Genomic DNA, 71,502 nt, shown 5'->3' with positions numbered 1-71,502 from the left:
CAGCTCTCACACACATTTACTCTCTTTCCCAGATGCACGAGCACAGCAGTGTACGAGCACACACACCACACATGCAAGTGTGCGCACGCACATACGTACAGAGAGACACACAGACGTAAAGACACACATGCGCGCACACAGGCTGCAAGATGGGCGAGACAAGTCGTCACGCCTGAAAACAACACAAGGGTGAGAGTATGAGCGAGAAAGAGAGAGAGAAAGTGAAAGGAGGGAGGAGGAAAAGGGAATAGATGGAGATGAGGGGAAAGGGGGTGAGAGACAGAGCAGGGGAGGCGGGGACAGAGCGGTGAGAATGTCAGCAGGCAAGAGAGAAAGATGGACTGTAAGCTTGCATATGTGTTTTGTGTGTGTTTGTGTGTGTGCGATGACACAGATTTATGAGGGGAGGAGGTCAGAGATGGCGGCGCTGGCTGGTGTTTGTGGTAGGGGGTTGTGGAAGTATGGCTGTAAGTACAGCAGCAATGGCATCAATGCGACTGTCTGTGTGTACCTGTCTCACACAATGGCTGCTTGGACTCTAATCGCCCGGAGAATTAGAGATCCGACTTGGCAAATGGAGACAGCCATTAACAGAGCCAGGGACAGAGCCTGTGAGAGGGATAGGAGAAGGAGAGAGTAACAAAAGAAAGAGAGAGAAAGCTGGGGGAGTAGAACGGGCACCTTTTTCATGTTACTGTCTAGGCTACAGCCCTGAAAAAAAGGAAGACAGTGAAGATGGAGCAAGATATGGTTTATTGTGCTTTATTTCCTTTACCGATGGAATAATTGTCCCTTTTCTCAGTGGGGTAATAGATCAATAACTAATCGAGAGTGTGTGTGTCTGTGTGTGCTACTGTGCTACTGGGCATGTTTGCATGTGTGTGTGTGTGCACGCTCTTGTGTATGTATGTACAGTATGTGCATCCATTTGTGTGCATGTATGTGCACACAGTCGTGTGTGAGTGTGTGTTTACACAAGGAGCACAAATTCTACACCAGCTAATGCCGAAATGGTGAGTGGATACACTCGAGCGAACAGGCAAACGAAAAGAGAGAAGCTATCTATCTGACCTCTTTGGCTAGCCGCCGTTATTCTCTTAACATTTCTTCTTTCACATTCATCATGTTTCTTTTTGCGTGGTGTTTCTACTCCCTCTCTCTCTGGTTTTCTTCATCCACCTTCCTCTTGTGCTCTCATGCTTTGGAGAGAAAGGAGGAGCTCATAAATCTGGGACAGGGAAAACCAGAGGGACAAGAGGAAATTGAAGGGGTCTAATTTCAGACAGTACATGCTACATGCACCTTCGTTGTGTTGGATTTATTTGCATTACATGTATGTATTTCGTTGCATGAGCAGCAAACTTAGCGCTTTGGTAGTATCTCAGTAGTTTTAAGCCTTTTTTTACTTTTAAGAAAGCATATGTTTAGTTATGTTTCACTGTTGTCTAATATAGACTAGTGTAGAAATGTGTCTGTAAATCAATAATATTTCTACAAAATGTATATTTAAACTCAAATATGTGTGTGGGTGCGCAGACCCACGAACCACTGCGGCCCCCCATGAGTTACATTTTTTTGTGTCCCCCTCCTCATCAAAGTTGCCCATCCCTGGTTTAGACAATAGTATGTCAGTCTGTTTCAACAGTAACTTTTTCTCTGTCTGTCTACCACTAGGGGGTAACTATAGGAATGAAATGCATATACAATATCTTCATGTCTTGAAAGATTCAAATGAAAACACAAGAATAGTACAGGGCATCAATACCATCCAATGATTTCTTACCCCTGCCTTTTTTTTTCATCTTTCAGGTAACATCTCTGGCAAGTTTGGAGGTTTAGAGATGAGCCATTATGAGGTGGAGCCGTTCACCAACCCAACACACAACACAATTATATGGTATCCAAACTAGTGGCAGATTGACTCTTTCTTTCAGGGATCGTCATAAGTAAGTTTCCCACTAACTGCTGTTCGCCGTTTCGCTACAAAAGCCTTTATACACCTCCCACTATCATTGTTGTGTTGTACTTTTATCCTCAAATAGATTCACATAAGTATATTTAGAGACTTGACTTATATCTAAGCATGTTTTGTTGTCCCTGAGACCCTTAACCTGTGATTACTTTAAGGTCACAGGTGAGGTCCTTGGGAACAAGGCTGCATGCAAGTTCATCAGAATTTGGGTGAATAAAAAAAACTATTAGGTAGAATGATGTAATCGGGATCAAGAAGATGTCATTGGATGAACAGCCAAGGAAACACAGAAATATCACCACCTAAAGCACCAGTTACCCTACTGGAAATATCACCACCTAAAGCATCAGTTACCCTACTGGAAATATCACCACCTAAAGCACCAGTTACCCTACTGGAAATATCACCGCCTAAAGCACCAGTTAGTTACCCTACTGGAAAAATCACTGCCTAAAGCACCAGTTACCCTACTGGAAATATCACCGCCTAAAGCACCAATTACCCTACTGGAAATATCACCGCCTAAAGCACCAGTTACCCACTGGAATCTTACACAAAATAAACACATTCTGTTTGCAATTCTAACATGTTCCATCTCATGTGAAATTACTTGATTACCTGTTTCCTATGCATTTGTAATGTCTTTTGGAACTACAAAGGCACTCCAAACAACCTTTAAGGTGTTTATGAAATAATTTTTTATGTTACAATTCGATTTGTGTTACAATACATTTTGTTATTGTGAAATGAATGTATATTCATACGTTTTTAGCATGTACATTTCTCACAAAAGTGTCTGTAATAGAATAATAATATTATTTTTATTTACAGATGTTAAGGCTAACCTCCAATGTATTGATAAAGGAAATACACATTTTCTTGGAAAAAATGTCTAAGGGATGACAGTGACATTGTAAATAAGGACACTAAAAGTATGTCACACAAGCATATAACAAAGGTGTATGGAGTATAACGAACTCATCGCAGCTCGGCCACGAAAATGGAAGAGGCAATTTCTCAAAATATAAAGCAATGAATTGGTTTGTCTGCCACCAATGAAAAACCATGCATGGCTTAAAATGACTAGTATAAAGTATCAGTTTCACTTAAGGTCGAGAGGTTTGATAACTACACCGCATATAATTCTAGATATTTGGGTTATTATGTAAAATTCTCACCACAAAAAGAATGCTCAATATATGGGGCATTGAACAGTCAGTCCTGTGCAGACTCTGCCACGAAGAAACATAATTAATGGATCATCTCTTTTGGTACTACCCTTCGGTGGCTCGCTTTTGGAGTCAGGTCCACAAGTGGTTGTTAAGTCCACAAGTGGTTGTTAATAAGTCTGTGCTCAGATTGACCTACAAACAGTACTGTTATGAGATTTGAAAAACCACGATCAATTAATGGGAAATATGATAATACCCTAAGGTAAAGTATTTATTTTTAGGAGAATCTCGGTAGAAATGGAACAAATGGAGAGGTTCAAGACCCTCAGAAAACATCACAGTAAAATAGGAGGATGTATGCAAAAGAAAAGTCAAATGTTAGTGTATTGGGAAAGGTGGCTTAGTCTGTGGTTATCTGAGAGTAGGAATTCAGATTTTTTTTACATTTTTTACACTTGACCTTGGAGTCCAGTGTAATTAGGAAAGAAACGTCATACACTGACGGTACAAAACATTAGTAACACCTTCCTAATGTTAAGTTGCACCCCCTTTTTGTCCTTGTGAAACGCTTGACACCTTGTCGAGTCCAATCCCGACGAATTGAGGCTATTACGAGGACAAAATGGAGTGCAACTCAATATTAGGAAGGTGTTCCTAATGTTTTGTACATTCAGTGTCATATATATATATTTACAACGTTTAAGTCGGATGTTTACATTCACTTAGGTTGGAGTCATTAAAATTAGTTTTTCAACCACTCCAAAATTTCTTGTTAACAAACTATAGTTTTGGCAAGTCGGTTAGGACATCACCTTTGTGCAATACACAAGTCATTTTTCCAACAATTGTTTACAGAGATTATTTCACTTATAATTCACTGTATCACATTTCCAGTGGGTCAGAAGTTTACATACACTAAGTTGCCTGTGCCTTTAAACAGCTTGGAAAATTCCAGAAAAAAATGTCATGGCTTTAGAAGCTTCTGATAGACTAATTGACATTGTAAGAGTCAATTGGAGGTGTACCTGTGGATTTATTTCAAGGCATTCAAACTCAATGCCTCTTTGCTTGACATTTATTTTTTTATTTAACCTTTATTTAACCAGGTAGACTAGTTGAGAACAATTTCTCATTTGCAACTGCGACCTGGCCAAGATAAAGCAGAGCAGTTCGACACATACTACAACACAGAGTTACACATGGAATAAACAAACATACAGTCAATAATACAGTAGAAAAAGTCTATATACAGGCAATAAAAAGGCCATGGTGGCGAAGTAATTACAATATGGCAATTAAACACTGGAATGGTAGTTGTGCAGAAGATGAATGTGCAAGTAGAGATATTAGGGTGCAAAGGAGCAAGAAAAAAAAAAGAAATACAGTATGGAAATGAGGTAATTGGATGGGCTATTTACAGATGGGCTATGTACAGGTACAGTGATCTGTGAGCTGCTCTGACAGCTGGTGCTTAAAGCTAGTGAGGGAGATATGAGTCTCCAGCTTCAGTGATTTTTGTAGTTCGTTCCTGTCATTGGTAGCAGAGAACTGGAAGGAAAGGCGGCCAAAGGAAGAATTGGCTATGGGGGTGACCAGTGAGATATATCTGTAGCGCGTGCTACGGGTGGGTGCTGCTATGGTGAACAGTGAGCTGAGATAAGGTGGGGCTTTACCTAGCAGATACTTGTAGATGACCTGGAGCCAGTGGGTTTGGCGACGAGTATGAAGCGAGGGCCAGGCAACGAGAGCGTACAGGTCGCAGTGGTGGGTAGTATATGGGGCTTTGGTGACAGAACAGATGGCACTGTGGTAGACTGCATCCAATTTGTTGAGTAGAGTGTTGGAGGCTATTTTGTAAATGACATCGCCAAAGACGAGGATCGGTAGGATTGTCAGTTTTACTAGGGTATGTTTGGCAGCATGAGTGAAGGATGCTTTGTTGCGAAATAGGAAGCCAATTCTAGATTTAACTTTTTATGGCTGCAGGGGCAGTATTGAGTAGCTTGGATGAAAAGGTGCCCATTGTAAACGGCCAGCTCCTCAGTCTCAGTTGCTAATGTATGCATATTATTATTAGAATTGGATAGAAAACACTCTAAAGTTTCCAAACCTGTCAAAATATTGTCTGTGAGTATAACAGAACTGATATTGCAGGCGAAACCCTGAGGAAAATCAAAACAGGAAGTGGCTTCTATTTTGAAAACTCCATGTTCCATAGCCTCCCTTTGCTGGATTTAAACGGATATGAACAGGGATATGTCAACAGTCTTCAGACATAGTTTCAGGCTTTTATTTTGAAAAATGAGCCAGAACGATAACATTGCGTCAAGTGGTCACATGAGTTTTGCTTGCGCAACAGAATTTGGACAGCCATTGTTTTCCTCTCTCCTACTGTGAAAGACATTTGCGGTTAATATATTATCGATTATATATTTTAAAAACAACCTGAGGATTGATTATAAAAAACGTTTGACATGTTTCTGTGGACATTATGGAAACTATTTGGAATTTTCGTCTGCGTTGTCATGACCGCTCTTTCCTGTGGATTTCTGAACATAACGCGACAAACAAACGGAGGTATTTTGGATCTAAAAATAATCTTTATGGAACAAAATGAACATTTGTTGTGTAACTGGGAGTCTCGTGAGTGAAAATATCTGAAGATCATCAAAGGTAAACAATTAATTTGATTGCTTTTCTGATTTCCGTGACCGAGCTACCTGATGCTAAGTGTACTTAATGTTTTATCGGGCGATCGATAAACTTACACAAACGCTTGGATTGCTTTCGCTGTAAAGCATAATTTCAAAATCTGACACAACAGGTGGATTAACAAAAGGCTAAACAGTGTTTTCCTATATTGCACTTGTGATTTCATGAATATAAATATTTATAGTAATATTTATTGTATGTAGCGCTATGCTATTCAGCGGTTGTTGATGACACTTATCCCGATATCGGGATTGCAGCCATAACAAGTTAATTTAGGATTGGAGATGTTTGATATGAGTCTGGAAGGAGACTTTACAGTCTAACCAGACACCTAGGTATTTGTAGTTGTCCACATATTCTAAGTCAGAACCGTCCAGAGTAGTGATGCTGGACGGGCGGGTGTGTGAGGGCAGCGATCTGTTGAAGAGCATGCATTTAGTTTTACTTGCATTTAACAGCAGTTGGAGGAGAGTTGTACGGCATTGAAGCTCGTCTGGAGGTCCTCTCTGGGATATGTGGGCCCACCTGGCCAAAAGCCAGTGAAAGTGCAGAGCGCCAAATTCAAATAAATTACTATAAAAATCTAACTTTCATGAAATCACATATGTAAGATACCAAATTAAAGCTACACGTGTTGTGAATCCAGCCAACATGTCAAATTTCAAAAATGCTTTTCGACAAAAGCAAACAATGCTATTATCTGAGGGTAGCACCTCCATAAACAAAGGGTCCTTTTGTTCGATTAGTTCCGTCGATATATATCCAAAATGTCCATTTATTTAGCGCGTTTGATCCAGAAAAACACCTGTTCCAACTTGCGCAACGTCACTACAAAATATGTCAAAAGTTACCTGTAAACTTTGCCAAAACATTTCAAACTACTTTTGTAATACAACTTTAGGTATTTTTTTAAGTAAATAATCGATAAAATTGAAGACGGGATGATCTGTTTTCCATACAGGAAGAAAACAAACTGACGCTACCTTTCTGGTCACGAGCCTCTATCTAACAGTACACTTGAAGTGACCCTCGTTTTGAACAGGGCTACTTCTTCATTACACAAAGGAAAAACCTCAACCAATTTCTAAAGACTGGTGACATCCATTGGAAGCGGTAGGAACTGCATGAAGGTCCCTTAGAAATCTCGATTCCCAATGAAAACGTATTGAAAAGAGAGTGACCTCAAAAAAAAAAAATCGGAATGTTTTTTCCTAAGGGTTTCGCCTGCTACATAAGTTCTGTTTTACTCACAGACATGATTCAAACCGTTTTAGAAACTTCAGAGTGTTTTCTATTCAATACTAATAATATGCACATCTTATTTTCTGGGGATGAGTAGCAGGCAGTTGAATTTGGGCATGCATTTCATCTGGACTTGAAAATACTGCCCCCTTTCACCAAGAAGTTTTACATCTTGGACATCATTGATGTATACAGAGAAGAGAGTCGCCCCGAGAATTGAACCCTGTGGCACCCCCATAGCGACTGCCAGAGGTCCGGACAACAAGCCCTCCGATTTGACACACTGAACTCTATCAGAAAAGTAGTTGGTGAACCAGGCGAGGCAATCATTTGAGAAACCAAGGCTGTTGAGTCTGCCGATAAGAATGTGGTGATTGACAGAGTCGAAAGCCTTGTCTCTTATCGATGGAGGTTATGATATCATTTAGTACTTTTAGTACTTTTAGTACTTTGAGCATGGCTGAGGTGCACCAGCTCTGAAACCAGATTGCATAGAGGAGAAGGTACGGTGGGATTCGAAATGGTCGGTAATCTGTTTGTTAACTTCGCTTTCGAAGACCTTAGAAAGGCAGGGTAGGATAGATACAGGTCTGTAGCAGTTTGGGTCTAGAGTGTCTCCCCCTTTGAACAGGTGGATGACCGTGGCAGCTTTCCAATCTTTGGGAATCTCAGACAATATGAAAGAGGTTGAACAGGCTAGTAATAGGGGTTGCAACAATTTTGGCAGCTCATTTTAGAAAGAGAGGGCCCAGATTGTCTAGCCCGGCTGATTTGTAGGGGTCCAGATTTTGCAGCTCTTTCAGAAAATCAGCTATTTGGATTTGGGTGAAGGAGAAATGGGGGAGAGTGATGGAGTGCTGCATTAGATGACCTGGCATCCACAATCACCCGACCTCAACCCAATTTAGATGGTTTGGGATGAGTTGGACCGCAGAGTGAAGGAAAAGCAGCCAACAAGTGCACAACATATGTGGGAACGCCTTCAAGACTGTTGGAAATGCATTCCAGGGGAAGCTGGTTGAGAGAATGCTATGAGTGTGCAGAGCTGTCATCAAAGTATTGATTTGTTTAACACTTATTTTGTTTACTACATGATTCCATATGTGTAAGTTCATAAAGATAAGAAAAGAATACTATAAAATAAATAATACAAATGCTGAGCTATATGGTGACATACAGTGCATTTGGAAAGTACTCAGACACCTTCACTTTTTCCACATTTTGTTACGTTACAGCATTTTTCTAAAATGGATTTAATAGTTTTTTTTTTACCTCATCAATCTACACACAATACCCCATAATGACAAAGCAAAAACAGGTTGTTTGATTTTTTTGCAAATGTATAAAAAATACAAAAGTGAAATATCAAATTCACGTAAGTATTCAGACCCTTTATTCAGTACTTTGTTGAAGCACCTTTAGCAGCGATTACAGCCTTGAGTCTTCTTGGGTATGATGCTACAAGCTTGGCACACCTGTATTTGGGGAGTTTCTTCCATTCTTCTCTGCAGATCTTGTCAAGCTCTGTCAGGTACAATGGGGAGCATCGCTGCACAGCTATATTCAGGTCTCTCCAGAGATGTTCAATGGGGAGCAAGTCCGGGCTCAGGCTGGGCCACTCAAGGACATTCAGAGACATCTGGAGAACCCAGCGGTTGTGGGCGGCGCAGTTGCAGTACCAGGCGGTGATACAGCCCAACAGGATGCTCTCAATTGTACATCTGTAAAAGAGTATGTTTGTAGGTGACAAGACAAATCTCATCAGCCTCCTGAGGTAAAAGAGACACTGTTGCGCCTACTTCACCACACTGTCTGTGTGGGTAGACAATTTCAGTTTGTCAGTAATGTGTATGCCGAGGAACTTAACTTTCCACCTTCTCCACTACTGTCCTATAGATGTGGATAGGGGGTTGCTCCCTCTGCTGTTTCCTGAAGGCCACGATCTTCTCCTTTGTTTTGTTGACGTTGAGTGAGAGGTTTTTAGGTGATGGCGCCAGAGGAGATGGCCGCCGTTTTACGGTCTCCTAACCAATTGTGCTATTATGTGGCGAATTTGTAAATTCTTTTGTACATAGTGTTTCTGCAACCGTATATTACGGAAGAAAAGAGCTTCTGGATATCAGGACATTTGTAAACAACAGCTGGTGCACGAAATCTAAGGAAGTCTCTATATATTGTAATAAACTGCAGGCCACACTACTTGCCTAGAGAGTTCTCAGCTATACTTTACGTGGCTGTTTATTTACCACCACAGACAGATGCTGGCACTAAGACCCCACTCAGTCAGCTGTATAAGGAAATAAGCAAACAGGAAACCACTCACCCAGAGGCGGCGCTCCTAGTGGCTGGAGACTTTAATGCAGGGAAACTAAAATCAGTTCTACCAAATCTCTATCAACATGTTAAATGTGCAACCAGAGGGAAAAAAAATCTAGATCACCTGTACTCCACACACAGAGACGCGTACAAAGCTCTCCCTCGCCCTCCATTTGGTAAATCCGACCCCAACTCTATCCTCCTGATTTCTGCTTACAAGCTAAAATTAAAGCAGGATGCACCAGTATCTCGGTCTATAAAAAAAATTGTCAGATGAAGCAGATGCTAAACTACAGGACTGCTTTGTTATCACAGACTGGAACATCTTCCGGGATTTTTCCAATGACATTGAGGAATACACCACATCAGTCACTGGGTTTATCAATAAATGCATTGAGGACGTCGTCCCCACAGTGACGGTAGGTACATACCCCAACCAGAAGCCATCGATTACAGGCAACATTCGCACTGAGCTAAAGGGTAGAGCTGACGCTTTCAAGGTGCGGGACTCTAATCCGGAAGCTTACAAGAAATACCGCTATGCCCTGCGACGAACCATCAAACAGGCAAAGCGTCAATACAGGGCTAAGATTGAATCATACTACACCGGCTCCGATGCTCGTCGGATGTGGCAGGGCTTGCAAACTATTACAGACTACAAAGGGAAGCACAGCCGAGAGCTGCCCAGTGACATGAGCCTACCAGACGAGCTAAATCACTTCTATGCTCACTTCGAGGCAAGCAACACTGAGGCATGCATGAGAGCATCAGCTGTTCCCCGGATGACTGTGTGATCACGCTCTCCGTAGCCGACGTGAGTAAGACCTTTAAACAGGTCAACATACACAAGGCTGCGGGGCCAGACGGATTACCAGGATGTGTGCTCGGGGCATGTGCTGACCAACTGGCAGGTGTCTTCACTGACATTTCAACATGTCCCTGATTGAGTCTGTAATACCAACATGCTTCAAGCAGACCACCATAGTCCCTGTGCCCAAGAACACGAAGGGAACCTGCCTAAATGACTACAGACCCGTAGCACTCACGTCCGTAGCCATGAAGTGCTTTGAAAGGCTGGTAATGGCTCACATCAACACCATTATCCCAGAAACCCTAGACCCACTCCAATTTGCATACCGCCCAAACAGATCCACAGATGATGCAATCTCTATTGCACTCCACACTGCCAGTTCCCACCTGGACAAAATGAACACCTATGTGAGAATGCTGTTCATTGACTACAGCTCAGCGTTTAGCACCATAGTACCCCCAAAGCTCATCACCAAGCTAAGGATCCTGGGACTAAACACCTCCCTCTGCAACTGGATCCTGGACTTCCTGACAGACGGTGGTGAGGGTAGGTAGCAACACATCTGCCATGCAGATCCTCAACACTGGAGCTCCCCAGGGGTATATGCTCGGTCCCCTCCTGTACTCCCTGTTCACCCACGACCCAAGTCTAGGACAAAAAGGCTTCTCAACAGTTTTTACCCCCAAGCCATAAGACTCCTGAACATCTAACCAAATGGTTAACCGGGCTATCTGCATAGTGTCCCACCACACGCCAACCCCTCTTTTTACGCTTCTGCTACTCTCTGTTCATTATATATGCATAGTCACTTTAACAATACCTACATGTACATACTGCCTCAATAAGCCTGACTAACAGGTGTCTGTATATAGCCTTGCTACTCTTTTTTCAAGCACACACACACACACACACACACTTTTTTTCCCGCACCATTGGTTAGAGCCTGTAAGTAAGCATTTCACTGTAACCTGTTGTATTCGGCGCACGTGACAAATAAACTTTGATTTGATTTGATATTTTCCTGACACCACACTCCCAGAGCCCTCAACTCCTCCCTGTAGGCTGTCTCATCATTCTTGGTAATCAAGCCTACTACTGATGTGTCGCCTGCAAACTTGATGATTGAGTTGGAGGCGTGTATGGCCACGCTGTCATGGTCGAACATGAGGGGGATGAGCATGCACCCTTGTGGGGCCCCAGTGTTGAGCATCAGCAAAGGGGAGATGTTGTTTCCTACCTTCACCACCTGGGGGCGGCCCGTCAGGAAGTCCAGGATCCAATTGCACAGGGTGGGGTTGAGACCCAGGGCCTCAAACTTAATGATGAGCTTGGAGGGTACTATGGTGTTGAATGCTATAGTCAATGAACAGCATACTTACATACAGTGCCTTGCGAAAGTATTCGGCACCCTTGAACTTTGCGACCTTTTGCCACATTTCAGGCTTCAAACATAAAGATATAAAACTGTATTTTTTTGTGAAGAATCAACAACAAGTGGGACACAATCATGAAGTGGAACGACATTTATTGGATATTTCAAACTTTTTTAACAAATCAAAAACTGAAAAATTGGGCGTGCTAAATTATTCAGCCCCCTTAAGTTAATACTTTGTAGCGCCACCTTTTGCTGCGATTACAGCTGTAAGTCGCTTGGGGTATGTCTCTATCAGTTTTGCACATCGAGAGACTGAATTTTTTTCCCATTCCTCCTTGCAAAACAGCTCGAGCTCAGTGAGGTTGGATGGAGAGCATTTGTGAACAGCAGTTTTCAGTTCTTTCCACAGATTCTCGATTGGATTCAGGTCTGGACTTTGACTTGGCCATTCTTTCACCTGGATATGTTTATTTTTGAACCATTCCATTGTAGATTTTGCTTTATGTTTTGGATCATTGTCTTGTTGGAAGACAAATCTCCGTCCCAGTCTCAGGTCTTTTGCAGACTCCATCAGGTTTTCTTCCAGAATGGTCCTGTATTTGGCTCCATCCATCTTCCTATCAATTTTAACCATCTTCCCTGTCCCTGCTGAAGAAAAGCAGGCCCAAACCATGATGCTGCCACCACCATGTTTGACAGTGGGGATGGTGTGTTCAGCTGTGTTGCTTTTACGCCAAACATAACGTTTTGCATTGTTGCCAAAAAGTTCAATTTTGGTTTCATCTGACCAGAGCACCTTCTTCCACATGTTTGGTGTGTCTCCCAGGTGGCTTGTGGCAAACTTTAAACAACACTTTTTATGGATATCTTTAAGAAATGGCTTTCTTCTTGCCACTCTTCCATAAAGGCCAGATTTGAGCAATATTGTTGTCCTATGGACAGAGTCTCCCACCTCAGCTGTAGATCTCTGCAGTTCATCCAGAGTGATCATGGGCCTCTTGGCTGCATCTCTGATCAGTCATCTCCTTGTATGAGCTGAAAGTTTAGAGGGACGGCCAGGTCTTGGTAGATTTGCAGTGGTCTGATACTCCTTCCATTTCAATATTAATCGCTTGCACAGTGCTCCTTGGGATGTTTAAAGCTTGGGAAATCTTTTTGTATCCAAATCCGGCTTTAAACTTCTTCACAACAGTATCTCGGACCTGCCTGGTGTGTTCCTTGTTCTTCATGATGCTCTCTGCGCTTTTAACGGACCTCTGAGACTATCACAGTGCAGGTGCATTTATACGGAGACTTGATTACACACAGGTGGATTGTATTTATCATCATTAGTCATTTAGGTCAACATTGGATCATTCAGAGATCCTCACTGAACTTCTGGAAAGAGTTTGCTGCACTGAAAGTAAAGGGGCTGAATATTTTTGCACGCCCAATTTTTCAGTTTTTGATTTGTTAAAAAAGTTTGAAATATCCAATAAATGTCGTTCCACTTCATGATTGTGTCCCACTTGTTGTTGATTCTTCACAAAAAAATACAGTTTTATATCTTTATGTTTGAAGCCTGAAATGTGGAAAAAGGTCGCAAAGTTCAAGGGGGCCGAATACTTTCGCAAGGCACTGTAGGTGTTCCTCTTGTCTAGATGGGATAGGGCAGTGTGCAGTGTGATGGCGATTGCATTGTCTGTGGACCTATTGGAGCGGTAAGTTGGTCTAGGGTGACTGGTAAGGTGGAGGTGATATGATCCTTGACTAGTCTCTCAAAGCACTTCATGATGACAGAAGTGAGTGCTACGGGGAGATAGTCATTTAGTTCAGTTACCTTTGCTTTCTTGGGAACAGGAACAATGGTGGCCATCTTGAAGCATGTGGGGACAGCAGACTGGAATATGTCAGTAACCACACCAGCCAGCTGGTCTGTCCATGCTCTGAGGATGCGTCTAGGCATGCCGTCTGGGCCAGCAGCTTTGCCAGGGTTAACACGCTCAAATGTCTTACTCACGTCGACCATGGAGAATGAGTGCCCACAGTCCTTGGCAGCGGGCCGCGTCGGTGGCACTGTATTATCCTCAAAGCGGGCAAAGAAGGTATTAAGTTTGTCTGGAGGCAAGACGTCCGTGTCCGTGACGTGGCTGGTTTTTCTTTTGTAGTCCGTGATTATCTGCCACATACATCTCGTGTCTGAGCCGTTGAATTGCGACTCCACTTTGTCTCTATACCGAAATTTTTCTTGTTTGATTGCCTTGCGGAGGGAAAAACTACACTGTTTATATTCGGCCATATTCCCAGTCACCTTTCCATGGTTAAATGCGGTGGTTCACGCTTTCAGTTTAGAAGGAATGCTGCCATCTATCCACGGTTTCCGGTTAGGGTAAGTTTTAATAGTCACAGTAGGTAAAACATCTCCTATACACTTCCTTATAAACTCACTCACCAAATCAGCGTATATGGCGGTATTATTCTCAGAGCCTACCCGGAACAAATCCCGGTCCACGTGATCAAAATTGATTGTGAGGTATTCAAGGTCAGGTGAACAAAAGTACTTGAGTTCCTGTATGTTTTTACAATTACACCATGAGTCGTTAATCATGAAACATACACCCCCGCCCCTTCTTCTTCCCGGAGAGATATTTATTCCTATAGGAGTGACGCACTGAGAAGCCAGGTGGCTGTATCGACTCCGACAGCATATCCCAAGAGAGCCAAGTTTCCGTGACACGGAGTATGTTACAATATCTGATGTCTCTCTGGAAAGCAAACCTTGCCCTGATTCCGTCGACCTTGTTATCTAGGGACTGGACATTAGCGAGTAATATATTCGGGAGCAGTGGGTTGTGTGCACGCCTCTGAAGTCTGACCAGAAGACCGCTCCGTCTTCCTCTTGTCTGGCGGCATTGTTTTGGGTTGGCCTCTGGAATTAGTTAAAATGCCTTGGGTGGTGCGGACAAAGGATCCGCTTCGGGAAAGTTGTATTCCTGGTCGTTGTGCTGGTAAGTTGACGTCACTCTGATATCCTATAGTTCTTGAAGAAAAAGAAACGCACACCTATTAAGACGAGGTGCTGGCTAGCGGAGTAGAAAACTTGAAAATAAAAGAGAGCCGCACACTCTAGGAGCTCAGGTGCAAAAATGTAATTACCAACGTTTCGACAGCCAAGCTGTCTTCATCAGGGTATAATCACAAACACTGCGGGATGACTTGTTTATATAGTGTCAAAAGACACAGGTGTCTGTAATCATGGCCAAGAGTGGCCTAATATCATTGGTTAATAATCAAATATTAAAATGTCATACAAAGAACAGCATACAAACAACAAATGGATAGCATACGATCATAGATTAATTTGACTACACAAGCTTACAAACAATTACAATGGCAAAGTCACAATAATCACAAGAATGGCTTCAGATCAAAGTCTACGTTGAGATCGAAGGGAACAAGGGTCTTTAAGTTAAAGATCCAGGCAGCCTCTCGTTTTAACAATAAATTATCAAGGTCACACCCTCTCCTAGGGAGGATGACATGTTCGATGCCAATATAACGCAGAGACGAAATAGAGTGGCCTGCCTCCAAGAAGTGGGCCGCAACTGGGTAAGTAAAGTTTTTACACCTAATGGTGCTACGATGCTCTGAGCTACGTACTTTTAATTCGCACTTTGTTTTACCTACATCATAGTTCTTCCCAGCTGTATGTAATAACACTTAAGGTTTTCTGGGCTAACAATGTAAGAAAAAACTAAATACGGCAAAGTTTCCCAAGGACTAGAAGCAAGACAGCCCTCTCTGTCTTTTCTGCACGGAGGTGGAAGGTGTACGATCGCCCATCCCCATGAGCGTGTCACCCTGTAGAAACATCTCAAGGATGATCAACGGAAACAGTATGCACCTGGGCTCAATTTTGAGTTATGTTGAGTCAATTTCGAGTTATGTTGGCTGACAATTTGTTAGCTACGCTGTCATTACAAACCACATAGCATATCGTTACAGCAGAATCCCAGCTAGCAATGAGGAATCGGCCCAGAAGCGGCCCTCTTCTGGGAGGCCGGAACTGATTGAATTGGCCCAGAATCGGGTGTCGGACTCGGCCCGGAATCAAAATGAATGACTGCCCAGAATCAGCCCAAGTACATCGGGCCGTTTCCTCTACCCAAATTCAGCCGACATCTTACCCGAATCTCCCCAGAAGCGGGAGGGTATACAAAGTATACCCATCCACAAAAAAACTGAGGAAACACCATACACCTGGTGACCGTGTCAGCGGGCATGCGCCTGGCCCGCAGGACCTCCCCTAACTCGGACGATGCTGCGTCAATTGTGCATTGCCTCATGGGTCTCCCGGTTGTGGCAAGCACGGGACTCGAGACAGCATCTGTAGCAACGCAGTTAGTACTGCGATGCAGTGTCTTAGACTGCTGCGCTACTCGGGAGTGTAATGAACACAAAGGGAGACAGAGAGCTGGTTTCAAGCGCAGGGCGCAGCAGGTGTTTATTGGTAAAGGACCACATGAGGAGGCAGGTAGCTGGGTCCAGGGGCAGGCAGAAGGTCATACACAGGGGTCCAAAAAGGCAATAGTACAGGCAGGGAAAGGCTTGTAATGTCATCCGGGAGATCAGGCAATAGGTTGATAACAGGAAATCCAATAGGCTAAAGTACAGGCAGGGAATAGGCAAAAGGCATCGTTAGTGAGGCAGGCAGAAACTATCATACACAAATCACGGGAAAAACAGAGCTCCGAATAGAAGTGTGTCACAAAACAAAAAATACCTCACAATGACGGGGATGCAAAGAACTGAACTATATAATGTGTGATAATGACATACAAGTGTGTGAACAGGTAATCAAAATTCAGGTGATTGGGATCTGGAGAGTGAGCTGCGTTCAGGGGATCTACGTGTTTGAGAGTGAGTTGGAAGCAGATGTTACAGGGAGGCTCCATCCACAAAGTTTTTAATGCTTATCAATTGCCTTGCACAAAGTATCAAAATTCTAAAATACTACACAGGACTCTTAAAGAATTTCGTTTAAATGTTAATTGTATTTTTTGATCACAGAAACAATTAGAAAACATGGAAAAATGAATAATGAAATGTTAATTATTTAAAGCAGCCCTCATCTGCCATAGAGTGGTCCCAATCCGCCGAGCCCCAAGAAATACATTTGGGCCAGTAAACTCTCACCGGAATCAGCCCGAGCCCCAAATAATACATTTGTGCCAGATAACTCACAGCGGAATCGGACCGAGCTCAATCCCCGCATCCTAGCCATAAGTAATACTGACGTCTGCCGAGTCTGACACTCAGCCGAGTTCCCCGACTCTACCCAACGTTTATTGACAAGATTATTCCCGTCATTCTTAGTTTAGCTAAATGGTATAGTCGTTGTGCATTCTCAATGGACATTCGGGTCCTTTCGTAAATTCGCTCTGGCTATCTACAGTACTCTGATTTCAGAGCACTCTCCTCTGAGTGTAATGAATTTATGAGCGCTCAACCCCCATTGAATATGGCTGGTGTCAGTAAACTTCAGCAAAAGAGCGTCATTTACAGTCACAGTTACAGTCACCAACGCTCTGGAAAACTGCCTAACCAGCTCTGCTAGGGCGAGTAAAATGGTCAGAGTGGTCTCATTTGTTTCTGGAAGTAGCTAGCAAGCTAGCCAACGTTAGCTTGGGTGCTTGACTGCCAGAAGATCAGAAAGCCAAAGGCTGGAGTGTCCAGTGTGCGCTCCGAGAGCGAAAGCTCTGAATTTACTAACAGGCAATCTGACTAAACTCTGAATTTACAAGTGCACTCTGGCTCACTGGTGCACTCACTCCAGATTGAATTTAAGAACACACCCAAAATTGTAAAATGTTTAGCTAGTCATTTGTTATGCTAACTAGCTAGCAAGAGGTTGCATAGCAACAGCATCAACTTCCAATTTAGACAAGTGAAGAGACAGTACGCTCAACTGAAAGCATACTGTTCGTGTACAGTATACCAAAATTAACTATGTAGTATATACTCATTAAGTGTGCAGTATTCGTATGTTAGTATGGGTATTCGCACGCAGCTCTGGTTGCCTCTGCCAGGAGGCTGAAACTTGGCTGCAAGTGGCTCTTCCAGCAAGACACTAACCCCAAGAACACATAATCTACAAATAAATGATTAATTGACCACAAAACCAATATTTTGCAATGGCCATCTCAGTCTCTTGACTTGAACCCCATTGAAAACCTGTGGTTTGAATTGAAGAGGGCAGTCCATAAACACAGACAAAGGATATCAAGGATCTGGAAAGATTCTGAATGGAGGAATGACAATGACAATAATTTTGACCCCTATCTTTAAAAAAAATATATATTACTTGTTAAACAAAATTTATTTCTCTGAACAATAAAATAACATAATTTTCAAATGTTTTTGAGCATACAATAGCTCAGTATTTCGAGCTAGCAGTATATCGCTGCAGCTGTACATAGTCTATCGGTAAATAGCCCACCCAATTTTACCTACCTCATCCCCATACTGTTTACATTTATTTACTTTTCTGATCTTTTGCACACCAATATCTCTACATGACCATCTGATCATTTATCACTCCAGTATTAATCTGCAAAATTGTAATTATTCGCCTACCTCCTCATGCCTTTTGCAAACAATGTATATAGACTCTCTTTTTTTTCCTGTGTTACTGACTTGTTAATTGTTTACTCCATGTGTAACTCTGTGTTGTCTGTTCACACTGCTATGCTTTATCTTGGCCAGGTCACAGTTGCAAATGAGAACTTGTTCTCAACTAGCCTACCTGGTTAAATAAAGGTGAAATAAAATAAAATAAAATAAATACAAATATTATTTATTTTATAGTCTTTTTTTTGCTCATCGTTATCAAGTGTGCCAATAATTTTGGACCTGGCGGTACGTATCAAAATAATTTACTGAAAATAAAAATAAATTACATAAAAATAAATCTCTTGTGCCATAAATTGTGCTAATATATTGTACACAAATTAATTGAATAAATTAAAATGAGTCTCTAATTACTCTTATTTTCTCTAACTCACAAACTAATTCTAAAATCTTTAAGGAGAGCAAGGTATTTTGTTTCATTTCAAAAAAGCATAACATTTTATAAAAGCAGAATATTTCAGTCATCTTACATTATTCAGCCTTGCAGGCAGCTTGGTGGTTTTCCTGGCCCTCTGCTAGTGGTGGTGCATCCTGGGACAGTTGATATTGATTGTGCCATTTGCTGAGGAGACAGACTGAGACACATTAGTACCCAGCTCACCCCTGCTGAAAAACACATTAACTGGGAGCCCTGTCTCGTAACCATGGCAAAGCATGCAGGGAGCAGGTAGGGGTATTAGGGGGCAGCGGGTTCAACACACAGTCTCTCTGGGATTGTCTCTCAAGCTCTCTCCCTGTTTTTCTCCAAATCCCACACAGAGGCACGTACAGGGTCATGCACATGCGCACACACACACATACAATTTGTATATATTTTTCTTATTCAGGCTGCTTCCATCACTCATGTTACCACATACCTCTTATCTCCCTTAATCTCCATACATCAATCTTTTTCCTGTCTATGGAGACATGAGAACAAAATATAGAGGTAGCGAAAATAAAGGGGTAGCAAATCAAGTTGTGCGAAAATAACAAAAGTAGTGCTTGATATACTGTATATTTTCACTATGCCATATTATTTTATACAGAAGCTGTAAAAGTTCTCAGCTATACTGTAGTGATCCTCCCTAATGAGCCACCTTGCAATTCCCACCAAGTGGGTTAACCCTATTGGCGTGATGCGTGGGGGGCTTGCTTTTCACGCCAGTGACACCTGTTCGCGACCCACCCACTTAGGGCATTTAAAAGGGTTGAGGGTTCAAATGCTGCTCCTGAGTAGTCCATGGTGGTGGATAGGCATTCACTGAAGGCTGCAGGGGTTACCGTTCAATGGCAGAACCCAGATATGTTAAAGGTACAGAAAGTGGACTTTGTGGCCTTTATAGCTATGGTGATTAATGGCACTGCCAAGGTGGAGAGGAAGTCCTGGAAAATAGACATTGTTGTGGATGCGACGGAATGTTTCCTGGGACTGAAAGACTTCTTGGCAGAGGAGTTGCATGGAGTATTGTCACAAGCCTCTCAGGTGAGAATTAAACATGAATACATTATTTAACCTTTATTTAACTAGGCTAGTCAGAAGAAGGGAGATATGGGGATTTGAAGGATAGAAGAAGTGGGTGTTTGGGGGTTTTGGTTTTGTCAATGTGGTTTTTATTGTTTTATTTTGGGTGGATTTGTATTCCCTATCATGTTTTATTTTTACCTTGTTTTTTTCAACGTCGTCCAGTTGGTGGCGGTAATTCATCTTTTGGTGTTGTAGCATGTCCAGATCATCCAGAAGAAGCCCAAGCGTTTTCCCAGGCTTTCAAAGGAAATCAATCAGAGATATGATGCTATTATGCTTCTTTTTTTTATTTTATAATAATTGCTCAAGGAAATAACTCTCCACAAGTGTCATCAGTGTCTTGTGAAAGAACAGGGGTCATAGACAACATCTTATTTATTTCAGGGAGCGGAAATTAGAAACGTTGTTCCACTTCCCCTTTAGTCGATAGAAAATCAGCTTTCACCCGCCACAACGTCTGGTTGAAATTCAAATCGCTAGCTAGCTAAACAATTACAACAAAGGCCGATTAAACATCTGGCGACTTTCATGACAAACGATATCTGATAGAAGTGTAGACAGCACCAGCTACGCAAGGATTGTACCAAGGTGAGGCGTGTGCTATTTTCATTAAACTAGTTTAGCCTGCTTGAGATCCGGGACTGTCGTAAGCGATCGAGCTAATGCTAGCTTTGTAAAGATAATTAGCTAGCTACGTAGTAATGCTACGTAGTTTGCTAGCTTACTTTAAAGTTAATTTACTTCGGTAGCTAGTTCACCCCGGTCGTAGAAGATGAATGTGATGTTACTTCGAACATCTGGTAAAGTTGGCTAACTAGCTACTAGTAACCAAAACAGTCACTGAATCAGGATACTAGCTAGCTAGATTTCAGTGTCGCGTCAATGCATCAACTTTAGTTTACTTATGGAGGAGACTGTCATATCATATTTTGTTTATTGTGCACCTTTCCATATACATAATTGCAACGTGACCTATCACAAAATGAAGAAACTGCAATTAGTAAACAATCTATGTTTACAATGTGCATATTACAAGACACGTTAGGCTGGACACATTACATTTTTAACAATACTTTTTCTGATAAAACTAGTTCATTGCATCCGCCATGGAGCCCAGTTTCATAATATTACAAATATGTCCCAGCTGTCTGCCGTAGTTTTGAAGTAATCACGAAAAAAACAGGCCTTATTTTAGGGCATTTTTCCCGCTCCTAATAGTTCTATTGAGCACCGTGGCACCAACTCGCCTTCCGACCGTTCTACTCACATTGTTCTAAGTCACGCCTCCTGCTTCGCTGTTGTTGGCAATGCCCACGTTGGTAGTTAAAATGTACACCACAACACATTACTCATGGAACTACTTCCGTGTTATGCAGACATACTCACACTTGGCACCATCGAGGTGCGGATGTTTACTTTCTACACAAGTTATTTTTCAGTTTCGTCCTAAGAACAGATTGTAGTGGTAAAATAAAAAGGGATACATAAATGGAATTATAAGCGTCACTCCATTCAGAAGAGACCCTGCGAATGTTCAATTCCATTCATATGCTAGTGTTCCAGCTTAGCTAACGTTCTTTTGCCATGTTTCATCCTTGGGGGAATTTTGACTCATTCTATTGTCCAGCCTAGACATGCTAGCTACACTTTCTCGTACCCATGTATGCCAGTTTTATGAAGGGGTGCGTGCACAAAGAACATTTTGTTTTGTATTGTAACCTTCTCAATATGACCTTTACAGTGGGAAGCCCTAAGTAGTTCACAAGACCTCCTAGGAAGTGAGCTGGAAGGAAAGAAAGGAGCCAGGTTGCAAGAAAACAGATGAAAGAAGGGGCAACAATGTCGAAAGAAGGGGCAACAATGTCGAAAGAAGGGGCAACAATGTCGGAAGAAGGGGCAACAATGTCGGATGAAGGGGCAACAATGTCGGATGAAGGGGCAACAATGTCGGATGAAGGGGCAACAATGTCGGAAGAAGGGGAAGGGGCAACGGCGTCGGAAGAAGGGGAAGGGGCAACGGCTTCGGAAGAAGGGGCAACGGCGTCGAAAGAAGGGGCAATGGATGCCACTGGTAGTGAAGAGGAGTCCGATGCCTTGTCTAATGGCAGCCCCATACCACCTAAGAGGGGAAGGGGTAGGCCCAAAGGATCAGGCTCCAAGAAACCTAAGATACTGAGGGTACTAGACAAGCAGCCACGGGGCAGGCCACGTAAAGTGGTTGACCCTAATGCTGTTTCAGCAGAGCGTGGCCGGCCCCAAAAAGTTCAGCAAAAAAAAAAATTGGGTAGGCCGAGGAAGTACCTGTCACCCGAGGAGGAAGAGGAGAGAAAGATACTGAAAAGCCAACCTAGAGTGTGGAAGCCGCTCGGAAGGCCGCGCATCCATCCCCGCAGGGATCCCCCCGCCACACCCACCTCTGCCGAGCCACGGAGAAGAGGCCGTCCACTCAAGGCATCAACAGGTAGAGGTGCCAACTTACAGACGAGCCCACCTCCAACTTCTAAAGTTTCAAAGCCCCCCGCTAAAGATGATTCCCCGCGAAAGAGTGGCCGCCCCTTAGGCTCCTTCAAAGCCAAGAGAGCAGCAGAGACGGATAGGTCCAACAGTTCACCCTCAGCCAAACAGGGTTGCACTGTTTCTCCAATAGTAAGGCTTTACCGCTGCTCCAACGGTAAAGCAAATGTGTTCGATGAAGCTGCCTTCCAAGCCCAGAGGCAAAAAGGCAAGAGAAAGTCTGTGAACGTTGATTATACAGCGTATGATTCAGAGGAGGAAAATGAAGATACACAGAGAAATGAGGATGAAGTCTTTTCTCTAGTAGAAGATGACAAAGAAGAGGAAATTAAACCACGCGATGGTCATGGCAAGGCTAGTAAACCTGGTAAGGTAGTGGCAGCTATTAAGAAAAAAGAAGTGGTTGTTCCTAAGAGGGGGGGCAGAAAGCCTGGCTCAATCAAAAAGGTTGTAAAGTAAAAGGAACCTGGGCGGAGCAGACTGAACGAGTATCAGTAGCATCTTGTAAGATGTTTTTTTTAACATTTTATTATCTCTTACCCAGCTCTTTCTTGCTTTCTCAACTAACCTATGTGTCTGTTTGCTCTTGCTGTTATTTTTTATGGTTTGATGCCTTCGTGGAAAATAAAAGTACTTTTTGTACTTCCTTGGTCATCCATAGCTTGAATGATGTGAAGACAATTTCATTGACAGTTGTTAATCTTGTATTATTCTGTTCAGACTTATCCCATTTAGATTTTTTCACTGGTACTGTCATTGATACAGTTTCTAATTCCATACACATCCTATAGTTGATGATATTCTCATTGAGGTTTGTTAATCTTGTATTGGTCTGTGCAGATTTGTCCAAATAAGCTCAAATGGTTTAAATCAATTGAATTAGTTAAGTATTTTGTTTTTTATCTCTCCGTAAGCTCTGTAGTTTTCGAATTGCTAATGTCTTCTAATTTTATTTGCCTGAATTGCCAAAGCTTTGAATGTAACAACTTCCCCTTCCCAGCTATCTTTGTTTCGATACAGATGTTGTTAGTATCCCTATCATGGCACCCTTTTACCTATAAAGTGCACTACTTTTGACCAAAGCCCCATTGACCCTGGTCAAAAGTAATGCACTATAAGGAGAATATGGTGCCATTTGGGACGGTACCATAATCATAGTTGTTTTCTTTCACTTGGTTCATTGCATACTTCACCTTGTGGAGTCAAGACGGTAACTGTAAACTTCCAATCCATCATCCTTAAGATTTCTCTTAGAAGATGTATGGTTATTCACTATTGTGATGGTTTTGTTTGCCAGTATCATCCTTGTAATTCACTCAACATCACTCCTCACAGTTCTTTTTAAGACTTTTTATGTCAGCTCTTTTTACTTGTTTTTTATCACTTGGCTTTCATCTGAAGTGGATGGCTTGGTTTCACAGACTCTGGGTGATGTTGTGTGTAAATGTTCAGATTGTATGTTAAACATGTCTTCATCTAGCCTGGTATTTGTTTATTTAATTAAGTATGTGCTGGACCATGATATCAACAGTTCATATTGCATTACAACTTCGTAAATTCTGTAATATAAAAATAGTAATTGAGGTACACAACAGAATCTATCATTTGTATGAATTCATGTTCCTGTGACCAAAGCTTGTTAGTTTCATGTTTTCAACTTGGTCTCTCAACTTGGTCTGTTGCTTGGATTAATACAATGTTCTTCAAGATGCAGTTAGAACTATAGAGATACATACCGTAAGTTTTACCTATGTATTTATCTCTGTGATCAGAAACAGGTCTGTGAAACCTCCCCAACGTTCATTTGAGGGTAATGTGAATTTCAGTTTTTTTAGAGAGAGCAAATATTTAGAAAGTTTCATGTAATAAAGTGAAATGTCAAACTTTGTTTTTGATGTTTTTTTAATCTCAATAAAACCTAAAATATGACTTAATTTGTCTTTATTTTGTATTATTGTAAAGCTTAAAAGCAGAATGTGGTGAATAAATGGAAGATTTGATAGAAACATTTATTCCTGGCTGGTCAGGATCAAAAAGTCAGTGGTGGAATGTTCACACCGTTTATTGGACCGAGCTCAATCCATAAGTAATACTGACGTCTGCAGAGTCTGACTCTCAGCCGAGTTCCCCGACTCTACCCAGCGTTTATTGACAAGATTATTCCCGTCATTCTTAGTTTAGCTAAATGGTATAGTCGTTGTGCATTCTCAATGGACATTTGGGTCTTTTCGTAAATTCGCTCTGGCTATCTACAGTACTCTGACTTCAGAGCACTCTCCTCTGAGTGTAATGAATTTATGAGCGCTCAACCCCCATTGAATATGGCTGGTGTCAGTAAACTTCAGCAAAAGAGCGTAATTTACAGTCACAGTTACAGTCACCAACGCTCTGGAAAACTGCCTAACCAGCTCTGCTAGGGTGAGTAAAATGGTCAGAGTGGTCTCATTTGTGTCTGGAAGTAGCTAGCAAGCTAGCCAACGTTAGCTTGGGTGCTTGACTGCCAGAAGATCAGAAAGCCAAAGGCTGGAGTGTCCAGTGTGCGCTCCGAGAATGAAAGCTCTGAATTTACAAACAGACAACACTCTGAATTTACAAGCGCACTCTGGCACTCCAGATTGAATTTAAGAACACACCCAAAGTTGTAAAATGTTTAGCTAGTCATTTGTTATGCTAACTAGCTAGCAAGAGGTTGCATAGCAACAGCATCAACTTCCGGTAGACAAGTGAAGAGACAGTACGCTCAACTGAAAGCATACTGTTCGTGTACAGTATACTAAAATTAACTATGTAGTATATACTCATTAAGTGTGCAGTATACGTATGTTAGTATGGGTATTCGCACGCAGCTCTGGTTGCCTCTGCCAGGAGGCTGAAACTTGGCTGCAAGTGGCTCTTCCAGCAAGACACTAACCCCAAGAACACATAATCTACAAATAAATGATTAATTGACCACAAAACCAATACTTTGCAATGGCCATCTCAGTCTCTTGACTTGAACCCCATTGAAAACCTGTGGTTTGAATTGAAGAGGGCAGTCCATATACACAGACAAAGGATATCAAGGATCTGGAAAGATTCTGAATGGAGGAATGGTCTAAGATCCCTCCCGATGTGTTCTCCAATCTCATAAAACATTTTAGAAAAAGGCTCAGTGTCATTATCCTCGCAAGGTGAGGTATTGAAAACAGGGATGACAATAATTTTGACCCCTATCTTTAAAAATATACAGTGCCTTGCGAAAGTATTCGGCCCCCTTGAACTTTGCGACCTTTTGCCACATTTCAGGCTTCAAACATAAAGATATAAAACTGTATTTTTTTGTGAAGAATCAACAGCAAGTGGGACACAATCATGAAGTGGAACGACATTTATTGGATATTTCAAACTTTTTTAACAAATCAAAAACTGAAAAATTGGGCGTGCAAAATTATTCAGCCCCTTTACTTTCAGTGCAGCAAACTCTCTCCAGAAGTTCAGTGAGGATCTCTGAATGATCCAATGTTGACCTAAATGACTAATGATGATAAATACAATCCACCTGTGTGTAATCAAGTCTCCGTATAAATGCACCTGCACTGTGATAGTCTCAGAGGTCCGTTAAAAGCGCAGAGAGCATCATGAAGAACAAGGAACACACCAGGCAGGTCCGAGATACTGTTGTGAAGAAGTTTAAAGCCGGATTTGGATACAAAAAGATTTCCCAAGCTTTAAACATCCCAAGGAGCACTGTGCAAGCGATATATTGAAATGGAAAGAGTATCAGACCACTGCAAATCTACCAAGACCTGGCCGTCCCTCTAAACTTTCAGCTCATACAAGGAGATGACTGATCAGAGATGCAGCCAAGAGGCCCATGATCACTCTGGATGAACTGCAGAGATCTACAGCTGAGGTGGGAGACTCTGTCCATAGGACAACAATCAGTCGGATATTGCACAAATCTGGCCTTTATGGAAGAGTGGCAAGAAGAAAGCCATTTCTTAAAGATATCCATAAAAAGCGTTGTTTAAAGTTTGCCACAAGCCACCTAGGAGACACACCAAACATGTGGAAGAAGGTGCTCCGGTCAGATGAAACCAAAATTGAACTTTTTGGCAACAATGCAAAACGTTATGTTTGGCGTAAAAGCAACACAGCTGAACACACCATCCCCACTGTCAAACATGGTGGTGGCAGCATCATGGTTTGGGCCTGCTTTTCTTCAGCAGGGACAGGGAAGATGGTTAAAATTGATGGGAAGATGGATGGAGCCAAATACAGGACCATTCTGGAAGAGAACCTGATGGAGTCTGCAAAAGCCCTGAGACTGGGACGGAGATTTGTCTTCCAACAAGACAATGGTCCAAAACATAAAGCAAAATCTACAATGGAATGGTTCAAAAATAAACATATCCAGGTGTTAGAACGGCCAAGTCAAAGTCCAGACCTGAATCCAATCGAGAATCTGTGGAAAGAACTGAAAACTGCTGTTCACAAATGCTCTCCATCCAACCTCACTGAGCTCGAGCTGTTTTGCAAGGAGGAATGGGAAAAAATGTCAGTCTCTCGATGTGCAAAACTGATAGAGACATACCCCAAGCGACTTACAGCTGTAATCGCAGCAAAAGGTGGCGCTACAAAGTATTAACTTAAGGGGGCTGAATAATTTTGCACGCCCAATTTTTCAGTTTTTGATTTGTTAAAAAAGTTTGAAATATCCAATAAATGTCGTTCCACTTCATGATTGTGTCCCACTTGTTGTTGATTCTTCACAAAAAAATACAGTTTTATATCTTTATGTTTGAAGCCTGAAATGTGGCAAAAGGTCGCAAAGTTCAAGGGGGCCGAATACTTTCGCAAGGCACTGTATATATTACTTGTTAAACAAAATGTATTTCTCTGAACAATAAAATAACAATTTTCCAATGTTTTTTAGCATACAGTATCGGCTCAGTATTTTTACATTTTATTTTAGTCTTTTTTTGCTCATCTTTATCAAGTGTGCCAATAATTTTGGACCTGACGGTACGTATCAAAATAATTTACTGAAAACAAAAATAAATTACATAAAAATAAATCTCTTGTGCCATAAATTGTGCTACTATATTGTACACAAATGAATTGAATAAATTAAAATTAGTCTCTAATTACTCTTATTTTCTCTAACTCACAAACTAATTATAAAATCTTTAAAGAGAGCAAGGTATTTTGTTTCATTTCAAAAAAGCATAACATTTTATAAAAGCAGAATATTTCAGTCACCTTACATTATTCAGCCTTGCAGGCAGCTTGGTGGTTTTCCTGGCCCTCTGCTAGTGGTGGTGCATCCTGGGACAGTTGATATTGATTGTGCCATTTGCTGAGGAGACAGACCGAGACACATTAGTACCCAGCTCACCCCTGCTGAAAAACACATTAACTGCCTGCATTGGGAGCCCTGTCTCGTAACCATGGCAAAGCATGCAGGGAGCAGGTAGGGGTATTAGGGGGCAGCGGGTTCAACACACAGTCTCTCTGGGATTGTCTCTCAAGCTCTCTCCCTGTTTTTCTCCAAATCCCACACAGAGGCACGTACAGGGTCAGGCGCATGCACACACACACACATACAATTTGTATATATTTTTCTTATTCAGGCTGCTTCCATCACTCATATGTTACCACATACCTCTTATCTCCCTTAATCTCCTTACATCAATCTTTTTCCTGTCTATGGAGACATGAGAACAAAATATAGAAGTAGGGAAAATAAAGGGGTAGCAAATCAAGTTGTGTGAAAATAACAAAAAAGTAGTGCTTGATATACTGTATATTTTCATTATTTCTACAGTTATAGAGCTATGCCATAGTATTTTATACAGAAGCTGTAAAAGTTATCAGCTATACTGTAGTGATCCTCCTCCCTAATGAGCCACCTTGCAATTCCCACCAAGTGGGTTAACCCTATTGGCGTGATGCGTAGGGGGCTTGCTTTTCACGCCAGTCACACCCGTTCACGACCCACTCCCTCCATTCGCTACACTGGTGTCAGAAATGGGATGGTGGACATGAGGCCATCGAAACGCACGGCCGGACGTGTGAGGGGACTGAGGTGGTCAAAGCACGGGACAAGCCTTCCCAACAAGGGTGAAAGAGAATGAGGTGACCTATGTTAGGGCATTTAAAAGGGTTGAGGGTTCAAATGCTGCTCCTGAGTAGTCCATGGTGGTGGATAGGCATTCACTGAAGGCTGCAGGGGTTACCGTTCAATGGCAGAACCCAGATATGTTAAAGGTACAGAAGGTGGACTTTGTGGCCTTTATAGCTATGGTGATTAATGGCACTGCCAAGGTGGAGAGGAAGTCCTGGAAAATAGACATTGTTGTGGATGCGACGGAATGTTTCCTGGGACTGAAAGACTTCTTGGCAGAGGAGTTGCATGGAGTATTGTCACAAGCCTCTCAGGTGAGAATTAAACATGAATACATTATTTAACCTTTATTTAACTAGGCTAGTCAGAAGAAGGGAGATATGGGGATTTGAAGGATAGAAGAAGTGGGTGTTTGGGGGTTTTGGTTTTGTCAATGTGGTTTTTATTGTTTTATTTTGGGTGGATTTGTTTTCCCTATCATGTTTTATTTTTACCTTGTTTTTTTCAACGTCGTCCAGTTGGAGGCGGTAATACATCTTTTGGGGTTGTAGCATGTCCAGATCATCCAGAAGAAGCCCAAGCGTTTTCCCAGGCTTTCAAAGGAAATCAATCTGAGATATGATGCTATTATGCTTCTTTTTTTTATTTTATAATAATTGCTCAAGGAAATAACTCTCCACAAGTGTCATCAGTGTCTTGTGAAAGAACAGGGGTCATAGACAACATCTTATTTATTTCAGGGAGCGGAAATTAAAAACGTTGTTCCACTTCCCCTTTAGTCGATCTTTCACCCGCCACAACGTCCGGTTGAAATTCAAATCGCTAGCTAGCTAAACAATTACAACAAAGGCCGATTAAACATCTGGCGACTTTCATGACAAACGATATCTGATAGAAGTGTAGACAGCACCAGCTACGCAAGGATTGTACCAAGGTGAGGCGTGTGCTATTTTCATGAAACTAGTTTAGCCTGCTTGAGATCCGGGGCTGTCGTAAGCGATCGAGCTAATGCTAGCTTTGTAAATATAATTAGCTAGCTACCTAGCTGGATATGCTACGTAGTTTGCTAGCTAATTTTAAGTTAATTTACTTCGGTAGCTAGTTCACCCCGGTCGTAGAAGATGCATGTGATGTTGCTTCGAACATCTGGTAAAGTTGGCTAACTAGCTACTAGTAACCAAAACAGTCATTGAATCAGGATACTAGCTAGCTAGATTTCAGTGTCGCGTCAATGCATCAACTTTAGTTTACTCATGGAGGAGACTGTCATATCAGATTTCGTTTATTGTGCACCTTTCCATATACATAATTGCAACGTGACCTATCACAAAATGAAGAAACTAGTTTTACTAATTAGTAAACAATCTTATGTTTACAATGTGCATATTACAAGACACGTTAGGCTGGACACATTACATTTTTAACAATACTTTTTCTGATAAAACTAGTTCATTGCATCCGCCATGGAGCCCAGTTTCATAATATTACAAATATGTCCCAGCTGTCTGCCGTAGTTTTGAAGTAATCACGAAAAAACAGGCCTTATTTTGGGGCATTTTCCCGGCTCCTAATAGTTCTATTGAGCACCGTGGCACCAACTCGCCGTCGCCTGCTTCGCTGTTGTTGGCAATGCCCACGTTGGTAGTTAAAATGTACACCACAACACATTACTCATGTAACTATTTCCTTGGCACCATCGAGGTGCGGATGTTTACTTTCTACACAAGTTATTTTTCAGTTTCGTCCTAAGAACAGATTGTAGTGGTAGAATAAAAAGGGATACATAAATGGAATTATAAGCGTCACTCCAGTCAGAAGAGACCCTGCGAATGTTCAATTCCATTCATATGCTAGTGTTCCAGCTTAGCTAACGTTATTTTGCCATGTTTCATCCTTGGGGGAGTTTTGACTCATTCTATTGTCCAGCCTAGACATGCTAGCTACACTTTCTCGTGCCCACGTATGCCAGTTTTATGAAGGGGTGCGTGCACAAAGAACATTTTGTTTTGTATTGTAACCTTCTCGATATGACCTTTTACAGTGGGAAGCCCTAAGTAGTTCACAAGACCTCCTAGGAAGTGAGCTGGAAGGAAAGAAAGAAGGAGCCAGGTTGCAAGAAAACAGATGAAAGAAGAAGGGGCAACAATGTCGGATGAAGGGGCAACGGCGTCCGGGGAAGGGGCAACGGCTTCGGAAGAAGGGGAAGGGGCAACGGCTTCGGAAGAAGGGGAAGGGGCAATGGAGTCGGAAGAAGGGGCAATGGATGCCACTGGTAGTGAAGAGGAGTCTGATGAAGCCTTGTCTAATGGCAGCCCCATACCACCTAAGAGGGGAAGGGGTAGGCCCAAAGGATCAGGCTCCAAGAAACCTAAGATACTGAGGGTACTAAACAAGCAGCCACGGGGCAGGCCACGTAAAGTGGTTGACCCTAATGCTGTTTCAGCAGAGACAACTGCACCTTTGAAGTGTGGCCGGCCCAAAAAACTGGGTAGGCCGAGGAAGTACCTGCTGTCACCCGAGGAGGAAGAGGAGAGAAAGATACTGAAAAGCCAACCTAGAGTGTGGAAGCCGCTCGGAAGGCCGCGCATCCATCCCCGCGGGGATCCCCCCGCCACACCCACCTCTGCCGAGCCACGGAGAAGAGGCCGTCCACTCAAGGCATCAACAGTTAGAGGTGCCCACTTACAGAAGAACCCACCTCCAACTTCTAAAGTTTCAACGCCCCCCGTTAAAGATGATTCCCCGCGAAAGAGTGGCCGCCCCTTAGGCTCCTTCAAAGCCAAAAGAGCAGCAGAGACGGATAGGTCCAACAGTTCACCCTCAGCCAAACAGGGTTGCACTGTTTCTCCAATAGTTTCTCCTTACCGCTGCTCCAACGGTAAAGCAAATGTGTTCGATGAAGCTGCCTTCCAAGCCCAGAGGCAAAAAGGCAAGAGAAAGTCTGTGAACGTTGATTATACAGCTTATGATTCAGAGGAGGAAAATGAAGATACACAGAGAAATGAGGATGAAGTCTTGTCTTTAGTAGAAGATGACGAAGAAGAGGAAATTAAACCACGCGATGGTCATGGCAAGGCTAGTAAACCTGGTAAGGTAGTGGCAGCTATTAAGAAAAAAGAAGTGGTTGTTCCTAAGAGGGGGGGCAGAAAGCCTGGCTCAATCAAAAAGGTTGTAAAGTAAAAGGAACCTGGGCGGAGCAGACTGAACGAGTATCAGTAGCATCTTGTAAGATGTTTTTTTTACATTTTATTATCTCTTACCCAGCTCTTTCTTGTTTTCTCAACTAACCTATGTGTCTGTTTGCTCTTGCTGTTATTTTGTATGGTTTGATGCCTTCATGGAAACCATGTGGAAAAGACAAGTACTTTTTGTACTTCCTTGGTCATCCATAGCTTGAATGATGTGAAGACAATTTCATTGACAGTTGTTAATCTTGTATTGGTCTGTTCAGACTTATCCCATTTAGATTTTTTCACTGGTACTGTCATTGATACAGTTTCTAATTCCATACACATCCTATAGTTGATGATATTCTCATTGAGGTTTGTTAATCTTGTATTGGTCTGTGCAGATTTGTCCAAATAAGCTCAAATGGTTTAAATCAATTGAATTAGTTAAGTATTTTGTTTTTTGTTTTTTATCTCTCCTTAAGCTCTGTAGTTTTCGAATTGCTAATGTCTTCTAATTTTATTTGCCTTAATTGCCAAAGCTTTGAATGTAACAACTTCCCCTTCCCAGCTATCTTTGTTTCGATACAGATGTTGTTAGTATCCCTATCATGGCACCCTTTTACCTATAAAGTGCACTACTTTTGACCAAAGCCCCATTGACCCTGGTCAAAAGTAATGCACTATAAGGAGAATATGGTGCCATTTGGGACGGTACCATAATCATAGTTGTTTTCTTTCACTTGGTTCATTGCATACTTCACCTTGTGGAGTCAAGACGGTAACTGTAAACTTCCAATCCATCATCCTTAAGATTTCTCTTAGAAGATGTATGGTTATTCACTATTGTGATGGTTTTGTTTGCCAGTATCATCCTTGTAATTCACTCAACATCACTCCTCACAGTTCTTTTTAAGACTTTTTATGTCAGCTCTTTTTACTTGTTTTTTATCACTTGGCTTTCATCTGAAGTGGATGGCTTGGTTTCACAGACTCTGGGTGATGTTGTGTGTAAATGTTCAGATTGTATGTTAAACATGTCTTCATCTAGCCTGGTATTTGTTTATTTAATTAAGTATGTGCTGGACCATGATATCAACAGTTCATATTGCATTACAACTTCGTAAATTCTGTAATATAAAAATAGTAATTGAGGTACACAACAGAATCTATCATTTGTATGAATTCATGTTCCTGTGACCAAAGCTTGTTAGTTTCATGTTTTCAACTTGGTCTCTCAACTTGGTCTGTTGCTTGGATTAATACAATGTTCTTCAAGATGCAGTTAGAACTATAGAGATACATACCGTAAGTTTTACCTATGTATTTATCTCTGTGATCAGAAACAGGTCTGTGAAACCTCCCCAACGTTCATTTGAGGGTAATGTGAATTTCAGTTTTTTTAGAGAGAGCAAATATTTAGAAAGTTTCATGTAATAAAGTGAAATGTCAAACTTTGTTTTTGATGTTTTTTTAATCTCAATAAAACCTAAAATATGACTTAATTTGTCTTTATTTTGTATTATTGTAAAGCTTAAAAGCAGAATGTGGTGAATAAATGGAAGATTTGATAGAAACATTTATTCCTGGCTGGTCAGGATCAAAAAGTCAGTGGTGGAATGTTCACACCGTTTATTGGACCGAGCTCAATCCATAAGTAATACTGACGTCTGCAGAGTCTGACTCTCAGCCGAGTTCCCCGACTCTACCCAGCGTTTATTGACAAGATTATTCCCGTCATTCTTAGTTTAGCTAAATGGTATAGTCGTTGTGCATTCTCAATGGACATTTGGGTCTTTTCGTAAATTCGCTCTGGCTATCTACAGTACTCTGACTTCAGAGCACTCTCCTCTGAGTGTAATGAATTTATGAGCGCTCAACCCCCATTGAATATGGCTGGTGTCAGTAAACTTCAGCAAAAGAGCGTAATTTACAGTCACAGTTACAGTCACCAACGCTCTGGAAAACTGCCTAACCAGCTCTGCTAGGGTGAGTAAAATGGTCAGAGTGGTCTCATTTGTGTCTGGAAGTAGCTAGCAAGCTAGCCAACGTTAGCTTGGGTGCTTGACTGCCAGAAGATCAGAAAGCCAAAGGCTGGAGTGTCCAGTGTGCGCTCCGAGAATGAAAGCTCTGAATTTACAAACAGACAACACTCTGAATTTACAAGCGCACTCTGGCACTCCAGATTGAATTTAAGAACACACCCAAAGTTGTAAAATGTTTAGCTAGTCATTTGTTATGCTAACTAGCTAGCAAGAGGTTGCATAGCAACAGCATCAACTTCCGGTAGACAAGTGAAGAGACAGTACGCTCAACTGAAAGCATACTGTTCGTGTACAGTATACTAAAATTAACTATGTAGTATATACTCATTAAGTGTGCAGTATACGTATGTTAGTATGGGTATTCGCACGCAGCTCTGGTTGCCTCTGCCAGGAGGCTGAAACTTGGCTGCAAGTGGCTCTTCCAGCAAGACACTAACCCCAAGAACACATAATCTACAAATAAATGATTAATTGACCACAAAACCAATACTTTGCAATGGCCATCTCAGTCTCTTGACTTGAACCCCATTGAAAACCTGTGGTTTGAATTGAAGAGGGCAGTCCATATACACAGACAAAGGATATCAAGGATCTGGAAAGATTCTGAATGGAGGAATGGTCTAAGATCCCTCCCGATGTGTTCTCCAATCTCATAAAACATTTTAGAAAAAGGCTCAGTGTCATTATCCTCGCAAGGTGAGGTATTGAAAACAGGGATGACAATAATTTTGACCCCTATCTTTAAAAATATACAGTGCCTTGCGAAAGTATTCGGCCCCCTTGAACTTTGCGACCTTTTGCCACATTTCAGGCTTCAAACATAAAGATATAAAACTGTATTTTTTTGTGAAGAATCAACAACAAGTGGGACACAATCATGAAGTGGAACGACATTTATTGGATATTTCAAACTTTTTTAACAAATCAAAAACTGAAAAATTGGGCGTGCAAAATTATTCAGCCCCTTTACTTTCAGTGCAGCAAACTCTCTCCAGAAGTTCAGTGAGGATCTCTGAATGATCCAATGTTGACCTAAATGACTAATGATGATAAATACAATCCACCTGTGTGTAATCAAGTCTCCGTATAAATGCACCTGCACTGTGATAGTCTCAGAGGTCCGTTAAAAGCGCAGAGAGCATCATGAAGAACAAGGAACACACCAGGCAGGTCCGAGATACTGTTGTGAAGAAGTTTAAAGCCGGATTTGGATACAAAAAGATTTCCCAAGCTTTAAACATCCCAAGGAGCACTGTGCAAGCGATATATTGAAATGGAAAGAGTATCAGACCACTGCAAATCTACCAAGACCTGGCCGTCCCTCTAAACTTTCAGCTCATACAAGGAGATGACTGATCAGAGATGCAGCCAAGAGGCCCATGATCACTCTGGATGAACTGCAGAGATCTACAGCTGAGGTGGGAGACTCTGTCCATAGGACAACAATCAGTCGTATATTGCACAAATCTGGCCTTTATGGAAGAGTGGCAAGAAGAAAGCCATTTCTTAAAGATATCCATAAAAAGTGTTGTTTAAAGTTTGCCACAAGCCACCTAGGAGACACACCAAACATGTGGAAGAAGGTGCTCCGGTCAGATGAAACCAAAATTGAACTTTTTGGCAACAATGCAAAACGTTATGTTTGGCGTAAAAGCAACACAGCTGAACACACCATCCCCACTGTCAAACATGGTGGTGGCAGCATCATGGTTTGGGCCTGCTTTTCTTCAGCAGGGACAGGGAAGATGGTTAAAATTGATGGGAAGATGGATGGAGCCAAATACAGGACCATTCTGGAAGAGAACCTGATGGAGTCTGCAAAAGCCCTGAGACTGGGACGGAGATTTGTCTTCCAACAAGACAATGGTCCAAAACATAAAGCAAAATCTACAATGGAATGGTTCAAAAATAAACATATCCAGGTGTTAGAACGGCCAAGTCAAAGTCCAGACCTGAATCCAATCGAGAATCTGTGGAAAGAACTGAAAACTGCTGTTCACAAATGCTCTCCATCCAACCTCACTGAGCTCGAGCTGTTTTGCAAGGAGGAATGGGAAAAAATGTCAGTCTCTCGATGTGCAAAACTGATAGAGACATACCCCAAGCGACTTACAGCTGTAATCGCAGCAAAAGGTGGCGCTACAAAGTATTAACTTAAGGGGGCTGAATAATTTTGCACGCCCAATTTTTCAGTTTTTGATTTGTTAAAAAAGTTTGAAATATCCAATAAATGTCGTTCCACTTCATGATTGTGTCCCACTTGTTGTTGATTCTTCACAAAAAAATACAGTTTTATATCTTTATGTTTGAAGCCTGAAATGTGGCAAAAGGTCGCAAAGTTCAAGGGGGCCGAATACTTTCGCAAGGCACTGTATATATTACTTGTTAAACAAAATGTATTTCTCTGAACAATAAAATAACAATTTTCCAATGTTTTTTAGCATACAGTATCGGCTCAGTATTTTTACATTTTATTTTAGTCTTTTTTTGCTCATCTTTATCAAGTGTGCCAATAATTTTGGACCTGACGGTACGTATCAAAATAATTTACTGAAAACAAAAATAAATTACATAAAAATAAATCTCTTGTGCCATAAATTGTGCTACTATATTGTACACAAATGAATTGAATAAATTAAAATTAGTCTCTAATTACTCTTATTTTCTCTAACTCACAAACTAATTATAAAATCTTTAAAGAGAGCAAGGTATTTTGTTTCATTTCAAAAAAGCATAACATTTTATAAAAGCAGAATATTTCAGTCACCTTACATTATTCAGCCTTGCAGGCAGCTTGGTGGTTTTCCTGGCCCTCTGCTAGTGGTGGTGCATCCTGGGACAGTTGATATTGATTGTGCCATTTGCTGAGGAGACAGACCGAGACACATTAGTACCCAGCTCACCCCTGCTGAAAAACACATTAACTGCCTGCATTGGGAGCCCTGTCTCGTAACCATGGCAAAGCATGCAGGGAGCAGGTAGGGGTATTAGGGGGCAGCGGGTTCAACACACAGTCTCTCTGGGATTGTCTCTCAAGCTCTCTCCCTGTTTTTCTCCAAATCCCACACAGAGGCACGTACAGGGTCAGGCGCATGCGCACACACACACATACAATTTGTATATATTTTTCTTATTCAGGCTGCTTCCATCACTCATATGTTACCACATACCTCTTATCTCCCTTAATCTCCTTACATCAATCTTTTTCCTGTCTATGGAGACATGAGAACAAAATATAGAAGTAGGGAAAATAAAGGGGTAGCAAATCAAGTTGTGTGAAAATAACAAAAAAGTAGTGCTTGATATACTGTATATTTTCATTATTTCTACAGTTATAGAGCTATGCCATAGTATTTTATACAGAAGCTGTAAAAGTTATCAGCTATACTGTAGTGATCCTCCTCCCTAATGAGCCACCTTGCAATTCCCACCAAGTGGGTTAACCCTATTGGCGTGATGCGTAGGGGGCTTGCTTTTCACGCCAGTCACACCCGTTCACGACCCACTCCCTCCATTCGCTACACTGGTGTCAGAAATGGGATGGTGGACATGAGGCCATCGAAACGCACGGCCGGACGTGGGAGGGGACTGAGGTGGTCAAAGCACGGGACAAGCCTTCCCAACAAGGGTGAAAGAGAATGAGGTGACCTATGTTAGGGCATTTAAAAGGGTTGAGGGTTCAAATGCTGCTCCTGAGTAGTCCATGGTGGTGGATAGGCATTCACTGAAGGCTGCAGGGGTTACCGTTCAATGGCAGAACCCAGATATGTTAAAGGTACAGAAGGTGGACTTTGTGGCCTTTATAGCTATGGTGATTAATGGCACTGCCAAGGTGGAGAGGAAGTCCTGGAAAATAGACATTGTTGTGGATGCGACGGAATGTTTCCTGGGACTGAAAGACTTCTTGGCAGAGGAGTTGCATGGAGTATTGTCACAAGCCTCTCAGGTGAGAATTAAACATGAATACATTATTTAACCTTTATTTAACTAGGCTAGTCAGAAGAAGGGAGATATGGGGATTTGAAGGATAGAAGAAGTGGGTGTTTGGGGGTTTTTGGTTTTGTCAATGTGGTTTTTATTGTTTTATTTTGGGTGGATTTGTTTTCCCTATCATGTTTTATTTTTACCTTGTTTTTTTCAACGTCGTCCAGTTGGAGGCGGTAATACATCTTTTGGGGTTGTAGCATGTCCAGATCATCCAGAAGAAGCCCAAGCGTTTTCCCAGGCTTTCAAAGGAAATCAATCTGAGATATGATGCTATTATGCTTCTTTTTTTTATTTTATAATAATTGCTCAAGGAAATAACTCTCCACAAGTGTCATCAGTGTCTTGTGAAAGAACAGGGGTCATAGACAACATCTTATTTATTTCAGGGAGCGGAAATTAAAAACGTTGTTCCACTTCCCCTTTAGTCGATCTTTCACCCGCCACAACGTCCGGTTGAAATTCAAATCGCTAGCTAGCTAAACAATTACAACAAAGGCCGATTAAACATCTGGCGACTTTCATGACAAACGATATCTGATAGAAGTGTAGACAGCACCAGCTACGCAAGGATTGTACCAAGGTGAGGCGTGTGCTATTTTCATGAAACTAGTTTAGCCTGCTTGAGATCCGGGGCTGTCGTAAGCGATCGAGCTAATGCTAGCTTTGTAAATATAATTAGCTAGCTACCTAGCTGGATATGCTACGTAGTTTGCTAGCTAATTTTAAGTTAATTTACTTCGGTAGCTAGTTCACCCCGGTCGTAGAAGATGCATGTGATGTTGCTTCGAACATCTGGTAAAGTTGGCTAACTAGCTACTAGTAACCAAAACAGTCATTGAATCAGGATACTAGCTAGCTAGATTTCAGTGTCGCGTCAATGCATCAACTTTAGTTTACTCATGGAGGAGACTGTCATATCAGATTTCGTTTATTGTGCACCTTTCCATATACATAATTGCAACGTGACCTATCACAAAATGAAGAAACTAGTTTTACTAATTAGTAAACAATCTTATGTTTACAATGTGCATATTACAAGACACGTTAGGCTGGACACATTACATTTTTAACAATACTTTTTCTGATAAAACTAGTTCATTGCATCCGCCATGGAGCCCAGTTTCATAATATTACAAATATGTCCCAGCTGTCTGCCGTAGTTTTGAAGTAATCACGAAAAAACAGGCCTTATTTTGGGGCATTTTCCCGGCTCCTAATAGTTCTATTGAGCACCGTGGCACCAACTCGCCGTCGCCTGCTTCGCTGTTGTTGGCAATGCCCACGTTGGTAGTTAAAATGTACACCACAACACATTACTCATGTAACTATTTCCTTGGCACCATCGAGGTGCGGATGTTTACTTTCTACACAAGTTATTTTTCAGTTTCGTCCTAAGAACAGATTGTAGTGGTAGAATAAAAAGGGATACATAAATGGAATTATAAGCGTCACTCCAGTCAGAAGAGACCCTGCGAATGTTCAATTCCATTCATATGCTAGTGTTCCAGCTTAGCTAACGTTATTTTGCCATGTTTCATCCTTGGGGGAGTTTTGACTCATTCTATTGTCCAGCCTAGACATGCTAGCTACACTTTCTCGTGCCCACGTATGCCAGTTTTATGAAGGGGTGCGTGCACAAAGAACATTTTGTTTTGTATTGTAACCTTCTCGATATGACCTTTTACAGTGGGAAGCCCTAAGTAGTTCACAAGACCTCCTAGGAAGTGAGCTGGAAGGAAAGAAAGAAGGAGCCAGGTTGCAAGAAAACAGATGAAAGAAGAAGGGGCAACAATGTCGGATGAAGGGGCAACGGCGTCCGGGGAAGGGGCAACGGCTTCGGAAGAAGGGGAAGGGGCAACGGCTTCGGAAGAAGGGGAAGGGGCAATGGAGTCGGAAGAAGGGGCAATGGATGCCACTGGTAGTGAAGAGGAGTCTGATGAAGCCTTGTCTAATGGCAGCCCCATACCACCTAAGAGGGGAAGGGGTAGGCCCAAAGGATCAGGCTCCAAGAAACCTAAGATACTGAGGGTACTAAACAAGCAGCCACGGGGCAGGCCACGTAAAGTGGTTGACCCTAATGCTGTTTCAGCAGAGACAACTGCACCTTTGAAGTGTGGCCGGCCCAAAAAACTGGGTAGGCCGAGGAAGTACCTGCTGTCACCCGAGGAGGAAGAGGAGAGAAAGATACTGAAAAGCCAACCTAGAGTGTGGAAGCCGCTCGGAAGGCCGCGCATCCATCCCCGCGGGGATCCCCCCGCCACACCCACCTCTGCCGAGCCACGGAGAAGAGGCCGTCCACTCAAGGCATCAACAGTTAGAGGTGCCCACTTACAGAAGAACCCACCTCCAACTTCTAAAGTTTCAACGCCCCCCGTTAAAGATGATTCCCCGCGAAAGAGTGGCCGCCCCTTAGGCTCCTTCAAAGCCAAAAGAGCAGCAGAGACGGATAGGTCCAACAGTTCACCCTCAGCCAAACAGGGTTGCACTGTTTCTCCAATAGTTTCTCCTTACCGCTGCTCCAACGGTAAAGCAAATGTGTTCGATGAAGCTGCCTTCCAAGCCCAGAGGCAAAAAGGCAAGAGAAAGTCTGTGAACGTTGATTATACAGCTTATGATTCAGAGGAGGAAAATGAAGATACACAGAGAAATGAGGATGAAGTCTTGTCTTTAGTAGAAGATGACGAAGAAGAGGAAATTAAACCACGCGATGGTCATGGCAAGGCTAGTAAACCTGGTAAGGTAGTGGCAGCTATTAAGAAAAAAGAAGTGGTTGTTCCTAAGAGGGGGGGCAGAAAGCCTGGCTCAATCAAAAAGGTTGTAAAGTAAAAGGAACCTGGGCGGAGCAGACTGAACGAGTATCAGTAGCATCTTGTAAGATGTTTTTTTTACATTTTATTATCTCTTACCCAGCTCTTTCTTGTTTTCTCAACTAACCTATGTGTCTGTTTGCTCTTGCTGTTATTTTGTATGGTTTGATGCCTTCATGGAAACCATGTGGAAAAGACAAGTACTTTTTGTACTTCCTTGGTCATCCATAGCTTGAATGATGTGAAGACAATTTCATTGACAGTTGTTAATCTTGTATTGGTCTGTTCAGACTTATCCCATTTAGATTTTTTCACTGGTACTGTCATTGATACAGTTTCTAATTCCATACACATCCTATAGTTGATGATATTCTCATTGAGGTTTGTTAATCTTGTATTGGTCTGTGCAGATTTGTCCAAATAAGCTCAAATGGTTTAAATCAATTGAATTAGTTAAGTATTTTGTTTTTTGTTTTTTATCTCTCCTTAAGCTCTGTAGTTTTCGAATTGCTAATGTCTTCTAATTTTATTTGCCTTAATTGCCAAAGCTTTGAATGTAACAACTTCCCCTTCCCAGCTATCTTTGTTTCGATACAGATGTTGTTAGTATCCCTATCATGGCACCCTTTTACCTATAAAGTGCACTACTTTTGACCAAAGCCCCATTGACCCTGGTCAAAAGTAATGCACTATAAGGAGAATATGGTGCCATTTGGGACGGTACCATAATCATAGTTGTTTTCTTTCACTTGGTTCATTGCATACTTCACCTTGTGGAGTCAAGACGGTAACTGTAAACTTCCAATCCATCATCCTTAAGATTTCTCTTAGAAGATGTATGGTTATTCACTATTGTGATGGTTTTGTTTGCCAGTATCATCCTTGTAATTCACTCAACATCACTCCTCACAGTTCTTTTTAAGACTTTTTATGTCAGCTCTTTTTACTTGTTTTTTATCACTTGGCTTTCATCTGAAGTGGATGGCTTGGTTTCACAGACTCTGGGTGATGTTGTGTGTAAATGTTCAGATTGTATGTTAAACATGTCTTCATCTAGCCTGGTATTTGTTTATTTAATTAAGTATGTGCTGGACCATGATATCAACAGTTCATATTGCATTACAACTTCGTAAATTCTGTAATATAAAAATAGTAATTGAGGTACACAACAGAATCTATCATTTGTATGAATTCATGTTCCTGTGACCAAAGCTTGTTAGTTTCATGTTTTCAACTTGGTCTCTCAACTTGGTCTGTTGCTTGGATTAATACAATGTTCTTCAAGATGCAGTTAGAACTATAGAGATACATACCGTAAGTTTTACCTATGTATTTATCTCTGTGATCAGAAACAGGTCTGTGAAACCTCCCCAACGTTCATTTGAGGGTAATGTGAATTTCAGTTTTTTTAGAGAGAGCAAATATTTAGAAAGTTTCATGTAATAAAGTGAAATGTCAAACTTTGTTTTTGATGTTTTTTTAATCTCAATAAAACCTAAAATATGACTTAATTTGTCTTTATTTTGTATTATTGTAAAGCTTAAAAGCAGAATGTGGTGAATAAATGGAAGATTTGATAGAAACATTTATTCCTGGCTGGTCAGGATCAAAAAGTCAGTGGTGGAATGTTCACACCGTTTATTGGACCGAGCTCAATCCATAAGTAATACTGACGTCTGCAGAGTCTGACTCTCAGCCGAGTTCCCCGACTCTACCCAGCGTTTATTGACAAGATTATTCCCGTCATTCTTAGTTTAGCTAAATGGTATAGTCGTTGTGCATTCTCAATGGACATTTGGGTCTTTTCGTAAATTCGCTCTGGCTATCTACAGTACTCTGACTTCAGAGCACTCTCCTCTGAGTGTAATGAATTTATGAGCGCTCAACCCCCATTGAATATGGCTGGTGTCAGTAAACTTCAGCAAAAGAGCGTAATTTACAGTCACAGTTACAGTCACCAACGCTCTGGAAAACTGCCTAACCAGCTCTGCTAGGGTGAGTAAAATGGTCAGAGTGGTCTCATTTGTGTCTGGAAGTAGCTAGCAAGCTAGCCAACGTTAGCTTGGGTGCTTGACTGCCAGAAGATCAGAAAGCCAAAGGCTGGAGTGTCCAGTGTGCGCTCCGAGAATGAAAGCTCTGAATTTACAAACAGACAACACTCTGAATTTACAAGCGCACTCTGGCACTCCAGATTGAATTTAAGAACACACCCAAAGTTGTAAAATGTTTAGCTAGTCATTTGTTATGCTAACTAGCTAGCAAGAGGTTGCATAGCAACAGCATCAACTTCCGGTAGACAAGTGAAGAGACAGTACGCTCAACTGAAAGCATACTGTTCGTGTACAGTATACTAAAATTAACTATGTAGTATATACTCATTAAGTGTGCAGTATACGTATGTTAGTATGGGTATTCGCACGCAGCTCTGGTTGCCTCTGCCAGGAGGCTGAAACTTGGCTGCAAGTGGCTCTTCCAGCAAGACACTAACCCCAAGAACACATAATCTACAAATAAATGATTAATTGACCACAAAACCAATACTTTGCAATGGCCATCTCAGTCTCTTGACTTGAACCCCATTGAAAACCTGTGGTTTGAATTGAAGAGGGCAGTCCATATACACAGACAAAGGATATCAAGGATCTGGAAAGATTCTGAATGGAGGAATGGTCTAAGATCCCTCCCGATGTGTTCTCCAATCTCATAAAACATTTTAGAAAAAGGCTCAGTGTCATTATCCTCGCAAGGTGAGGTATTGAAAACAGGGATGACAATAATTTTGACCCCTATCTTTAAAAATATACAGTGCCTTGCGAAAGTATTCGGCCCCCTTGAACTTTGCGACCTTTTGCCACATTTCAGGCTTCAAACATAAAGATATAAAACTGTATTTTTTTGTGAAGAATCAACAGCAAGTGGGACACAATCATGAAGTGGAACGACATTTATTGGATATTTCAAACTTTTTTAACAAATCAAAAACTGAAAAATTGGGCGTGCAAAATTATTCAGCCCCTTTACTTTCAGTGCAGCAAACTCTCTCCAGAAGTTCAGTGAGGATCTCTGAATGATCCAATGTTGACCTAAATGACTAATGATGATAAATACAATCCACCTGTGTGTAATCAAGTCTCCGTATAAATGCACCTGCACTGTGATAGTCTCAGAGGTCCGTTAAAAGCGCAGAGAGCATCATGAAGAACAAGGAACACACCAGGCAGGTCCGAGATACTGTTGTGAAGAAGTTTAAAGCCGGATTTGGATACAAAAAGATTTCCCAAGCTTTAAACATCCCAAGGAGCACTGTGCAAGCGATATATTGAAATGGAAAGAGTATCAGACCACTGCAAATCTACCAAGACCTGGCCGTCCCTCTAAACTTTCAGCTCATACAAGGAGATGACTGATCAGAGATGCAGCCAAGAGGCCCATGATCACTCTGGATGAACTGCAGAGATCTACAGCTGAGGTGGGAGACTCTGTCCATAGGACAACAATCAGTCGGATATTGCACAAATCTGGCCTTTATGGAAGAGTGGCAAGAAGAAAGCCATTTCTTAAAGATATCCATAAAAAGCGTTGTTTAAAGTTTGCCACAAGCCACCTAGGAGACACACCAAACATGTGGAAGAAGGTGCTCCGGTCAGATGAAACCAAAATTGAACTTTTTGGCAACAATGCAAAACGTTATGTTTGGCGTAAAAGCAACACAGCTGAACACACCATCCCCACTGTCAAACATGGTGGTGGCAGCATCATGGTTTGGGCCTGCTTTTCTTCAGCAGGGACAGGGAAGATGGTTAAAATTGATGGGAAGATGGATGGAGCCAAATACAGGACCATTCTGGAAGAGAACCTGATGGAGTCTGCAAAAGCCCTGAGACTGGGACGGAGATTTGTCTTCCAACAAGACAATGGTCCAAAACATAAAGCAAAATCTACAATGGAATGGTTCAAAAATAAACATATCCAGGTGTTAGAACGGCCAAGTCAAAGTCCAGACCTGAATCCAATCGAGAATCTGTGGAAAGAACTGAAAACTGCTGTTCACAAATGCTCTCCATCCAACCTCACTGAGCTCGAGCTGTTTTGCAAGGAGGAATGGGAAAAAATGTCAGTCTCTCGATGTGCAAAACTGATAGAGACATACCCCAAGCGACTTACAGCTGTAATCGCAGCAAAAGGTGGCGCTACAAAGTATTAACTTAAGGGGGCTGAATAATTTTGCACGCCCAATTTTTCAGTTTTTGATTTGTTAAAAAAGTTTGAAATATCCAATAAATGTCGTTCCACTTCATGATTGTGTCCCACTTGTTGTTGATTCTTCACAAAAAAATACAGTTTTATATCTTTATGTTTGAAGCCTGAAATGTGGCAAAAGGTCGCAAAGTTCAAGGGGGCCGAATACTTTCGCAAGGCACTGTATATATTACTTGTTAAACAAAATGTATTTCTCTGAACAATAAAATAACAATTTTCCAATGTTTTTTAGCATACAGTATCGGCTCAGTATTTTTACATTTTATTTTAGTCTTTTTTTGCTCATCTTTATCAAGTGTGCCAATAATTTTGGACCTGACGGTACGTATCAAAATAATTTACTGAAAACAAAAATAAATTACATAAAAATAAATCTCTTGTGCCATAAATTGTGCTACTATATTGTACACAAATGAATTGAATAAATTAAAATTAGTCTCTAATTACTCTTATTTTCTCTAACTCACAAACTAATTATAAAATCTTTAAAGAGAGCAAGGTATTTTGTTTCATTTCAAAAAAGCATAACATTTTATAAAAGCAGAATATTTCAGTCACCTTACATTATTTAGCCTTGCAGGCAGCTTGGTGGTTTTCCTGGCCCTCTGCTAGTGGTGGTGCATCCTGGGACAGTTGATATTGATTGTGCCATTTGCTGAGGAGACAGACCGAGACACATTAGTACCCAGCTCACCCCTGCTGAAAAACACATTAACTGCCTGCATTGGGAGCCCTGTCTCGTAACCATGGCAAAGCATGCAGGGAGCAGGTAGGGGTATTAGGGGGCAGCGGGTTCAACACACAGTCTCTCTGGGATTGTCTCTCAAGCTCTCTCCCTGTTTTTCTCCAAATCCCACACAGAGGCACGTACAGGGTCAGGCGCATGCGCACACACACACATACAATTTGTATATATTTTTCTTATTCAGGCTGCTTCCATCACTCATACCACATACCACATACCTCTTATCTCCCTTAATCTCCTTACATCAATCTTTTTCCTGTCTATGGAGACATGAGAACAAAATATAGAAGTAGGGAAAATAAAGGGGTAGCAAATCAAGTTGTGTGAAAATAACAAAAGTAGTGCTTGATATACTGTATATTTTCATTATTTCTACAGTTATAGAGCTATGCCATATTATTTTATACAGAAGCTGTAAAAGTTATCAGCTATACTGTAGTGATCCTCCTCCCTAATGAGCCACCTTGCAATTCCCACCAAGTGGGTTAACCCTATTGGCGTGATGCGTAGGGGGCTTGCTTTTCACGCCAGTCACACCCGTTCACGACCCACTCCCTCCATTCGCTACACTGGTGTCAGAAATGGGATGGTGGACATGAGGCCATCGAAACGCACGGCCGGACGTGTGAGGGGACTGAGGTGGTCAAAGCACGGGACAAGCCTTCCCAACAAGGGTGAAAGAGAATGAGGTGACCGATGTTAGGGCATTTAAAAGGGTTGAAGGTTCAAATGCTGCTCCTGAGTAGTCCATGGTGGTGGATAGGCATTCACTGAAGGCTGCAGGGGTTACCGTTCAACGGCAGAACCCAGATATGTTAAAGGTACAGAAGGTGGACTTTGTGGCCTTTATAGCTATGGTGATTAATTGCACTGCCAAGGTGGAGAGGAAGTCCTGGAAAATAGACATCGTTGTGGATGCGGCGGAATGTTTCCTGGGACTGAAAGATTTCTTGGCAGAGGAGTTGCATGGAGTATTGTCACAAGCCTCTCAGGTGAGAATTAAACATGAATACATTATTTAACCTTTATTTAACTAGGCTAGTCAGAAGAAGGGAGATATGGGGATTTGAAGGATAGAAGAAGTGGGTGTTTGGGGGTTTTTGGTTTTGTCAATGTGGTTTTTATTGTTTTATTTTGGGTGGATTTGTTTTCCCTATCATGTTTTATTTTTACCTTGTTTTTTTCAACGTCGTCCAGTTGGAGGCGGTAATACATCTTTTGGGGTTGTAGCATGTCCAGATCATCCAGAAGAAGCCCAAGCGTTTTCCCAGGCTTTCAAAGGAAATCAATCTGAGATATGATGCTATTATGCTTCTTTTTTTTTATTTTATAATAATTGCTCAAGGAAATAACTCTCCACAAGTGTCATCAGTGTCTTGTGAAAGAACAGGGGTCATAGACAACATCTTATTTATTTCAGGGAGCGGAAATTAAAAACGTTGTTCCACTTCCCCTTTAGTCGATCTTTCACCCGCCACAACGTCCGGTTGAAATTCAAATCGCTAGCTAGCTAAACAATTACAACAAAGGCCGATTAAACATCTGGCGACTTTCATGACAAACGATATCTGATAGAAGTGTAGACAGCACCAGCTACGCAAGGATTGTACCAAGGTGAGGCGTGTGCTATTTTCATGAAACTAGTTTAGCCTGCTTGAGATCCGGGGCTGTCGTAAGCGATCGAGCTAATGCTAGCTTTGTAAATATAATTAGCTAGCTACCTAGCTGGATATGCTACGTAGTTTGCTAGCTAATTTTAAGTTAATTTACTTCGGTAGCTAGTTCACCCCGGTCGTAGAAGATGCATGTGATGTTGCTTCGAACATCTGGTAAAGTTGGCTAACTAGCTACTAGTAACCAAAACAGTCATTGAATCAGGATACTAGCTAGCTAGATTTCAGTGTCGCGTCAATGCATCAACTTTAGTTTACTCATGGAGGAGACTGTCATATCAGATTTCGTTTATTGTGCACCTTTCCATATACATAATTGCAACGTGACCTATCACAAAATGAAGAAACTAGTTTTACTAATTAGTAAACAATCTTATGTTTACAATGTGCATATTACAAGACACGTTAGGCTGGACACATTACATTTTTAACAATACTTTTTCTGATAAAACTAGTTCATTGCATCCGCCATGGAGCCCAGTTTCATAATATTACAAATATGTCCCAGCTGTCTGCCGTAGTTTTGAAGTAATCACGAAAAAACAGGCCTTATTTTGGGGCATTTTCCCGGCTCCTAATAGTTCTATTGAGCACCGTGGCACCAACTCGCCGTCGCCTGCTTCGCTGTTGTTGGCAATGCCCACGTTGGTAGTTAAAATGTACACCACAACACATTACTCATGTAACTATTTCCTTGGCACCATCGAGGTGCGGATGTTTACTTTCTACACAAGTTATTTTTCAGTTTCGTCCTAAGAACAGATTGTAGTGGTAGAATAAAAAGGGATACATAAATGGAATTATAAGCGTCACTCCAGTCAGAAGAGACCCTGCGAATGTTCAATTCCATTCATATGCTAGTGTTCCAGCTTAGCTAACGTTATTTTGCCATGTTTCATCCTTGGGGGAGTTTTGACTCATTCTATTGTCCAGCCTAGACATGCTAGCTACACTTTCTCGTGCCCACGTATGCCAGTTTTATGAAGGGGTGCGTGCACAAAGAACATTTTGTTTTGTATTGTAACCTTCTCGATATGACCTTTTACAGTGGGAAGCCCTAAGTAGTTCACAAGACCTCCTAGGAAGTGAGCTGGAAGGAAAGAAAGAAGGAGCCAGGTTGCAAGAAAACAGATGAAAGAAGAAGGGGCAACAATGTCGGATGAAGGGGCAACGGCGTCCGGGGAAGGGGCAACGGCTTCGGAAGAAGGGGAAGGGGCAACGGCTTCGGAAGAAGGGGAAGGGGCAATGGAGTCGGAAGAAGGGGCAATGGATGCCACTGGTAGTGAAGAGGAGTCTGATGAAGCCTTGTCTAATGGCAGCCCCATACCACCTAAGAGGGGAAGGGGTAGGCCCAAAGGATCAGGCTCCAAGAAACCTAAGATACTGAGGGTACTAAACAAGCAGCCACGGGGCAGGCCACGTAAAGTGGTTGACCCTAATGCTGTTTCAGCAGAGACAACTGCACCTTTGAAGTGTGGCCGGCCCAAAAAACTGGGTAGGCCGAGGAAGTACCTGCTGTCACCCGAGGAGGAAGAGGAGAGAAAGATACTGAAAAGCCAACCTAGAGTGTGGAAGCCGCTCGGAAGGCCGCGCATCCATCCCCGCGGGGATCCCCCCGCCACACCCACCTCTGCCGAGCCACGGAGAAGAGGCCGTCCACTCAAGGCATCAACAGTTAGAGGTGCCCACTTACAGAAGAACCCACCTCCAACTTCTAAAGTTTCAACGCCCCCCGTTAAAGATGATTCCCCGCGAAAGAGTGGCCGCCCCTTAGGCTCCTTCAAAGCCAAAAGAGCAGCAGAGACGGATAGGTCCAACAGTTCACCCTCAGCCAAACAGGGTTGCACTGTTTCTCCAATAGTTTCTCCTTACCGCTGCTCCAACGGTAAAGCAAATGTGTTCGATGAAGCTGCCTTCCAAGCCCAGAGGCAAAAAGGCAAGAGAAAGTCTGTGAACGTTGATTATACAGCTTATGATTCAGAGGAGGAAAATGAAGATACACAGAGAAATGAGGATGAAGTCTTGTCTTTAGTAGAAGATGACGAAGAAGAGGAAATTAAACCACGCGATGGTCATGGCAAGGCTAGTAAACCTGGTAAGGTAGTGGCAGCTATTAAGAAAAAAGAAGTGGTTGTTCCTAAGAGGGGGGGCAGAAAGCCTGGCTCAATCAAAAAGGTTGTAAAGTAAAAGGAACCTGGGCGGAGCAGACTGAACGAGTATCAGTAGCATCTTGTAAGATGTTTTTTTTACATTTTATTATCTCTTACCCAGCTCTTTCTTGTTTTCTCAACTAACCTATGTGTCTGTTTGCTCTTGCTGTTATTTTGTATGGTTTGATGCCTTCATGGAAACCATGTGGAAAAGACAAGTACTTTTTGTACTTCCTTGGTCATCCATAGCTTGAATGATGTGAAGACAATTTCATTGACAGTTGTTAATCTTGTATTGGTCTGTTCAGACTTATCCCATTTAGATTTTTTCACTGGTACTGTCATTGATACAGTTTCTAATTCCATACACATCCTATAGTTGATGATATTCTCATTGAGGTTTGTTAATCTTGTATTGGTCTGTGCAGATTTGTCCAAATAAGCTCAAATGGTTTAAATCAATTGAATTAGTTAAGTATTTTGTTTTTTGTTTTTTATCTCTCCTTAAGCTCTGTAGTTTTCGAATTGCTAATGTCTTCTAATTTTATTTGCCTTAATTGCCAAAGCTTTGAATGTAACAACTTCCCCTTCCCAGCTATCTTTGTTTCGATACAGATGTTGTTAGTATCCCTATCATGGCACCCTTTTACCTATAAAGTGCACTACTTTTGACCAAAGCCCCATTGACCCTGGTCAAAAGTAATGCACTATAAGGAGAATATGGTGCCATTTGGGACGGTACCATAATCATAGTTGTTTTCTTTCACTTGGTTCATTGCATACTTCACCTTGTGGAGTCAAGACGGTAACTGTAAACTTCCAATCCATCATCCTTAAGATTTCTCTTAGAAGATGTATGGTTATTCACTATTGTGATGGTTTTGTTTGCCAGTATCATCCTTGTAATTCACTCAACATCACTCCTCACAGTTCTTTTTAAGACTTTTTATGTCAGCTCTTTTTACTTGTTTTTTATCACTTGGCTTTCATCTGAAGTGGATGGCTTGGTTTCACAGACTCTGGGTGATGTTGTGTGTAAATGTTCAGATTGTATGTTAAACATGTCTTCATCTAGCCTGGTATTTGTTTATTTAATTAAGTATGTGCTGGACCATGATATCAACAGTTCATATTGCATTACAACTTCGTAAATTCTGTAATATAAAAATAGTAATTGAGGTACACAACAGAATCTATCATTTGTATGAATTCATGTTCCTGTGACCAAAGCTTGTTAGTTTCATGTTTTCAACTTGGTCTCTCAACTTGGTCTGTTGCTTGGATTAATACAATGTTCTTCAAGATGCAGTTAGAACTATAGAGATACATACCGTAAGTTTTACCTATGTATTTATCTCTGTGATCAGAAACAGGTCTGTGAAACCTCCCCAACGTTCATTTGAGGGTAATGTGAATTTCAGTTTTTTTAGAGAGAGCAAATATTTAGAAAGTTTCATGTAATAAAGTGAAATGTCAAACTTTGTTTTTGATGTTTTTTTAATCTCAATAAAACCTAAAATATGACTTAATTTGTCTTTATTTTGTATTATTGTAAAGCTTAAAAGCAGAATGTGGTGAATAAATGGAAGATTTGATAGAAACATTTATTCCTGGCTGGTCAGGATCAAAAAGTCAGTGGTGGAATGTTCACACCGTTTATTGGACCGAGCTCAATCCATAAGTAATACTGACGTCTGCAGAGTCTGACTCTCAGCCGAGTTCCCCGACTCTACCCAGCGTTTATTGACAAGATTATTCCCGTCATTCTTAGTTTAGCTAAATGGTATAGTCGTTGTGCATTCTCAATGGACATTTGGGTCTTTTCGTAAATTCGCTCTGGCTATCTACAGTACTCTGACTTCAGAGCACTCTCCTCTGAGTGTAATGAATTTATGAGCGCTCAACCCCCATTGAATATGGCTGGTGTCAGTAAACTTCAGCAAAAGAGCGTAATTTACAGTCACAGTTACAGTCACCAACGCTCTGGAAAACTGCCTAACCAGCTCTGCTAGGGTGAGTAAAATGGTCAGAGTGGTCTCATTTGTGTCTGGAAGTAGCTAGCAAGCTAGCCAACGTTAGCTTGGGTGCTTGACTGCCAGAAGATCAGAAAGCCAAAGGCTGGAGTGTCCAGTGTGCGCTCCGAGAATGAAAGCTCTGAATTTACAAACAGACAACACTCTGAATTTACAAGCGCACTCTGGCACTCCAGATTGAATTTAAGAACACACCCAAAGTTGTAAAATGTTTAGCTAGTCATTTGTTATGCTAACTAGCTAGCAAGAGGTTGCATAGCAACAGCATCAACTTCCGGTAGACAAGTGAAGAGACAGTACGCTCAACTGAAAGCATACTGTTCGTGTACAGTATACTAAAATTAACTATGTAGTATATACTCATTAAGTGTGCAGTATACGTATGTTAGTATGGGTATTCGCACGCAGCTCTGGTTGCCTCTGCCAGGAGGCTGAAACTTGGCTGCAAGTGGCTCTTCCAGCAAGACACTAACCCCAAGAACACATAATCTACAAATAAATGATTAATTGACCACAAAACCAATACTTTGCAATGGCCATCTCAGTCTCTTGACTTGAACCCCATTGAAAACCTGTGGTTTGAATTGAAGAGGGCAGTCCATATACACAGACAAAGGATATCAAGGATCTGGAAAGATTCTGAATGGAGGAATGGTCTAAGATCCCTCCCGATGTGTTCTCCAATCTCATAAAACATTTTAGAAAAAGGCTCAGTGTCATTATCCTCGCAAGGTGAGGTATTGAAAACAGGGATGACAATAATTTTGACCCCTATCTTTAAAAATATACAGTGCCTTGCGAAAGTATTCGGCCCCCTTGAACTTTGCGACCTTTTGCCACATTTCAGGCTTCAAACATAAAGATATAAAACTGTATTTTTTTGTGAAGAATCAACAGCAAGTGGGACACAATCATGAAGTGGAACGACATTTATTGGATATTTCAAACTTTTTTAACAAATCAAAAACTGAAAAATTGGGCGTGCAAAATTATTCAGCCCCTTTACTTTCAGTGCAGCAAACTCTCTCCAGAAGTTCAGTGAGGATCTCTGAATGATCCAATGTTGACCTAAATGACTAATGATGATAAATACAATCCACCTGTGTGTAATCAAGTCTCCGTATAAATGCACCTGCACTGTGATAGTCTCAGAGGTCCGTTAAAAGCGCAGAGAGCATCATGAAGAACAAGGAACACACCAGGCAGGTCCGAGATACTGTTGTGAAGAAGTTTAAAGCCGGATTTGGATACAAAAAGATTTCCCAAGCTTTAAACATCCCAAGGAGCACTGTGCAAGCGATATATTGAAATGGAAAGAGTATCAGACCACTGCAAATCTACCAAGACCTGGCCGTCCCTCTAAACTTTCAGCTCATACAAGGAGATGACTGATCAGAGATGCAGCCAAGAGGCCCATGATCACTCTGGATGAACTGCAGAGATCTACAGCTGAGGTGGGAGACTCTGTCCATAGGACAACAATCAGTCGTATATTGCACAAATCTGGCCTTTATGGAAGAGTGGCAAGAAGAAAGCCATTTCTTAAAGATATCCATAAAAAGCGTTGTTTAAAGTTTGCCACAAGCCACCTAGGAGACACACCAAACATGTGGAAGAAGGTGCTCCGGTCAGATGAAACCAAAATTGAACTTTTTGGCAACAATGCAAAACGTTATGTTTGGCGTAAAAGCAACACAGCTGAACACACCATCCCCACTGTCAAACATGGTGGTGGCAGCATCATGGTTTGGGCCTGCTTTTCTTCAGCAGGGACAGGGAAGATGGTTAAAATTGATGGGAAGATGGATGGAGCCAAATACAGGACCATTCTGGAAGAGAACCTGATGGAGTCTGCAAAAGCCCTGAGACTGGGACGGAGATTTGTCTTCCAACAAGACAATGGTCCAAAACATAAAGCAAAATCTACAATGGAATGGTTCAAAAATAAACATATCCAGGTGTTAGAACGGCCAAGTCAAAGTCCAGACCTGAATCCAATCGAGAATCTGTGGAAAGAACTGAAAACTGCTGTTCACAAATGCTCTCCATCCAACCTCACTGAGCTCGAGCTGTTTTGCAAGGAGGAATGGGAAAAAATGTCAGTCTCTCGATGTGCAAAACTGATAGAGACATACCCCAAGCGACTTACAGCTGTAATCGCAGCAAAAGGTGGCGCTACAAAGTATTAACTTAAGGGGGCTGAATAATTTTGCACGCCCAATTTTTCAGTTTTTGATTTGTTAAAAAAGTTTGAAATATCCAATAAATGTCGTTCCACTTCATGATTGTGTCCCACTTGTTGTTGATTCTTCACAAAAAAATACAGTTTTATATCTTTATGTTTGAAGCCTGAAATGTGGCAAAAGGTCGCAAAGTTCAAGGGGGCCGAATACTTTCGCAAGGCACTGTATATATTACTTGTTAAACAAAATGTATTTCTCTGAACAATAAAATAACAATTTTCCAATGTTTTTTAGCATACAGTATCGGCTCAGTATTTTTACATTTTATTTTAGTCTTTTTTTGCTCATCTTTATCAAGTGTGCCAATAATTTTGGACCTGACGGTACGTATCAAAATAATTTACTGAAAACAAAAATAAATTACATAAAAATAAATCTCTTGTGCCATAAATTGTGCTACTATATTGTACACAAATGAATTGAATAAATTAAAATTAGTCTCTAATTACTCTTATTTTCTCTAACTCACAAACTAATTATAAAATCTTTAAAGAGAGCAAGGTATTTTGTTTCATTTCAAAAAAGCATAACATTTTATAAAAGCAGAATATTTCAGTCACCTTACATTATTTAGCCTTGCAGGCAGCTTGGTGGTTTTCCTGGCCCTCTGCTAGTGGTGGTGCATCCTGGGACAGTTGATATTGATTGTGCCATTTGCTGAGGAGACAGACCGAGACACATTAGTACCCAGCTCACCCCTGCTGAAAAACACATTAACTGCCTGCATTGGGAGCCCTGTCTCGTAACCATGGCAAAGCATGCAGGGAGCAGGTAGGGGTATTAGGGGGCAGCGGGTTCAACACACAGTCTCTCTGGGATTGTCTCTCAAGCTCTCTCCCTGTTTTTCTCCAAATCCCACACAGAGGCACGTACAGGGTCAGGCGCATGCGCACACACACACATACAATTTGTATATATTTTTCTTATTCAGGCTGCTTCCATCACTCATACCACATACCTCTTATCTCCCTTAATCTCCTTACATCAATCTTTTTCCTGTCTATGGAGACATGAGAACAAAATATAGAAGTAGGGAAAATAAAGGGGTAGCAAATCAAGTTGTGTGAAAATAACAAAAGTAGTGCTTGATATACTGTATATTTTCATTATTTCTACAGTTATAGAGCTATGCCATATTATTTTATACAGAAGCTGTAAAAGTTATCAGCTATACTGTAGTGATCCTCCTCCCTAATGAGCCACCTTGCAATTCCCACCAAGTGGGTTAACCCTATTGGCGTGATGCGTAGGGGGCTTGCTTTTCACGCCAGTCACACCCGTTCACGACCCACTCCCTCCATTCGCTACACTGGTGTCAGAAATGGGATGGTGGACATGAGGCCATCGAAACGCACGGCCGGACGTGTGAGGGGACTGAGGTGGTCAAAGCACGGGACAAGCCTTCCCAACAAGGGTGAAAGAGAATGAGGTGACCGATGTTAGGGCATTTAAAAGGGTTGAAGGTTCAAATGCTGCTCCTGAGTAGTCCATGGTGGTGGATAGGCATTCACTGAAGGCTGCAGGGGTTACCGTTCAACGGCAGAACCCAGATATTTGGGGCGGCAGGGTAGCCTAGTGGTTAGAGCGTTGGACTAGTAACCGGAAGGTTGCGAGTTCAAACCCCCGAGCTGACAAGGTACAAATCTGTCGTTCTGCCCCTGAACAGGCAGTTAACCCACTGTTCCCAGGCCGTCATTGAAAATAAGAATTTGTTCTTAACTGACTTGCCTGGTTAAATAAAGGTAAAATAAAAAAAAAAAAAAAAAAAAATGTTAAAGGTACAGAAGGTGGACTTTGTGGCCTTTATAGCTATGGTGATTAATTGCACTGCCAAGGTGGAGAGGAAGTCCTGGAAAATAGACATCGTTGTGGATGCGGCGGAATGTTTCCTGGGACTGAAAGATTTCTTGGCAGAGGAGTTGCATGGAGTATTGTCACAAGCCTCTCAGGTCATAGAGCCTGAGAATTAAACATGAATACATTATTTAACCTTTATTTAACTAGGCTAGTCAGAAGAAGGGAGATATGGGGATTTGAAGGATAGAAGAAGTGGGTGTTTGGGGGTTTTGGTTTTGTCAATGTGGTTTTTATTGTTTTATTTTGGGTGGATTTGTTTTCCCTATCATGTTTTATTTTTACCTTGTTTTTTTCAACGTCGTCCAGTTGGAGGCGGTAATACATCTTTTGGGGTTGTAGCATGTCCAGATCATCCAGAAGAAGCCCAAGCGTTTTCCCAGGCTTTCAAAGGAAATCAATCTGAGATATGATGCTATTATGCTTCTTTTTTTTATTTTATAATAATTGCTCAAGGAAATAACTCTCCACAAGTGTCATCAGTGTCTTGTGAAAGAACAGGGGTCATAGACAACATCTTATTTATTTCAGGGAGCGGAAATTAAAAACGTTGTTCCACTTCCCCTTTAGTCGATCTTTCACCCGCCACAACGTCCGGTTGAAATTCAAATCGCTAGCTAGCTAAACAATTACAACAAAGGCCGATTAAACATCTGGCGACTTTCATGACAAACGATATCTGATAGAAGTGTAGACAGCACCAGCTACGCAAGGATTGTACCAAGGTGAGGCGTGTGCTATTTTCATGAAACTAGTTTAGCCTGCTTGAGATCCGGGGCTGTCGTAAGCGATCGAGCTAATGCTAGCTTTGTAAATATAATTAGCTAGCTACCTAGCTGGATATGCTACGTAGTTTGCTAGCTAATTTTAAGTTAATTTACTTCGGTAGCTAGTTCACCCCGGTCGTAGAAGATGCATGTGATGTTGCTTCGAACATCTGGTAAAGTTGGCTAACTAGCTACTAGTAACCAAAACAGTCATTGAATCAGGATACTAGCTAGCTAGATTTCAGTGTCGCGTCAATGCATCAACTTTAGTTTACTCATGGAGGAGACTGTCATATCAGATTTCGTTTATTGTGCACCTTTCCATATACATAATTGCAACGTGACCTATCACAAAATGAAGAAACTAGTTTTACTAATTAGTAAACAATCTTATGTTTACAATGTGCATATTACAAGACACGTTAGGCTGGACACATTACATTTTTAACAATACTTTTTCTGATAAAACTAGTTCATTGCATCCGCCATGGAGCCCAGTTTCATAATATTACAAATATGTCCCAGCTGTCTGCCGTAGTTTTGAAGTAATCACGAAAAAACAGGCCTTATTTTGGGGCATTTTCCCGGCTCCTAATAGTTCTATTGAGCACCGTGGCACCAACTCGCCGTCGCCTGCTTCGCTGTTGTTGGCAATGCCCACGTTGGTAGTTAAAATGTACACCACAACACATTACTCATGTAACTATTTCCTTGGCACCATCGAGGTGCGGATGTTTACTTTCTACACAAGTTATTTTTCAGTTTCGTCCTAAGAACAGATTGTAGTGGTAGAATAAAAAGGGATACATAAATGGAATTATAAGCGTCACTCCAGTCAGAAGAGACCCTGCGAATGTTCAATTCCATTCATATGCTAGTGTTCCAGCTTAGCTAACGTTATTTTGCCATGTTTCATCCTTGGGGGAGTTTTGACTCATTCTATTGTCCAGCCTAGACATGCTAGCTACACTTTCTCGTGCCCACGTATGCCAGTTTTATGAAGGGGTGCGTGCACAAAGAACATTTTGTTTTGTATTGTAACCTTCTCGATATGACCTTTTACAGTGGGAAGCCCTAAGTAGTTCACAAGACCTCCTAGGAAGTGAGCTGGAAGGAAAGAAAGAAGGAGCCAGGTTGCAAGAAAACAGATGAAAGAAGAAGGGGCAACAATGTCGGATGAAGGGGCAACGGCGTCCGGGGAAGGGGCAACGGCTTCGGAAGAAGGGGAAGGGGCAACGGCTTCGGAAGAAGGGGAAGGGGCAATGGAGTCGGAAGAAGGGGCAATGGATGCCACTGGTAGTGAAGAGGAGTCTGATGAAGCCTTGTCTAATGGCAGCCCCATACCACCTAAGAGGGGAAGGGGTAGGCCCAAAGGATCAGGCTCCAAGAAACCTAAGATACTGAGGGTACTAAACAAGCAGCCACGGGGCAGGCCACGTAAAGTGGTTGACCCTAATGCTGTTTCAGCAGAGACAACTGCACCTTTGAAGTGTGGCCGGCCCAAAAAACTGGGTAGGCCGAGGAAGTACCTGCTGTCACCCGAGGAGGAAGAGGAGAGAAAGATACTGAAAAGCCAACCTAGAGTGTGGAAGCCGCTCGGAAGGCCGCGCATCCATCCCCGCGGGGATCCCCCCGCCACACCCACCTCTGCCGAGCCACGGAGAAGAGGCCGTCCACTCAAGGCATCAACAGTTAGAGGTGCCCACTTACAGAAGAACCCACCTCCAACTTCTAAAGTTTCAACGCCCCCCGTTAAAGATGATTCCCCGCGAAAGAGTGGCCGCCCCTTAGGCTCCTTCAAAGCCAAAAGAGCAGCAGAGACGGATAGGTCCAACAGTTCACCCTCAGCCAAACAGGGTTGCACTGTTTCTCCAATAGTTTCTCCTTACCGCTGCTCCAACGGTAAAGCAAATGTGTTCGATGAAGCTGCCTTCCAAGCCCAGAGGCAAAAAGGCAAGAGAAAGTCTGTGAACGTTGATTATACAGCTTATGATTCAGAGGAGGAAAATGAAGATACACAGAGAAATGAGGATGAAGTCTTGTCTTTAGTAGAAGATGACGAAGAAGAGGAAATTAAACCACGCGATGGTCATGGCAAGGCTAGTAAACCTGGTAAGGTAGTGGCAGCTATTAAGAAAAAAGAAGTGGTTGTTCCTAAGAGGGGGGGCAGAAAGCCTGGCTCAATCAAAAAGGTTGTAAAGTAAAAGGAACCTGGGCGGAGCAGACTGAACGAGTATCAGTAGCATCTTGTAAGATGTTTTTTTTACATTTTATTATCTCTTACCCAGCTCTTTCTTGTTTTCTCAACTAACCTATGTGTCTGTTTGCTCTTGCTGTTATTTTGTATGGTTTGATGCCTTCATGGAAACCATGTGGAAAAGACAAGTACTTTTTGTACTTCCTTGGTCATCCATAGCTTGAATGATGTGAAGACAATTTCATTGACAGTTGTTAATCTTGTATTGGTCTGTTCAGACTTATCCCATTTAGATTTTTTCACTGGTACTGTCATTGATACAGTTTCTAATTCCATACACATCCTATAGTTGATGATATTCTCATTGAGGTTTGTTAATCTTGTATTGGTCTGTGCAGATTTGTCCAAATAAGCTCAAATGGTTTAAATCAATTGAATTAGTTAAGTATTTTGTTTTTTGTTTTTTATCTCTCCTTAAGCTCTGTAGTTTTCGAATTGCTAATGTCTTCTAATTTTATTTGCCTTAATTGCCAAAGCTTTGAATGTAACAACTTCCCCTTCCCAGCTATCTTTGTTTCGATACAGATGTTGTTAGTATCCCTATCATGGCACCCTTTTACCTATAAAGTGCACTACTTTTGACCAAAGCCCCATTGACCCTGGTCAAAAGTAATGCACTATAAGGAGAATATGGTGCCATTTGGGACGGTACCATAATCATAGTTGTTTTCTTTCACTTGGTTCATTGCATACTTCACCTTGTGGAGTCAAGACGGTAACTGTAAACTTCCAATCCATCATCCTTAAGATTTCTCTTAGAAGATGTATGGTTATTCACTATTGTGATGGTTTTGTTTGCCAGTATCATCCTTGTAATTCACTCAACATCACTCCTCACAGTTCTTTTTAAGACTTTTTATGTCAGCTCTTTTTACTTGTTTTTTATCACTTGGCTTTCATCTGAAGTGGATGGCTTGGTTTCACAGACTCTGGGTGATGTTGTGTGTAAATGTTCAGATTGTATGTTAAACATGTCTTCATCTAGCCTGGTATTTGTTTATTTAATTAAGTATGTGCTGGACCATGATATCAACAGTTCATATTGCATTACAACTTCGTAAATTCTGTAATATAAAAATAGTAATTGAGGTACACAACAGAATCTATCAATTGTATGAATTCATGTTCCTGTGACCAAAGCTTGTTAGTTTCATGTTTTCAACTTGGTCTCTCAACTTGGTCTGTTGCTTGGATTAATACAATGTTCTTCAAGATGCAGTTAGAACTATAGAGATACATACCGTAAGTTTTACCTATGTATTTATCTCTGTGATCAGAAACAGGTCTGTGAAACCTCCCCAACGTTCATTTGAGGGTAATGTGAATTTCAGTTTTTTTAGAGAGAGCAAATATTTAGAAAGTTTCATGTAATAAAGTGAAATGTCAAACTTTGTTTTTGATGTTTTTTTAATCTCAATAAAACCTAAAATATGACTTAATTTGTCTTTATTTTGTATTATTGTAAAGCTTAAAAGCAGAATGTGGTGAATAAATGGAAGATTTGATAGAAACATTTATTCCTGGCTGGTCAGGATCAAAAAGTCAGTGGTGGAATGTTCACACCGTTTATTGGACCGAGCTCAATCCATAAGTAATACTGACGTCTGCAGAGTCTGACTCTCAGCCGAGTTCCCCGACTCTACCCAGCGTTTATTGACAAGATTATTCCCGTCATTCTTAGTTTAGCTAAATGGTATAGTCGTTGTGCATTCTCAATGGACATTTGGGTCTTTTCGTAAATTCGCTCTGGCTATCTACAGTACTCTGACTTCAGAGCACTCTCCTCTGAGTGTAATGAATTTATGAGCGCTCAACCCCCATTGAATATGGCTGGTGTCAGTAAACTTCAGCAAAAGAGCGTAATTTACAGTCACAGTTACAGTCACCAACGCTCTGGAAAACTGCCTAACCAGCTCTGCTAGGGTGAGTAAAATGGTCAGAGTGGTCTCATTTGTGTCTGGAAGTAGCTAGCAAGCTAGCCAACGTTAGCTTGGGTGCTTGACTGCCAGAAGATCAGAAAGCCAAAGGCTGGAGTGTCCAGTGTGCGCTCCGAGAATGAAAGCTCTGAATTTACAAACAGACAACACTCTGAATTTACAAGCGCACTCTGGCACTCCAGATTGAATTTAAGAACACACCCAAAGTTGTAAAATGTTTAGCTAGTCATTTGTTATGCTAACTAGCTAGCAAGAGGTTGCATAGCAACAGCATCAACTTCCGGTAGACAAGTGAAGAGACAGTACGCTCAACTGAAAGCATACTGTTCGTGTACAGTATACTAAAATTAACTATGTAGTATATACTCATTAAGTGTGCAGTATACGTATGTTAGTATGGGTATTCGCACGCAGCTCTGGTTGCCTCTGCCAGGAGGCTGAAACTTGGCTGCAAGTGGCTCTTCCAGCAAGACACTAACCCCAAGAACACATAATCTACAAATAAATGATTAATTGACCACAAAACCAATACTTTGCAATGGCCATCTCAGTCTCTTGACTTGAACCCCATTGAAAACCTGTGGTTTGAATTGAAGAGGGCAGTCCATATACACAGACAAAGGATATCAAGGATCTGGAAAGATTCTGAATGGAGGAATGGTCTAAGATCCCTCCCGATGTGTTCTCCAATCTCATAAAACATTTTAGAAAAAGGCTCAGTGTCATTATCCTCGCAAGGTGAGGTATTGAAAACAGGGATGACAATAATTTTGACCCCTATCTTTAAAAATATACAGTGCCTTGCGAAAGTATTCGGCCCCCTTGAACTTTGCGACCTTTTGCCACATTTCAGGCTTCAAACATAAAGATATAAAACTGTATTTTTTTGTGAAGAATCAACAGCAAGTGGGACACAATCATGAAGTGGAACGACATTTATTGGATATTTCAAACTTTTTTAACAAATCAAAAACTGAAAAATTGGGCGTGCAAAATTATTCAGCCCCTTTACTTTCAGTGCAGCAAACTCTCTCCAGAAGTTCAGTGAGGATCTCTGAATGATCCAATGTTGACCTAAATGACTAATGATGATAAATACAATCCACCTGTGTGTAATCAAGTCTCCGTATAAATGCACCTGCACTGTGATAGTCTCAGAGGTCCGTTAAAAGCGCAGAGAGCATCATGAAGAACAAGGAACACACCAGGCAGGTCCGAGATACTGTTGTGAAGAAGTTTAAAGCCGGATTTGGATACAAAAAGATTTCCCAAGCTTTAAACATCCCAAGGAGCACTGTGCAAGCGATATATTGAAATGGAAAGAGTATCAGACCACTGCAAATCTACCAAGACCTGGCCGTCCCTCTAAACTTTCAGCTCATACAAGGAGATGACTGATCAGAGATGCAGCCAAGAGGCCCATGATCACTCTGGATGAACTGCAGAGATCTACAGCTGAGGTGGGAGACTCTGTCCATAGGACAACAATCAGTCGTATATTGCACAAATCTGGCCTTTATGGAAGAGTGGCAAGAAGAAAGCCATTTCTTAAAGATATCCATAAAAAGCGTTGTTTAAAGTTTGCCACAAGCCACCTAGGAGACACACCAAACATGTGGAAGAAGGTGCTCCGGTCAGATGAAACCAAAATTGAACTTTTTGGCAACAATGCAAAACGTTATGTTTGGCGTAAAAGCAACACAGCTGAACACACCATCCCCACTGTCAAACATGGTGGTGGCAGCATCATGGTTTGGGCCTGCTTTTCTTCAGCAGGGACAGGGAAGATGGTTAAAATTGATGGGAAGATGGATGGAGCCAAATACAGGACCATTCTGGAAGAGAACCTGATGGAGTCTGCAAAAGCCCTGAGACTGGGACGGAGATTTGTCTTCCAACAAGACAATGGTCCAAAACATAAAGCAAAATCTACAATGGAATGGTTCAAAAATAAACATATCCAGGTGTTAGAACGGCCAAGTCAAAGTCCAGACCTGAATCCAATCGAGAATCTGTGGAAAGAACTGAAAACTGCTGTTCACAAATGCTCTCCATCCAACCTCACTGAGCTCGAGCTGTTTTGCAAGGAGGAATGGGAAAAAATGTCAGTCTCTCGATGTGCAAAACTGATAGAGACATACCCCAAGCGACTTACAGCTGTAATCGCAGCAAAAGGTGGCGCTACAAAGTATTAACTTAAGGGGGCTGAATAATTTTGCACGCCCAATTTTTCAGTTTTTGATTTGTTAAAAAAGTTTGAAATATCCAATAAATGTCGTTCCACTTCATGATTGTGTCCCACTTGTTGTTGATTCTTCACAAAAAAATACAGTTTTATATCTTTATGTTTGAAGCCTGAAATGTGGCAAAAGGTCGCAAAGTTCAAGGGGGCCGAATACTTTCGCAAGGCACTGTATATATTACTTGTTAAACAAAATGTATTTCTCTGAACAATAAAATAACAATTTTCCAATGTTTTTTAGCATACAGTATCGGCTCAGTATTTTTACATTTTATTTTAGTCTTTTTTTGCTCATCTTTATCAAGTGTGCCAATAATTTTGGACCTGACGGTACGTATCAAAATAATTTACTGAAAACAAAAATAAATTACATAAAAATAAATCTCTTGTGCCATAAATTGTGCTACTATATTGTACACAAATGAATTGAATAAATTAAAATTAGTCTCTAATTACTCTTATTTTCTCTAACTCACAAACTAATTATAAAATCTTTAAAGAGAGCAAGGTATTTTGTTTCATTTCAAAAAAGCATAACATTTTATAAAAGCAGAATATTTCAGTCACCTTACATTATTTAGCCTTGCAGGCAGCTTGGTGGTTTTCCTGGCCCTCTGCTAGTGGTGGTGCATCCTGGGACAGTTGATATTGATTGTGCCATTTGCTGAGGAGACAGACCGAGACACATTAGTACCCAGCTCACCCCTGCTGAAAAACACATTAACTGCCTGCATTGGGAGCCCTGTCTCGTAACCATGGCAAAGCATGCAGGGAGCAGGTAGGGGTATTAGGGGGCAGCGGGTTCAACACACAGTCTCTCTGGGATTGTCTCTCAAGCTCTCTCCCTGTTTTTCTCCAAATCCCACACAGAGGCACGTACAGGGTCAGGCGCATGCGCACACACACACATACAATTTGTATATATTTTTCTTATTCAGGCTGCTTCCATCACTCATACCACATACCACATACCTCTTATCTCCCTTAATCTCCTTACATCAATCTTTTTCCTGTCTATGGAGACATGAGAACAAAATATAGAAGTAGGGAAAATAAAGGGGTAGCAAATCAAGTTGTGTGAAAATAACAAAAGTAGTGCTTGATATACTGTATATTTTCATTATTTCTACAGTTATAGAGCTATGCCATATTATTTTATACAGAAGCTGTAAAAGTTATCAGCTATACTGTAGTGATCCTCCTCCCTAATGAGCCACCTTGCAATTCCCACCAAGTGGGTTAACCCTATTGGCGTGATGCGTAGGGGGCTTGCTTTTCACGCCAGTCACACCCGTTCACGACCCACTCCCTCCATTCGCTACACTGGTGTCAGAAATGGGATGGTGGACATGAGGCCATCGAAACGCACGGCCGGACGTGTGAGGGGACTGAGGTGGTCAAAGCACGGGACAAGCCTTCCCAACAAGGGTGAAAGAGAATGAGGTGACCGATGTTAGGGCATTTAAAAGGGTTGAAGGTTCAAATGCTGCTCCTGAGTAGTCCATGGTGGTGGATAGGCATTCACTGAAGGCTGCAGGGGTTACCGTTCAACGGCAGAACCCAGATATGTTAAAGGTACAGAAGGTGGACTTTGTGGCCTTTATAGCTATGGTGATTAATTGCACTGCCAAGGTGGAGAGGAAGTCCTGGAAAATAGACATCGTTGTGGATGCGGCGGAATGTTTCCTGGGACTGAAAGATTTCTTGGCAGAGGAGTTGCATGGAGTATTGTCACAAGCCTCTCAGGTCATAGAGCCTGAGAATTAAACATGAATACATTATTTAACCTTTATTTAACTAGGCTAGTCAGAAGAAGGGAGATATGGGGATTTGAAGGATAGAAGAAGTGGGTGTTTGGGGGTTTTGGTTTTGTCAATGTGGTTTTTATTGTTTTATTTTGGGTGGATTTAAGTTTGTTTTCCCTATCATGTATGGGTTTTATTTTTACCTTGTTTTTTTCAATGTCGTCCAGTTGGTGGCGGTAATACATATTTTGGGGTTGTAGCATGTCCAGATCATCCAGAAGAAGCCCAAGCGTTTTCCCAGGCTTTCAAAGGAAATCAATCTGAGATATGATGCTATTATGCTTCTTTTTTTTTATTTTATAATAATTGCTCAAGGAAATAACTCTCCACAAGTGTCATCAGTGTCTTGTGAAAGAACAGGGGTCATAGACAACATCTTATTTATTTCAGGGAGCGGAAATTAAAAACGTTGTTCCACTTCCCCTTTAGTCGATCTTTCACCCGCCACATTGTCCGGTTGAAATTCAAATCGCTAGCTAGCTAAACAATTACAACAAAGGCCGATTAAATATCTGGCGACTTTCATGACAAACGATATCTGATAGAAGTGTAGACAGCACCAGCTACGCAAGGATTGTACCAAGGTGAGGCGTGTGCTATTTTCATGAAACTAGTTTAGCCTGCTTGAGATCCGGGGCTGTCGTAAGCGATCGAGCTAATGCTAGCTTTGTAAAGATAATTAGCTAGCTACGTAGTATGCTACGTAGTTTGCTAGCTTACTTTAAAGTTAATTTACTTCGGTAGCTAGTTCACCCCGGTCGTAGAAGATGAATGTGATGTTACTTCGAACATCTGGTAAAGTTGGCTAACTAGCTACTAGTAACCAAAACAGTCACTGAATCAGGATACTAGCTAGCTAGATTTCAGTGTCGCGTCAATGCATCAACTTTAGTTTACTTATGGAGGAGACTGTCATATCATATTTTGTTTATTGTGCACCTTTCCATATACATAATTGCAACGTGACCTATCACAAAATGAAGAAACTGCAATTAGTAAACAATCAATGTTTACAATGTGCATATTACAAGACACGTTAGGCTGGACACATTACATTTTTAACAATACTTTTTCTGATAAAACTAGTTCATTGCATCCGCCATGGAGCCCAGTTTCATAATATTACAAATATGTCCCAGCTGTCTGCCGTAGTTTTGAAGTAATCACGAAAAAAACAGGCCTTATTTTGGGGCATTTTTCCCGCTCCTAATAGTTCTATTGAGCACCGTGGCACCAACTCGCCTTCCGACCGTTCTACTCACATTGTTCTAAGTCACGCCTCCTGCTTCGCTGTTGTTGGCAATGCCTACGTTGGTAGTTAAAATGTACACCACAACACATTACTCATGGAACTACTTCCGTGTTATGCAGACATACTCACACTTGGCACCATCGAGGTGCGGATGTTTACTTTCTACACAAGTTATTTTTCAGTTTCGTCCTAAGAACAGATTGTAGTGGTAAAATAAAAAGGGATACATAAATGGAATTATAAGCGTCACTCCATTCAGAAGAGACCCTGCGAATGTTCAATTCCATTCAAATGCTAGTGTTCCAGCTTAGCTAACGTTCTTTTGCCATGTTTCATCCTTGGGGGAATTTTGACTCATTCTTTTGTCCAGCCTAGACATGCTAGCTACACTTTCTCGTACCCATGTATGCCAGTTTTATGAAGGGGTGCGTGCACAAAGAACATTTTGTTTTGTATTGTAACCTTCTCAATATGACCTTTACAGTGGGAAGCCCTAAGTAGTTCACAAGACCTCCTAGGAAGTGAGCTGGAAGGAAAGAAAGGAGCCAGGTTGCAAGAAAACAGATGAAAGAAGGGGCAACAATGTCGGAAGAAGGGGCAACAATGTCGGAAGAAGGGGCAACAATGTCGGATGAAGGGGCAACAATGTCGGATGAAGGGGCAACAATGTCGGATGAAGGGGCAACAATGTCGGAAGAAGGGGAAGGGGCAACGGCGTCGGTAGAAGGGGCAACTGCGTCGGAAGAAGGGGCAACGGCTTCGGAAGAAGGGGCAATGGCGTCGAAAGAAGGGGCAATGGATGCCACTGGTAGTGAAGAGGAGTCCGATGCCTTGTCTAATGGCAGCCCCATACCACCTAAGAGGGGAAGGGGTAGGCCCAAAGGATCAGGCTCCAAGAAACCTAAGATACTGAGGGTACTAGACAAGCAGCCACGGGGCAGGCCACGTAAAGTGGTTGACCCTAATGCTGTTTCAGCAGAGCGTGGCCGGCCCCAAAAAGTTCAGCAAAAAAAAAAATTGGGTAGGCCGAGGAAGTACCTGTCACCCGAGGAGGAAGAGGAGAGAAAGATACTGAAAAGCCAACCTAGAGTGTGGAAGCCGCTCGGAAGGCCGCGCATCCATCCCCGCAGGGATCCCCCCGCCACACCCACCTCTGCCGAGCCACGGAGAAGAGGCCGTCCACTCAAGGCATCAACAGGTAGAGGTGCCAACTTACAGACGAGCCCACCTCCAACTTCTAAAGTTTCAAAGCCCCCCGCTAAAGATGATTCCCCGCGAAAGAGTGGCCGCCCCTTAGGCTCCTTCAAAGCCAAGAGAGCAGCAGAGACGGATAGGTCCAACAGTTCACCCTCAGCCAAACAGGGTTGCACTGTTTCTCCAATAGTAAGGCTTTACCGCTGCTCCAACGGTAAAGCAAATGTGTTCGATGAAGCTGCCTTCCAAGCCCAGAGGCAAAAAGGCAAGAGAAAGTCTGTGAACGTTGATTATACAGCGTATGATTCAGAGGAGGAAAATGAAGATACACAGAGAAATGAGGATGAAGTCTTTTCTCTAGTAGAAGATGACAAAGAAGAGGAAATTAAACCACGCGATGGTCATGGCAAGGCTAGTAAACCTGGTAAGGTAGTGGCAGCTATTAAGAAAAAAGAAGTGGTTGTTCCTAAGAGGGGGGGCAGAAAGCCTGGCTCAATCAAAAAGGTTGTAAAGTAAAAGGAACCTGGGCGGAGCAGACTGAACGAGTATCAGTAGCATCTTGTAAGATGTTTTTTTAACATTTTATTATCTCTTACCCAGCTCTTTCTTGCTTTCTCAACTAACCTATGTGTCTGTTTGCTCTTGCTGTTATTTTTTATGGTTTGATGCCTTCGTGGAAACCTTGTGGAAAAGAAAAGTACTTTTTGTACTTCCTTGGTCATCTATAGCTTGAATGATGTGAAGACAATTTCATTGTTCATTGTTCAGACTTATCCCATTTAGATTTTTTCACTGGTACTGTCATTGATACAGTTTCTAATTCCATACACATCCTATAGTTGATGATATTCTCATTGAGGTTTGTTAATCTTGTATTGGTCTGTGCAGATTTGTCCAAATAAGCTCAAATGGTTTAAATCAATTGAATTAGTTAAGTATTTTGTTTTTTATCTCTCCGTAAGCTCTGTAGTTTTCGAATTGCTAATGTCTTCTAATTTTATTTGCCTGAATTGCCAAAGCTTTGAATGTAACAACTTCCCCGTCCCAGCTATCTTTGTTTCGATATAGATGTTGTTAGTATCACTATCATGGCACCCTTTTACCTATAAAGTGCACTACTTTTGACCAAAGCCCCATGGACCCTGGTCAAAAGTAATGCACTATAAGGGGAATATGGTGCCATTTGGGACTGTACCATAATCATAGTTGTTTTCTTTCACTTGGTTCATTGCATACTTCACCTTGTGGAGTCAAGACGGTACCTGTAAACTTCCAATCCATCATCCTTAAGATTTCTCTTAGAAGATGTATGGTTATTCACTATTGTGATAGTTTTGTTTGCCAGTATCATCCTTGTAATTCACTCAACATCACTCCTCACAGTTCTTTTTAAGACTTTTTATGTCAGCTCTTTTTACTTGTTTTTTATCACTTGGCTTTCATCTGAAGTGGATGGCTTGGTTTCACAGACTCTGGGTGATGTTGTGTGTAAATGTTCAGATTGTATGTTAAACATGTCTTCATCTAGCCTGGTATTTGTTTATTTAATTAAGTATGTGCTGGACCATGATATCAACAGTTCATATTGCATTACAACTTCGTAAATTCTGTAATATAAAAATAGTAATTGAGGTACACAACAGAATCTATCATTTGTATGAATTCATGTTCCTGTGACCAAAGCTTGTTAGTTTCATGTTTTCAACTTGGTCTCTCAACTTGGTCTGTTGCTTGGATTAATACAATGTTCTTCAAGATGCAGTTAGAACTATAGAGATACATACCGTAAGTTTTACCTATGTATTTATCTCTGTGATCAGAAACAGGTCTGTGAAACCTCCCCAACGTTCATTTGAGGGTAATGTGAATTTCAGTTTTTTTAGAGAGAGCAAATATTTAGAAAGTTTCATGTAATAAAGTGAAATGTCAAACTTTGTTTTTGATGTTTTTTAATCTCAATAAAACCTAAAATATGACTTAATTTGTCTTTATTTGGTATTATTGTAAAGCTTAATTGTTTGGAAATTAGAATGTGGTGAATAAATGGAAGATTTGATAGAAACATTTCTTCCTGGCTGGTTAGGATCAAAAAGTCAGTGGCGGAATGTTCACACCATTTATTGGACCCACTCAGTGCTTATCTCATTAGCATCATGGCAGCAACATTAAGACTTCTTAAAATGTTTTTAAAAAATCTAAACCAAAGAGAATTACTACTTTATATAAATAATATAAGTTGGAGAACATAGATAAATGGTTGGAGCTTAAGTAACTTAATGTAAAGAACATAACGTTCTAAAGAATGTAGAATGAGTTAGCGCTGGAGTCTATACAGTGCAATCAGAAAGTAGTCAGACCCTTTCACTTTTTACACATTTTGTTACGTTACAGCCTTATTCTAAAATTGATTAAAAACATTTTTTTCCTCATCAATCTACACACAATACCCCATACTGACAGTTTTTTTTGCAAATGTATTACAAATTAAAAACAGAAATACCTTACTTACCTTACCTTAGATAAGTATTAAGACCCTTGGCTATGAGACTAGAAATGGAGGTTCAGGTGTATCCTGTTTACACTGATCATCCTTGAGATGTTTCTACAACTTGATTGGAGTCCACCTGTGGTAAATTCAATTGATTGGACATGATTCGGAAAGGCACACATCTGTCTATATAAGGTCCCACAGTTGACAGTGCATGTCAGAGCAAAAACCAAGTCATGAGGTTGAAGGAATTGTCAATAGAGGCCCGAGACAGGATTGTGTCGAGAAACATCTGAGGAAGGGTACCAAAATATTTTTGCAGCATTAAAGGTCACCAATAACACAGTAGCCTCAAATCATTCTTAAATGGAAGAAGTTTGGAACCACCAAGACTCTTCCTAGAGCTGGCTGCCTGGCCAAACTGAGCAAATCGGGGGAGAAGGGACTTGGTCAGGGAGGTGACCAAGAACCCGATGATCACTCTGACAGAGTTCCTCTGTGGGAATGGGAGAAACTTCCAGAAGGACAAATATCTCTGCAGCACTCCACCAATCAGGCCTTCATGGTAGAGTGGCCAGATGGAAGCCACTCCTCAGTAAAAGACACATGACAGTCCGCTTGGAGTTTGCCGAAAGGCACCTAAAGGACTTACAGACCATGAGAAACAAGATTCTCTGGTCTGATGAAAACAAGATTGGACTCTTTGGACTGAATGCCAAGTGTCACGTCTGGAGGAAACCTGGCACCATCCCTACTGGGAAGCATGGTGGTGGCAGCATCATGCTGTGGGGATGTTTTTCAGCGGCAGGGACTAGGAGACTAGTAAGGATCGAGGGAAAGATGAAAAGAGCAAAGTACAGGGAGATCCTTGATGAAAACCTGATCCAGAGCAGGGGCGAAAGTTCACCTTCCAACAGGACAACGACCAGGACAAGTCTCTGAATGTCCTTGAGTGGCCCAGCCAGAACCTGATTGAACATCTCTGGAGAGACCTGAAAATGGCTGTGCAGCGACGCTCCACATCCAACCTGAAAGAGCTTGAGAGGATCTGCAGAGAAGAATGGGAGAAACTCCCCAAATACAGGTGTACCAAGCTTGTAGTGTCATGCCCAAGAAGACTCAAGGCTGTATTTTCTGCCAAAGGATCTGAATATTAATGTAAATTTGAAATTTCAGTTACTTTATTATTATATATATATTTTTAAACTTTTCTAAAAAAGTATTTTTGTTTTGTCATTATAGGTTATTTATTATGTGTTGATTAGATAAATATTTTGAATACATTTTAGAATAAGGCGGTAACATAACAAAATTTTGAAAAAGTAAACGGGTCTGAATGCTTTATATGGTGTTATTTCTTAAATGACTGGTCTAAATACCCAGCAGCCCTTTTTACTCTGCCCATTCCATTGGTTCCAATACAAAACACTGTAGGCCTATAAATTGGCTTAGAGAGAAAAAAAAATTGTATGTGGTGTCGGGCATACTCAGTAGGGTCTGTAGAATCTATTTGTGGTGTCATTTCATGGGGCTCTGAATAATACGGAGTGTTGCTGGCAATGTTCCCTCAAATGTTTAGGGACACCTAGCACATTTTAGGTCTTATGAGTGGAAACTTGAACCTTGTGAGTATTCTTCTGCAACTTCCTGTGCATGTTTACAGTGGACACTGAGGCTGTACACTTACAGTTTTGGACAATAACCAATAGGCTATTGTGGCTATTTGAGCATAATGTAGTCCTACCAACAAAACCAATGGAGCAAATCCCATAACATTCTCACATGGAAATAGTTTTGAATTATATAGTTTTATTTGATATAGCCTATATGTGGTGTTCAATGCAGGCCTACATCGCATGCGACTTTTACTAACGTTTTTACATTGTGAAGGACTTTAATTAATACTTTTTTTACTTGGTCTGTAACACCATGGGCCGAATAGGTGACTAAATTGTATTGTCTAATGATGCAAGAGCCCACTTTACAAAATAAAAGTTATTATTATTACCATACAGAAATACAACACAATGCAATCACCTATTTGGCCCATGGTGTTACAGACCAAGTAAAAAATCATGAACTAAAGTCAAGCCCTTCATAATGTAAAAATGTAATTAAAAGTTGCATGCAATGACTACCACATATCGCAATGACTACCACAGGCTACTGTAGGTTATATCATAGACATCAAAAGCTATTT

At 41.5% G+C, this 71,502-nt stretch overlaps 6 protein-coding genes across 6 annotated transcripts; all 6 read left to right on the top strand.

The window, feature by feature from the left end:
• Positions 1–19,987: 19,987 nt before the first annotated feature.
• Positions 19,988–22,804, top strand: LOC139373370 (nucleolar and coiled-body phosphoprotein 1-like). The gene is made up of 2 exons (XM_071113810.1): positions 19,988–20,364; positions 21,518–22,804. Exon 2 carries the CDS (start codon positions 21,598–21,600, stop codon positions 22,747–22,749), a length of 1,152 nt encoding a protein of 383 aa, XP_070969911.1. The 5' UTR covers positions 19,988–20,364; positions 21,518–21,597; the 3' UTR covers positions 22,750–22,804.
• Positions 22,805–29,140: 6,336 nt separating this feature from the next.
• Positions 29,141–33,063, top strand: LOC139373369 (chromosomal protein D1-like). The gene is made up of 2 exons (XM_071113808.1): positions 29,141–29,330; positions 30,438–33,063. Exon 2 carries the CDS (start codon positions 30,521–30,523, stop codon positions 31,574–31,576), a length of 1,056 nt encoding a protein of 351 aa, XP_070969909.1. The 5' UTR covers positions 29,141–29,330; positions 30,438–30,520; the 3' UTR covers positions 31,577–33,063.
• Positions 33,064–37,985: 4,922 nt separating this feature from the next.
• On the top strand, positions 37,986–41,908 carry LOC139373368 (chromosomal protein D1-like). Its single transcript, XM_071113807.1, has 2 exons — positions 37,986–38,175; positions 39,283–41,908. The coding sequence occupies exon 2, from the start codon at positions 39,366–39,368 to the stop codon at positions 40,419–40,421; it is 1,056 nt and encodes a 351-aa protein (XP_070969908.1). The 5' UTR covers positions 37,986–38,175; positions 39,283–39,365; the 3' UTR covers positions 40,422–41,908.
• A 4,949-nt stretch (positions 41,909–46,857) lies between these two features.
• LOC139373367 (chromosomal protein D1-like) lies at positions 46,858–50,754 on the top strand. Its single transcript, XM_071113806.1, has 2 exons — positions 46,858–47,021; positions 48,129–50,754. The coding sequence occupies exon 2, from the start codon at positions 48,212–48,214 to the stop codon at positions 49,265–49,267; it is 1,056 nt and encodes a 351-aa protein (XP_070969907.1). The 5' UTR covers positions 46,858–47,021; positions 48,129–48,211; the 3' UTR covers positions 49,268–50,754.
• Positions 50,755–55,895: 5,141 nt separating this feature from the next.
• Positions 55,896–58,386, top strand: LOC139373365 (chromosomal protein D1-like). Its single transcript, XM_071113805.1, has 2 exons — positions 55,896–56,085; positions 57,193–58,386. The coding sequence occupies exon 2, from the start codon at positions 57,276–57,278 to the stop codon at positions 58,329–58,331; it is 1,056 nt and encodes a 351-aa protein (XP_070969906.1). The 5' UTR covers positions 55,896–56,085; positions 57,193–57,275; the 3' UTR covers positions 58,332–58,386.
• A 6,409-nt stretch (positions 58,387–64,795) lies between these two features.
• Positions 64,796–67,385, top strand: LOC139373364 (transcriptional regulator ATRX homolog). Its single transcript, XM_071113804.1, has 2 exons — positions 64,796–64,952; positions 66,105–67,385. The coding sequence occupies exon 2, from the start codon at positions 66,185–66,187 to the stop codon at positions 67,328–67,330; it is 1,146 nt and encodes a 381-aa protein (XP_070969905.1). The 5' UTR covers positions 64,796–64,952; positions 66,105–66,184; the 3' UTR covers positions 67,331–67,385.
• Positions 67,386–71,502: the final 4,117 nt, after the last annotated feature.

This window comes from Oncorhynchus clarkii, chromosome 18 (assembly GCF_045791955.1).
Source record: "Oncorhynchus clarkii lewisi isolate Uvic-CL-2024 chromosome 18, UVic_Ocla_1.0, whole genome shotgun sequence".
In the NCBI taxonomy this organism is placed as follows: domain Eukaryota; kingdom Metazoa; phylum Chordata; class Actinopteri; order Salmoniformes; family Salmonidae; genus Oncorhynchus; species Oncorhynchus clarkii.
This window is presented reverse-complemented; position numbering and strand designations above follow the sequence as displayed.

What these genes read in the sequence shown, in the direction of transcription:
- LOC139373370 (XM_071113810.1), top strand. Translation starts at nt 21,598, where the DNA reads ATGAAAGAAGGGGCAACAATGTCGAAAGAAGGGGCAACAATGTCGAAA.
- LOC139373369 (XM_071113808.1), top strand. Translation starts at nt 30,521, where the DNA reads ATGAAAGAAGAAGGGGCAACAATGTCGGATGAAGGGGCAACGGCGTCC.
- LOC139373368 (XM_071113807.1), top strand. Translation starts at nt 39,366, where the DNA reads ATGAAAGAAGAAGGGGCAACAATGTCGGATGAAGGGGCAACGGCGTCC.
- LOC139373367 (XM_071113806.1), top strand. Translation starts at nt 48,212, where the DNA reads ATGAAAGAAGAAGGGGCAACAATGTCGGATGAAGGGGCAACGGCGTCC.
- LOC139373365 (XM_071113805.1), top strand. Translation starts at nt 57,276, where the DNA reads ATGAAAGAAGAAGGGGCAACAATGTCGGATGAAGGGGCAACGGCGTCC.
- LOC139373364 (XM_071113804.1), top strand. Translation starts at nt 66,185, where the DNA reads ATGAAAGAAGGGGCAACAATGTCGGAAGAAGGGGCAACAATGTCGGAA.